This window comes from Sprattus sprattus (assembly GCF_963457725.1).
Source record: "Sprattus sprattus genome assembly, chromosome: 2".
In the NCBI taxonomy this organism is placed as follows: domain Eukaryota; kingdom Metazoa; phylum Chordata; class Actinopteri; order Clupeiformes; family Clupeidae; genus Sprattus; species Sprattus sprattus.
In genome coordinates this window covers 38,198,749-38,251,675 of record NC_137921.1, presented here as the reverse complement: position 1 = coordinate 38,251,675, position 52,927 = coordinate 38,198,749, and the positions used below count along the sequence as shown (strand labels likewise).

The window sequence follows — 52,927 nt, the reverse complement described above, 5'->3', positions numbered from 1 at the left end:
TGGGTGGCATACTGGGTTAGGTACGGCCTGATTTTGCGGATGTTGTAAAGCGCAAAGCGGCATGACCTCGCGACAGAGGCAATGTGGGCTGTGAAGGTTAGTTGGTCGTCAATAATGACCCCGAGGTTTCTTGCTGTTTTGGATGGAGCCAGAGATAAAGAGTCAGTCTTGATGTTGATGTTGTGGTGGATGAACTGTTTGGCTGGGAAGACCATCAGTTCTGTTTTGGCCAGGTTCAGCTGAAGGTGGTGGTTTTTCATCCATGTGGATATATCAGCAAGACAGTCTGAGATCCGTGCCGAAACAGTGTTGTCCTCAGGAGGGAAGGACAGAACCAGTTGAGTATCATCGGCATAACAGTGGTAGGAAAAACCATGCGAGCGGATGATGGGGCCCAGCGAGGTGGTGTAGATGGCAAAGAGAAGTGGTCCCATTACAGACCCCTGGGGCACCCCAGTGGTGAGGTGGTGGGGTACAGATAGATGACCTTGCCATGACACCTTGAATGAGCGCCCAGAGAGGTACGATTCAAACCAGGAGTGCGCCTTGCCTGAGATGCCCATACTTGATAGTATGGACAGAAGAATGCGGTGGTTGACTGTATCAAACGCAGCTGATAGGTCAAGCAGGACAAGAACTGAGGATTGAGCTGCTGCTCTAGCTGTTTTTAAAGCCTCTGTCACAGATAGCAGGGCTGTTTCGGTGGAGTGACCGCTTTTGAATCCAGACTGGTTTGGATCGAGGAGATTGTTTGTTGACAGGAACTCTGTGACCTGTTTGGAGGCTGCCCTCTCAAGTGTTTTAGATAGGAGAGTGAGAAGTGAGACCGGTCGGTAGTTTTCCACCTGAGTGGGATCGAGGGACGGCTTTTTGAGCAGCGGCGTCACCCGAGCCACCTTGAATGAAGAAGGAAATGTTGCAGAATTAAAAGAGGCATTAATCACCTGTGTTATTGCCGGTAGGACGGCAGGGGAAATGGCTTGAAGGATGTTGGATGGGATAGGGTCCAGCGGGCATGTAGTTGGACGGCTACCTGCTAGGATTTTGGAGACCTCACTCTCAGTGAGGGGGGTGAAGGAGGGAAAAGATGAGTTGTTGATGGTAGCGCCCTTAGGGGGGGAAGACAGTTGGTCGAATTGTTTCCCAATGGCTGCCACTTTCTCTGTGAAGAAGGAAGCAAAGTTATCGGCTGTGAGGTTAGTAGCTGGGGGAGGAGGAGGAGGGTAGAGCAGAGTTTTGAAGGTGGAAAATAGTTTCCGAGCATCAGTTGCACTGTTGATTTTGTCATTGAAAAAAGTTTTCTTAGCAGCAGTGATGCTGGTTGAGAAGGAGGCCAGCAGTGTCTGGTAGCTTGCAAGATCGTCCTGTGCTGCAGATTTGTGCCACTTTCTCTCAGCCGCTCTGAGATTGGAGCGCTGCGTTCGGAGGGTATCACTCAGCCATGAATGAGACTGGGTAGCTCGCGCAGGTCTGGTAGAAAGTGGACACAAACTGTCCAAGCATGAGCTTAGAGTGGAGCAGAGAGATTCTGTGGCGTCATTGACACCTAGTGAGGAGAAGGTGGATAAAGGTGGAAGAGTAGAGGAAACCAGGGAGGAAAAGTGAGTGGGGGAGAGTTTGCGGAGGTTGCGCCGGAACGAGACCATAGGAGGAGGGACAGAGGGTTGCTCAATGAGTCGAACATCAAAGCGAATGAAGAAGTGGTCTGAGAGATGGAGAGGGGTTACAGTTAGGTTTTCCGTGGTGCAGTTCCGAGCAAGGATGAGGTCGAGCTCTTTCCCTGCTTTGTGAGTTGGGGGAGTGGGTACCTGTTGTAGGTCGAACGAGTGGACCAGGGTCCGGAAGTCAGCCGAGTTGGGGTTGTCTAGGTGGATGTTCATGTCGCCAAGGATGAGTATTGGACACTCATGGTCAGGGATGGCTGACAGCAGGGTGTCCAGCTCATGGACGAAATCGCCCAGTTGTCCTGGTGGCCGGTAGATAACAATCACATATGTTTTAACAGGAGCAGTTACCATAATTGCATGATATTCAAACGAGGCATACCTGTTTGAAGACAGCAGTGGAGTAAATTTCCAGTTTTCCGAGATCAACAGCCCCGTCCCACCTCCACGACCAGATGGCCGAGATGTATGGGAGAAGGCGTAGTTAGTGGAGAGTGCTGCCGGGACAGCAGTGTCTTCAGGTTTGATCCAAGTCTCAGTGAGAGCTAAGAGCCCTAGTGAGAGGTGATTGGCATAACCTGAAATGAAGTTGGCTTTGTTGCCTGCAGACTGGCAGTTCCACAGGCCAACAGAGAAGGAGGTTACAGCAGATGAGGTTTGTTGAAATGAGCGGAGGTTACCCAGGTTGCGCTGCCTTCTGGTGCGCTGGGATCTCTTGTGACAGCGAGTGACAACAGAGATACTGCTGTGACACATGACTAGAAAGACAAATTTTTGTATTGGTTTGAAAGGTTTACCTTGTTCGTGTCCTTGCTTCGGTGGACTTGCACAGGTAGACTTGTATGTCTTTACCCGAAAATGTCTTCACACGAAAAGGGCTCAACACGAGGGCTGACACTTACGCTGACGCTTCAGTATCAGTCCTATTGAAATAGCAGATTCACTGATTGCGTCCGGCTGAAGACCCGCCCAGCAGTTGCAGAGACAAAGGAGCCTAATTACCTTCAGGTGTGTCCTAGCAATTCAGAAAGTGACTGAGTGAAACTAGATTGATTGCCCTCAGGAAGTTGCCTGATTGCCTATCCAATGAGTATTCAAGCAGTATTCACAGTAGTATTAGTTTTAAAATAGTAAAAACCAAGCCAGTACATACAGATACACACAGCAGCAGTCAAGAGGCACTCAGCTTGTTCTGAATTATCTAAGATTGCAATAAGATTATATAGAGCCTACCTGGTTCCTAATGAAAATAGTCCCGCCCAGCAGTTGCAGAGACAAAGGAGCCTAATTACCTTCAGGTGTGTCCTAGCAATTCAGAAAGTGACTGAGTGAAACTAGATTGATTGCCCTCAGGAAGTTGCCTGATTGCCTATCCAATGAGTATTCAAGCAGTATTCACAGTAGTATTAGTTTTAAAATAGTAAAAACCAAGCCAGTACATACAGATACACACAGCAGCAGTCAAGAGGCACTCAGCTTGTTCTGAATTATCTAAGATTGCAATAAGATTATATAGAGCCTACCTGGTTCCTAATGAAAATAGTCCCGCCCAGCAGTTGCAGAGACAAAGGAGCCTAATTACCTTCAGGTGTGTCCTAGCAATTCAGAAAGTGACTGAGTGAAACTAGATTGATTGCCCTCAGGAAGTTGCCTGATTGCCTATCCAATGAGTATTCAAGCAGTATTCACAGTAGTATTAGTTTTAAAATAGTAAAAACCAAGCCAGTACATACAGATACACACAGCAGCAGTCAAGAGGCACTCAGCTTGTTCTGAATTATCTAAGATTGCAATAAGATTATATAGAGCCTACCTGGTTCCTAATGAAAATAGTCCCGCCCAGCAGTTGCAGAGACAAAGGAGCCTAATTACCTTCAGGTGTGTCCTAGCAATTCAGAAAGTGACTGAGTGAAACTAGATTGATTGCCCTCAGGAAGTTGCCTGATTGCCTATCCAATGAGTATTCAAGCAGTATTCACAGTAGTATTAGTTTTAAAATAGTAAAAACCAAGCCAGTACATACAGATACACACAGCAGCAGTCAAGAGGCACTCAGCTTGTTCTGAATTATCTAAGATTGCAATAAGATTATATAGAGCCTACCTGGTTCCTAATGAAAATAGTCCCGCCCAGCAGTTGCAGAGACAAAGGAGCCTAATTACCTTCAGGTGTGTCCTAGCAATTCAGAAAGTGACTGAGTGAAACTAGATTGATTGCCCTCAGGAAGTTGCCTGATTGCCTATCCAATGAGTATTCAAGCAGTATTCACAGTAGTATTAGTTTTAAAATAGTAAAAACCAAGCCAGTACATACAGATACACACAGCAGCAGTCAAGAGGCACTCAGCTTGTTCTGAATTATCTAAGATTGCAATAAGATTATATAGAGCCTACCTGGTTCCTAATGAAAATAGTCCCGCCCAGCAGTTGCAGAGACAAAGGAGCCTAATTACCTTCAGGTGTGTCCTAGCAATTCAGAAAGTGACTGAGTGAAACTAGATTGATTGCCCTCAGGAAGTTGCCTGATTGCCTATCCAATGAGTATTCAAGCAGTATTCACAGTAGTATTAGTTTTAAAATAGTAAAAACCAAGCCAGTACATACAGATACACACAGCAGCAGTCAAGAGGCACTCAGCTTGTTCTGAATTATCTAAGATTGCAATAAGATTATATAGAGCCTACCTGGTTCCTAATGAAAATAGTCCCGCCCAGCAGTTGCAGAGACAAAGGAGCCTAATTACCTTCAGGTGTGTCCTAGCAATTCAGAAAGTGACTGAGTGAAACTAGATTGATTGCCCTCAGGAAGTTGCCTGATTGCCTATCCAATGAGTATTCAAGCAGTATTCACAGTAGTATTAGTTTTAAAATAGTAAAAACCAAGCCAGTACATACAGATACACACAGCAGCAGTCAAGAGGCACTCAGCTTGTTCTGAATTATCTAAGATTGCAATAAGATTATATAGAGCCTACCTGGTTCCTAATGAAAATAGTCCCGCCCAGCAGTTGCAGAGACAAAGGAGCCTAATTACCTTCAGGTGTGTCCTAGCAATTCAGAAAGTGACTGAGTGAAACTAGATTGATTGCCCTCAGGAAGTTGCCTGATTGCCTATCCAATGAGTATTCAAGCAGTATTCACAGTAGTATTAGTTTTAAAATAGTAAAAACCAAGCCAGTACATACAGATACACACAGCAGCAGTCAAGAGGCACTCAGCTTGTTCTGAATTATCTAAGATTGCAATAAGATTATATAGAGCCTACCTGGTTCCTAATGAAAATAGTCCCGCCCAGCAGTTGCAGAGACAAAGGAGCCTAATTACCTTCAGGTGTGTCCTAGCAATTCAGAAAGTGACTGAGTGAAACTAGATTGATTGCCCTCAGGAAGTTGCCTGATTGCCTATCCAATGAGTATTCAAGCAGTATTCACAGTAGTATTAGTTTTAAAATAGTAAAAACCAAGCCAGTACATACAGATACACACAGCAGCAGTCAAGAGGCACTCAGCTTGTTCTGAATTATCTAAGATTGCAATAAGATTATATAGAGCCTACCTGGTTCCTAATGAAAATAGTCCCGCCCAGCAGTTGCAGAGACAAAGGAGCCTAATTACCTTCAGGTGTGTCCTAGCAATTCAGAAAGTGACTGAGTGAAACTAGATTGATTGCCCTCAGGAAGTTGCCTGATTGCCTATCCAATGAGTATTCAAGCAGTATTCACAGTAGTATTAGTTTTAAAATAGTAAAAACCAAGCCAGTACATACAGATACACACAGCAGCAGTCAAGAGGCACTCAGCTTGTTCTGATTGTATAAATGAAACGGAGAAATTAAACATATGGTGGCTCACACACATAGGGCAACTGCAAAAGGAGTTTACCCTTAGTGGTTTGCATCACTTTGAGTAATCTTTAAAATGATTCTAAAAGTTCACTGCATAAGACAGCTCCACAGGTTGTCTATACATGTGCTACTAATGTTGTCTACAGAGATCTTTTATTAGGCAGGGTTTATGCATGAGTGATTATGTACCAGTCTCTTTTCACATGGCCGACTCATCATATTGCTTCATTCTAAATGCTTGAAATTATCATTAAGATACGGAAGGGCCACAGTAATATTTCCAGAGAAGGTAGTTACACCTATGGAAATGGGTCAAAGATGCGTCATTCAGGACGTCTAGCCCCATTTTGAGAATTAGGTGGAAATGTGTGTGATGACAGCTGAGGAAATCCTCTTTGAGGGCACGTAGGGAGAGAGACTGATAGAGAGAAAGATAGACAGAAAGCATCACGTTGGAGTCACCAGTCATCCTGTTCCAGGAAGCTGAGCCATGGCTGTGCAGGGCAGAGCAGGTACTGAGTCAGGGTGGTACCTCTCTCTCATCTCAGTTACACCACGACACACATGCCCGCCCCCTCAGTCTCCAGCAGAGCGCTTGCAGTTTTCATGCACCCCAACCCCTAACCCCCTCCGTTCTGCCTTCCCAGGCCTAGTGTGCAGACAGCAAGACTGAAAGTGCACAGTCACACACTGAGCACGGTTTAATGTGGCAAATGCAGTCCGCTAGCTTTTACCGAAACTGTTGCTTTGACTTTGCGGCATCAATGTTTACAAACACACACACACACACTTACTCCTTCGAAAGGCTACTTAGTAGCTTTTACATCCAAGGCAACACTGATTTATGTCAGATGGTGAAAGGTATCCAGAATGAGAATTAATTAGTCTCAAACCCCTATGCTGTCATTCCCCAGAAATGTCGGAAATCATTAGCAGGTCAGGACATGATGGTAGGTAAACCAGGATGCTCCTTTGTAGGTCATTTTCGTTCAAAAGCCAGTTCAAAAGGGCAAAACAGGTCCTAATCAGCTTGTCAAGTCTAGCAATGAGAGGTATAGATATAATCAAACATAATATGGTGAAAACAATTTGAAATGTAGTAAAAACATTGAAATGAGTGCTGCAAGGTAAATTGTCTTGAAATTAATTCCTGTACCTTTCCCTGTTGCATCTATTTATCAAAACTAATTTCCTCTATGTGGTAAAAATGACCTAAATTACTTTATAGACCAAGAGGCCCCTTTCAACAGAATTTTAATTTGGTGGTGGACAAGAGTCTGCAGACAAGAAGATGCACGTTGAGGCAAAAAAAAAAACAGTGGGTGGAGCTTGAGCTGCGTGAGATCAGCTTGTCCTGTCTCAAAGCATAGGTGAGAACACACACTCCTCTCAGAGCATACTTGAGCACACACAGACACACAGTCCAGACTCAATCCTTCAGTCATGAATGGGAATGTGGCAGGCCAGCACCCTCAGGTGTTCATGGTGGACGGCAGAGACAGGCGGCAGGTGCACCCGCAGCAGCAGCACCCACCCAGGATAGACCCGGGCCTGGTGCCCTGCTGGACCTTCCCTCCTGCCCGAGAGAAGGCAAGAGGCCATCACTCGTGGTCTGGCCTGATCGCCATACTGGTCATGGTGCTGGTGCTAGTCTTTGCTGCACTGGCCCTCGGTGCCTTCCAGATCCAGAGCCTGCAGACTCAACTTGCAGACCTGACAAAGGTGAGTACTTGCTTGTCCTTGATTATGACACTCAAACTTTGGACCTTGTAATGGTCAATTGCAAATGCGATGTTCAGATTTTCAGATGCACAGGTGAAAAGCAAAAGGGTCTCTTTGTGTGTGCGTGTGTGAAGAGCGATTTTAGGAGAAAACTTGACTTCAGGATGGTGGGGGTTGAGGTGGTAGGTGACAGGCAAGTGTCTAGTAGGTGATCATATTAGCATATGCTGTGCCAAAGACATTGTGGGTGCACCTGGGGTGGATGGTTTTTCTTCGTCTAATGCTTTGACATTTAAAGGCTGCAGCCGAGCCCAATACACCAAGCCTGTGGTCACCCGTCCACAGCAACAGGATTTCCTGATTCTTTAGACCTCTCATAGCTACTGAGTTACGTGTGAAGCTACTGACTTTCAGCTCCTTTCTGATATGTTGTCAGAGGCAAAACACATGCAACCTAGCCTACTGATATATTGTTAACTATTAGCCTATTCAATTCTAAACAGACTCCAAATTAACATAATTGTACTGCTTTTGTATGTTTTGTGTGTTCTTATCTGTAAAGTATAACATATGAACTTGTAAAATATAATGATTTCTTTCTGTATGAAAATATGTTTACTGACAAAAAAAAACACATTATTTTAACACTGGCATGTAATTGTAATTACATTTGTAATTTTAACTGTATTGTATTGCATATTCTTACTTTAAAATTAACATTTGTGTTTGGTTCAGTATTTAACTTTAGTTTTAATGTAAATCAAACACTGTTTCATTGTTTCTCTATTCACACTTTTTTTAGGTCATCTTATGTGATGTGGTTTTGTAATTTAAGTCTGTCTCTTTCTGTTTGTTTGATGTCAGGATGTGAACGGTGGCATTACCATCACTGCGCCTCAACGTCAAGTTGGTGAGTATCAGCTTATCATGTTGATCACCACCTGTGGTCAGACAAGGGGCACAAGTTTACCTCAGCTTTGTCGAGCTGAGCATAGTAAAATTGGCCTCCAAACTGGCCATTTAACTAGCCATACTAGATAGATAGATAGATAGATGGATACCTTATAAACTACACAATATAGAGGGCGTCTGCTGAGAACCTCATTAGTGTAACTTTCAGTCCCCTGCCTCAGTCAGCAGCCTACTCGTTTGTGTCTCCCACCTTTTTGACAACATGTCTGCTCTTGATATTTATAAAACTTCATGAGCCATATTCAGCATTCGATAGGCCTACCGTTCACCATTAATGTTTGTATTTACTCTTCAAGTACTTCCATTTTGGGTTAATATATGCTGTGGAAAGAGATTGGCTTCACCGACAGCCATATTCCTTTTTTTCAGGTTTCCTTGAAGATGCAGCTGAAGACGAAGAATGTAAACCTGCAGCAGCAGCACATTTAACAGGTAAAGTCTTAAAGTCTCCCATCAAGTATGATGTTCTCCACCAGCATTGCTCAAGTGTGTGATTGGTTCAGCACAGTGGTTCCTCCACTGAAAACACCATTTCCACCCTTGTTGTTCCTGCAGTTAACACTGAGAGGCCAAAAGACCATAAGACGACGCTGCAGTGGGAGTCAAGAGCTGGCCGGGCATTCACCGAAGGACTCCTGTACCGCAATGGCGGCCTCCAGGTCAACCGCACCGGCCTGTACTTTATCTACTCCCGCGTGGAGATTCTGGGTAATCAGTGTAGCAAAGACAAAACCATCTCTCACACTGTGTTTGTGCGGAGGAAGGGTGACTCCCCCATAACCCTTATGGAAGGGAGGAAGACGGGCCACTGTGAGAAGACTAACGGCCAAGTGTGGACCTCCGAAAGCTACTTAGGTGCAGTGCTGAAGCTCAGGCAGCAGGATTGGGTTTATGTCAACCTGTCCCGTCCTGACCTAATCAATCGCGCTAACCCTTCTGGAAATTACTTTGGACTGTATCAGACCGTCTGAATGTGGGCCTGACTCGCTCACTCCCTGTCCACGAATCAAAAGTGTGCTTGTGCTAATGTGTTTTAGAATTAGCAGCTAGTTGGAGTAGCAAGGAAGCAGAAGTCATGACAATGAATGTATTTTATAAGTGCATATCCACAGGCATTGAAGGGGTGAAATTTGCATATGCAGGAAGGAAACTGATGAGATGATTGGAACACTAAAGGGCTACTGAATGAAGAGTTTAATATATATTTATTATTTTTAGATCTTGGTCCAGCCATTGGTCTGCATGTATATACGTTGGAAACCCAAACAAATGAAACAGATGTGTAAATTAAATGTTTTGCTTCTTCATGCATGCTTGAAAAGATGGTTCTGAAGTTACCAGGTATTTCTATAAAATCAATTTGATTCAATATAACAAGCTTAACAAAGCTTTTTCAGTGAGTTCTATTGCCTCTAGCAGACTTCATTTTTTTTATTTTAGAATGACAATACACACTCAAAGAAAACTGTACTTTGAAGTGGGCAACGCAGACAGCAAATGCAGCACCTCAGATTATTATGCAATTTATGGTCCACAGTTCCACCACAAAGAAATCAGTACTTGTTAATGAGACTGTGGGTAGACACTGGATGACAAATGGAAAGTATGGAAACACCTCACCCATTAACATTTCCAGTGTTCCCTTTCTCTTCACATCATAACATGAAGTAATATGTTGAAAACAAGTGTCAGATGTGCTGAAGTGAACTTAATCAATTGTGCTTCATGTGCTGTGACCTGATGCTGTGTGTGCCTGCTTCTTCTATAGATAGAGGCCCATGACAGGCTTCTAGGGCTAGATTTCCCATAGTTATTTTAATAGTGTTTAGTGTGGCACTAGGCTAGCATTGCAGCCTTGCTGTTGCCGTCGACAATCTGCAAAGACCCCTGTCTTTTGCAAAAACACAGAAACACAAAGACACAGTTCTGGTTTCATTTTGACGTCAAACATGGGGGGTATGAAGTCGATGCCGTGTCAGCTTGGAGTGTCTCTGAGCTTCCTTCCTGTGTCAGTGTAACTGATTACCTGTGGTGGGCATCTGTTGCTCTGCATAATTCTGAGAATGAGTTCCATTTTCAGCCCTGTTCCTGTCAGACTGTCTGTCCCCTCTTTTGTCATTTGTGTCAGTCTCTTAATCTGTACTCACGTGAAAGTCAGTAGCTGTGGGAGTTTTTTGCTCTCTCCATAACATAAACATGCTACTTCTAAATCTCTAAATCCACAGTCTCTTTGAGTCTGATTTAACACTCTGGGAGCACACATTTGCACAAACAAATGTACATAGCGATGTACAAAATAAAATAAAATGTCTATCTGTAGTAGAAATCACTTTGGATAAAAAAAGCCTGCAAAATGAATAAAGCTTAAATGTGTCTGTGACCGGTCTTTTTCTGCCACATAACTTCTCAATGCATGTGTCATAACAGGTGTATCTGATGTTCCATGGCTTGTAGTGTGGGACTGTGGAAACATCAGCCCCCATCCCTCCCCCAACATAAACCAGAGACAGAAAGAGGCCTCAGGGCAGAGGGGGTGGTGAGTGACCACTGAGGGGATCAGGGTCAAATGTGGGCATCCCCATGTCACAGCAACATTTTTAAATAACCATGACATATCACTGTCTGTTAAGACCAGAAAGGTTTTAAAAGGTTTGGTCTTATAACAGGTATATGCATATTTATGACCAGACCTGAACCAAAACTTGAAACACATTTTGTCTTTTTCCTTTCGATTCCAACCACAGTGTGCCCGTGTAATGCTATGGTTCAGACTTTTGGAAATACAGAGAGATACTGCACAACACTTTATTTCAACCAACTTTTAAAAAATTGTAACACTTGCTCGAGTGAACAGTAATGTAACTTGTTACGTTTTTACAAGGTCATCTACGTTACATTGATGCTGTTTGGGTTAAATTGACCCACCATCAGAGATAAAAAGTTATATAGTTATACTATAATGTGGTACCAACCCACATTGACCTCAATGACCATTATGTTTATATGTGTCAATGGCAGTAAGTTTGTGTGTGTGTGTGTGTCAAGTGACAGACTGCCATGATGCTCTCGAAACTTTCTCTCTCTCTCTCTCTCTCTCTCTCTCTCTCTCTCTCTCTCTCTCTCTCTCTCTCTCTCTGTGTGTGAGAGAGAGAGAGAGGCATCATAGCTGATATGTAGGTCACATTGCTGGAAACAGCTACTGTCCTCCTTGAGCATATTAGCCAACCCTGCTCAGGAACTAAGAACATAAACTTACTTCAAATTGGCCAGTATGATGGCACCCTGTCGAGGCTGAAGCATCAGTACCCCACTGTGGGCAGCAGCTCTGTGGGGAGGGCCAGTATGATGGTTCTAAAAATGTATCCCATTCCTTTGGGTGATGATCATCATTATTATCATAATCTTTATTACGAAGTTATCTCATTTGTGAGAAGGTAAAATGTCTTAACTACATAAAATGTAACAAATAACTAATATATCGAAATGTGTAAATTCTTTGAATGTTCAGATTATAGTTACGGGCCTAGCAGGAAAGTACAGAAGTCACCTATTGTTATTGTCATGTACTACCAGTTTTCAAATGTTAAGTTTTTTTTTTTTCAAAATTGTTATAACCAACAAAAGTAGTGCATCACTACATGATCACACTCTGCAGCTTAACTAGAATGGACTATATGTCTGAACTCATTGTGTGTATAATAACCACATAAAGAGTTTTCTCTGCCTCTTCACCGGCTAACTGATATTGGGGAAATCGGCATAAATATGAAAGGAAAATAAATGAAAATAAATATGTAAAAGTGATGTAAACCTTGACAGCTAGTACATGTTCATAAAACAGAAGCTGTTGTCTATACAGAAATGGGGTCAAATAGACGCTATAGCACACTGAATTTTCTTAAGCAATGTTTAGATTTGAAAAACTTGTCATATGTCGTATGTTTCAAGTCACGTGGGGGGCGCCACGACCAAAAAAATAAATAAATAATAATCTGGGCCGCTAAGCGGTTTTCTATTATCTACCATATCACTGTGTGGGGAATTGGCAAATTGGCGCCCCCTGCAGCTGCAGGCGCCCTTGCTTGCGCCCCTGCTTGCTAAGAAGGTGGCGTCTATGTTTGAAAAGCGGGAAGGGGAGGGAGCGCGGGGGAAAAGTTCACCTCTGGGTATCCCAACTGGAACGGACAAGTGGGGGGACGGGGGGATCCACTGTCGTCAGTCACCAGGGGCGGATTTAGAGGCGGGACCAGGGGGCCGAGGCCCCTCCTCTAATTTGATTGGCCCCTGATTGGCCCCTGTTCTGCCAATCACCTGGCGAGAAAGCCAAGCGGAGAATTAAATGATCACTGCTGCAGTTCCACCCCTAAACTGTTGGTGGCAGTGCGCCGGTTGCGTCAATACAAGTGAATAGAAGAAGAAGCGTTCTGTTCTGAATCTCAAATGGTGCACTTGTACCCAGAGGTTACACAGAGCGGGAAATCTACTGTATGGAGATATTTCTGCTTAGTAGACTATGCAGATTCTAATTAGGCTGTTGGATATGTCCAATGTAAGAAGTGTGATGTTTTAATGAAATATGATTCATGCAACTCTCGTTCTCCACAACAACATGGATTAAACCTCGATGGTTAAATGTAAATAGTTTCAGAACGACTGTCGGCTTGCAAAAAGATCTTCAATGGTAAGACCTATCTGTTGTGCCTCCGCTGGGGTATCATAAAACGTGAGTTTTATTAAAGCATAGCATGTGTAATGTGTAGCTATTTCATTCCGTTTGTTAACCTTTCCTGCTGTCTGTCTCAGAACGTAGTTGGAGATTGCAGGGGAGTAAAATGCTCCACGGCCGAAGTAGATTAGCCTACATGTTTTTGACTTCGGGGTTAATTCCCTGTCCTTTACGTCTGCTGCTGGTTAGTAATTACAGACAGCAGGAAAGGTTAACAAACGGAATGAAATAGCTACACATTACACACGCTATGCTTTAATAAAACTCACGTACTGGTTAACACTGTTACAGCACATAAATGTTTGTCGCTACTGTCCAAACTATGCGTAACCGTTGTCACTTCCCGTACGTGCTCTTCTTAAAGGAGCCGCATCATTTTACTAAACGTTCTTGCAATGTGAATCATTTATTTTAATATGCTTATTTGCCTTATTGTGCACGCTTGTGCGTTTAACAACACTTGTTTGTGTGCGAGAGCATTTAGCTGTTGATGCCCCCGTTTAACAAAGCCAGGCTATTCATAAAAACCGTCAATGTGGCATTAGTAGCTATGAACAGTTGAGAAATTGATTCCGTCGGGCTCAGTTCGGATTCGAAAAAAAAATAATTTGAATGGCTGTCGGACTCGGTCCGGGCTCGGTTACTATTCTGTCGGACTGGGCCGGGCTCGGACAGAAAAAATCGTCCCGATCCATGCTCTAGTGTGTGTGTGTGTGTGTGTGTGTGTGTGTGTGTGTGTGTGTGTGTGTGTGTGTGTGTGTGAGAGAGAGAGAGAAAGAAAGAGAGAGAGAGATAGAGAGAGAGAGAGAGAGAGAGAGAGAGAGAGAGAGAATATGTTGTTGTATATTGGCCTACAGTTAAAAGCTGTTGCTATCTTTTTTTTTGTGTGTTTTATGTGCCCTTTATGCACACTGAATTAAAACATATATATATATTACAATTACTGATTCATGATTTTTTTATTTCAGTTTCAAAAGGGATACTGAGTTATTCACTGTTGCTTTTGGATAGTTGACTAGAAGTAGATGTTCTTTACTGTCAGTATGTGTGTATTGCCTTGTCGCAAATTGATGTTTATTTAAGCAGCGTCATCACTGGATATCAGATGGTGATGACACTGTTGGCCCCTGAAGGTTACATTTGGCCCCATTGTGGCCCCTGCTTCAGAAAAATCCTAGAACCGCCACTGCCGCTGCTGTCTCTGCCTCTTAAGAGCTTGCAGCCGCCTCTGCTGAGCCCGCTGCTGTCTCTGCCTCTTAAGAGCTTGCAGCACCCAGGCACCGCTGACCCAGGCGCCCCAGGTATGCCTGTCCCAGAGGCCCCAGTCCCAGGTATCACAGGTGTCTCAGTCCCGAGTGTTCCTCGTTTCCGGTCCCAGCTATCACAGGTGTTCCCGGCCCAGGTGTCCCTAGTCTCCCGGTTCCAGGTATCCCAGGTGTTCCTGTACCCGGTGTTCCTGGCCCAGTTCCCTTTGATGTCTGGTCCCTTCTGGGTCCCAACCTCCCTGCACCCTTAGTTCCTTTGCCGCTTCTGGCTCAAGCAACTGCAGCACCCTCTAACCTACTCACCCTCCCTTTTAAATATTGCCGTTGGGGGAAAGCTCACAATAGGAATAGATGTCTTTCAATTTTGCAGTTTAGCTCAACGTATCCTAAAACACAACAGTTAATTCTTCTGAAAATTACAAAATCTAAAGAAATGGATTATATAATCAGGAAATTTCATTAGATGGTGATGATTTTTGACAAACATACTCTTACGACAGATAGAGTTTCATTGTATTAGTGATTTATAACATTTGATGAAGGAAATATCAGTGCATGCAAAGCAAAAGTGAAACAAATAACTATGGTAATTGATGGTGGTTTCTACGTTGGTTGCTAGGGAAGTCCTGTTGTTGATATGGTGGGGTTTTGGTTGTCACTATAGAGGTTGCTAGGCCATTTCTAGAGCAGGTATTGTGGTTCCTCGGTGTCAGAGAGGAACGAAAGGTGATAGCGAGGGAGCAAAATGCAGTGCTTTATATGTTGGAGTTGAAAATAGTAAAAATAGAAAGAAAGAAAAAATAGATGGAATAAAGCGTGAAGACAGTGAAGATGAAAAGGAGATAAAATAGTGATACACAAACATGTGAAGAGCGCGAGAGAAAGAGGAGATGAGATAGAGATGGAACATAAAAAGAGGTAAAGAAAAAGAGAAGTGATTTGAGTTGATGATGCAGCAGGAGAAAAGGAGAGATGATGAAGCATAGAGGGATGGAGGGATAAAAGAGTGTAGGGAGTAAAGTTGGCAAGAAGGAGATCAAATTGAGTGATACAAAGATATGTAGAGTAAGAAAGAGAAGCAAAGCAACTTGTCAAGGACAACTGAGGAACAGACAAGAATTAGTGTGCCAGGTGATCAAATTATTAATGGTCCGTTTGTTATTATTTTATTCATCACCTGCCTTTGACATTCATTTGCATGCAGTTTATAAACATTGACTCCAGACCAGTCACTACGTAAATGTTTACACTCTCAGACAAGGATTTAGATTGAGGTCTTTGAAGGTGACAATGATACAAACTGAGGCGTCAGTTGGTAGACAGGAGAATTTTCACACTCTTGGGTGGTTTGAGGGAACCAGGCCTCAAGGTCGGAAAACTTGCTGAATGAGTCCTGTTCAAGTAAACCAGTGGGTGGGCTGCTAAAAAGGAGATAGAATGACGCAATGTGAAACAACCAGTGCTTGCTTATTTGCATCGATTCTTCCAGCCGCAGATGCATGGCGTGTTTTTCAGAGATGATGAGATACCAGAGCAAATGGCGTGCAAATGAGGTTAATTGTGGAGTATATAGCCTGATGATGTTTTGTGATGTTCAGTCTCTGCTAAATGTATGAAGTCGTATGCTTTCTGATTTTATGGTAGGGTTGGGGATTTATTTTAGAAGCATTTTAAGTATATTTCTATGACAGTCACAGGGCTGTTAATCGTGCTCTATTAGCTAGTGCGTGCTAGCTAGCTAGAGTGTAAAGGCCATTTAGGAGACACTGAGTGATAGCAGTAAACATGACTTTATCTTGCATCATCAATGGACTAAAGAATTATCTACATCGGTAGCTGACAAATCAGATTTTGCCATGCCAATTTTTAGTCAGGGATACCCCTAAAATTTGAACAAAGGCAGAAACACAATTTGACTAGCTACTTTAGTAGCCTACTAACCATGGCTGTCCAGAGACAGGTTCTTGCTATTCTGTGGCCCTGCAATTAAAGAGCTGTCCCTGGGAGCCATCATAAGCAGTCAGAGAAACTCCTGTGGGGGGTCACCCTAATCCACTGCACCCTCTGCCAGCATGAAGTCACCCATTGATCCATTAATTCAACACTAAATTTAGCCTCTGGATTGAAACTTCTCCTGGCAAAGGCTTTGCTTTGCACCATCCATTATGTTTTCAGTATTCATTTATCACATTACTACTAGGTGTCTCTCAAACTCAGAGTTGATGCTAGAGTGGTCATTAGGTTTTCAGATTTAGTCTAGAATAACAACACAACAGGAAACCTATTATTATACCTTTATCTCCCTCTGGAACGAAATACTGTTTTCTGATTGGCTAAAGGGGTGTACATTAAGTTCGTGGAACCGCACACCTTGGACGTAGTAGAAAAGTTAAATTGCCGTTCCATATCAATGCTCTTGAATGGTTACCATTGACAACCAACGTAATGTTTATTTTTTGACAGCTAGGATAATTCGAACAAAGATGGCGGCGTGTTGGGAGAAGTTAGTGGGAAATGTTTTATATGAATTAAGCTATCTACACGACTTTTTATAGGTCTAAATTGACTCGGTTAGTTGTTTATGTGCTACACGAATGTTGCAGAGTATTGTAAGTCTTAACTGAAAGTCTCGAATATTATTTGTAGGCGGCTGCTAACGCGTAGATCAAAAACCCATTCAAACAGATAGTAGCTCACACGGCTAGCTCGCCGGCTCGATTGTGAGCCTTCGACCAAAATCATCAAACTTGACCTCCCTGTTGCTCTGTCCAACTTCACCATCAACGGAAACGTGGAGTTCAACTTTAAATAGTAAAACCTTATGAACAACACCTTTGTCCGTGTGTCCGTTTTACAGAGGAGAGCTCATGAGTGTCACTTTGCAGCAATGCCCGGGGAAACTAAAGGTCATATGATAAGACCAGTTCCACGCACTACTTTCTCACTACTTTCTCTAACGGGAGCACTAGGCTTCAAATCAAGAATTCATCAGGTTATTATGCATATTAAGTTTCCTAAAGATAACGGAAATTCTAAATATAATAATAAATACATTTTTGGATGTTGTAAACGGGAGATACGCGGGATAACGGCCTCCGAGCTGTGCCGTTCTGCAAAGTTAATGGACTTCGCGGAGCAACACCACTCTGCTGAGCGTCGCGTCATGTCACACAACACTCATAGCGTGGCTTAGGCTGTGTTGTTCTTTTATGAAACATATCCATATGTACATGACGCTGTTCTTCACTTAATTTTACGTCAATCACATATGCTCAAAATGAATAAGGGCAGCAGTCTTTTGCAGCAAGTCAACAAACTTCAAGTTGATAAGTTAACTTGAAATTAACAGATTGATGCCAGACCCGTGATTGTATTGTCAAATAATGAGAAAATTCTGCTGCCATTAACAAAGAGACACCATTTGCATGATCTTGGGCCAGGACACAATTCAAATTGTTGAATCAAATTGTAATACAACATGCTGTAGCCTAAAATAGACCTAACGAATGAAAATGTCTGTCCAGTAAAATCTGCATATACTTTTTTAAGTCTGTGTCAGTTCTCACCTGGTAGGCTATTAGCATGTATCCTGCGGGTGATTTGATCACAAGTAGACAGCTCTAAGTAGTTCACACCCAGGGGCGGACTGGCCATCAGGGACACCGGGGAAATCCCTGTTGGGCCGACGGGCTTGGGCCATAGACATAGTTACGTCAATCTAAATAGCGTGAAGGCGGAATATGTGCGCAGGGGGAGGGGCACAGCGGCAGTTACAAACATGAGAAAAGGCGGTACGGGACTGTAAAATGTTTGGGAACCACTGCCTTACGCCACTGTCCCGGGCCACTTTTTCCCCCGAGTCCGCCCCTGTTCACACCTGGCATTAAAATGTGTCTCCATATCTGTCTGAGCAGAGACATTATAAGAGGAGACAAATCACTGACAGGAAAATGAATGGGGGAAATAGGAAGGAATCCTTGACATGGTGGATTTGTAACTGGAAGTCCTGTCCTGTCCTGTATTATAAAGAAGAATCACATTGTCGGAAATGCATTACAAACGTTTCGCCTTGCCTGCCCTTTCTGTTCATTTCCACTGTTGTCATAGTAATAGCCACAGAGTGAAATGTTGCTCTTTTAATGTCTGTTTGACCATCCTATGTGGAGTTATGAATACCTCCCCATCCAATTAGAAAGGAGCCTGATCTTGTTTGCCCAAAACATCTGCTAGGAGGCGTTGCTATACTAAATCTGCACTCCAGCATCGGCTAATCAGAGATGCAGCTTTGTAATTTGCATTGTCCAGAAGCACAGATGGTTAAGGCAAAGAGCATCTGGCTCATTGATTACTTTAGTCTTGAAATTAGTAGGTTTGGAACAGTTTTGAATGACCATTGAGCATTGTTGTACCTTGGTTTAGCCTGTTGACCTTGTTAAAGGGGTTGGTTGCAAGAGTTCAGAACTGTCTAGATTGCTTTGATGTGGAAAGGATGTAAGACACGCGCTTAATCATTTGAGCGGATGTGTGCATAGTTATCAGCAATGATGATCTATGTGTCTTTGGACCTTTAGATGTTTAGGCCTGCTATGCTGGTGTTGAATAAGTAAGAAAACACAGCTTCCAGTGGTTCCAGAAGTTTCTGCATACTCTACAATACATTTTCATGGGTGGGTTGGTTGGTGAGATTCCACCTTAGGTGATGAGGTAATCACTACTGTGAAACTCAAGAACCCTCAAGAAGCTAGCTCATGTTTTCCAGGTGCTGAAGGCTGAGCAGGAAGCTGATCAGAGTCTCAGTCGGGGCCTTCGGTGTGTGGCTGGACCAGTACTGCAGCTGTGCACAGTTAGTGAAACTTCTTGCCCTGTAGGCTGTAGGGCTTCTGATAAGTGTATGCAGTGCGGTGACTGCAACTCAGTTCTCCCCCCGTTTAAGGACAAGGTGTCAGACCTTGAGTGTTTTCCATCTGTGGTCATTAGTCTACTCTATTGCCATTTCAAAATAGTTAGTTTAGTGGAGAATTCATATGGTGAGCTCAGGCAAGGTAAAACTACAAGAGAACACTCTTGTAACCAAGAGTTTTTTCAATCAAGTGTAACCAAAGGTAAAATTGGATAATTGGTCAATTTAGTGGTTAATGTTGTAGGTTTCGGAGACAATATGTCTTCTTTCTAGAACTAAAAAGAGGACACATTGTCACCCAAACCTACAAAATGCTAGTATAGGCTAGTTGTTCACACATAACCAAGAAGATCTTAAACTTGACAGAACAGCAAATTAAATTAAGCACTTTTACATTTAGTTACAAGAGTGTTCTCTTGTTGTTTTGCCTTGTCTGAGCTCACGATATAAGTGCTACTATACGGTAGATTACAGTGTCCAGCTGGGATTTCAAAATTTCATAGAATGTCCAGGCACTTGTACATTTCTGTAGCTTTGATTTTGTATCTTTAAATGAATGAATAAACTAAATGAATGATTTTGAAAATCTGGTGCAGGCTCCTTTCATATAACACATTTAAATGTAATGCGGCTTTGATTATCAGCTGTTATATCATTATTACTTTTTTTCTGACGGAAATTTACAATGAATGCAGTGACTCATTGGTGGTCGAAGGGGTTTTGCTGAGCAGATGCACCAGATGCCTCAGCATTAAGAGGAAAAAAGATAATATCGCATTCCGCAGGACCCTAAATATCCTCTTCCCTGCATCATGACCTTTATGCCGCGGAGAGACTTAATCACGTTAAGCCTTGAGACATTTCTGATGAAGAGAGGTCAGAGAAAAAGTGAAAGAAACTGTTGATTCCCAGACAACAATGTTTTGCATAACATGCCATACACCCCTGTTGAAACACACTGTTTAAATAAGTACAGTTTCTAGTTTTACAAAACATTTTGTATCCTGCAGTACAATAATACTATTACTGACTCTAAGTCCGGCCACATATTATTAAATAATAAAGAGTACTGAACAAAACCAGTGTGACTGTTGAAACCATTCAAACATAAAGTTTCAACTTTATGGTATTGTTCCACTGAAATCTATTTCAAACATTAACGTAGTGCAATAAAGACTGCGTAATCTGTCCAAAACAGTCTAGTTAATTGAATTGCACATTCCAATTCAATCTATTACATTTCTTTACATTACAGTTTAATTTCTTAGTATTTCGAGTTATCTATCAGCTAAATTGTAGGCAAATGGTGATGAGGACAAACTGAGGGTGGCTATTTAGTTGAGTGTAGGAGATACACACAAATTCAGTACACTAAGACTAGCTCAAATGTTCCCCCCAAAACAAGCATTATCTCCACTGCCATGTTTTCAAGCACAGTTGGAACAGGAAATGACTTCCACAAGTTAGAGTTGAATGAAAAAAAGCATCTAAATGAAAAGCCATCTCAATGAAAAGCCATCTAAATAAAAAGCCATCTAAATGAAAAGCCTTCTAAATGAAGAGCCATCTAAATAAAGAGCCATCTAAATGAAAAGCCATCTAAATGGAAAGCCATCTAAATAAAAAGCCATCTTAATGAAAAGCCATCTAAATAAAAAGCCATCTTAATGAAAAGCCATCTAAATGGAAAGCCATCTAAATGAAGAGCCATCTAAATGGGAAAAAAAAAACATCTAAGAAACGCCATCTAAAACTAGTGCAAGGTGATAAAGATTTCTCCATCAGAGGGAAGAGGTAGAGGCAGACTCTGGTCAAGTACATGCTGTGTGACCTCACTCTACCAGTGGGAACTGGTGTTGGAGAGAAGAAGATCTGGTTATTAAGGGAAGACAAGTGGGATATTAGTCTATCAGTGTTGACTAGCTTTCTGTCACTGTCTAGGGGTATTCAGTTTGCGTGTGACATGAATTCATGATACACAAAAAATGCTTACCAGAGCAGACAAATTCTTAAAAGTGGAGGTAACTTTTCTTATTGACCATGGATGATCCTGCCAGTTTAAAGCAAAAATCATTCAAAATGTGACCTTTTGCACTGCCATTAGTCCAAGCCCTCAAACTTGTTAATTTATTAATTTATTTGAAAAATGTATGTCTTTCTCCTGCTGGCAACAAAAGTATGTCTCACTGTGTTTGGGAACTAAATGACAAGTATGTTGTGTAAAGATCAATGCAACTGTGCCCCCATCTGGTTGATTAGCAGAAGTCACTAATTATAGTATCACTTTACTTCAATTCAGTTTAATTTTAAAAATGCTTTATCTCTAGGCGCTTTACAGAACCCAGAGCCGGAACCCCCTAGAGCAAGCTCTAACGCAAGTGAGACAAGAAAAAAATCCTTTTTTAAAGGAAGAAACTTTGAACAGAACCTCACCTCTGCTAAGAAGGGAAGGGAGGAGAGAAGGAGAAGAGAGATGCAGGAGAGTCAGGACCAAACAGATGAATTCATAGACATATCAGAGGGTAAAACATATTAGCACACATGCAGCATATGAACATGATACACACATGATCCCGTGAAATATAACAAAAGGTATCAGGTGCGGAGTGGGACACAAAAATCCACGTGACAATTCTGACTGAACCGGCCCACCACCGGCCCACAACGTGCCAATTTATATTTTTGGTCATGAAAGTTATGTAAAGTCTCCCGGTCGTCCCGATGGCCACTCCGCCCCTGAGTGTGTGACTACATTGTGTTTCTTTGTTAGTTTGGAAATGGGGTTGAAGAGAAACCTTTTTTTTGTTATGTTAAGGAATAATAGGCTGAATTGGCATCAGAAAGTGCTGTTTTGTAACTAACATGTTACACTGTTCTTTCAAGCCAGGCAAAATACCTGAAGTTTGGTGGAGGACCATTAACTCTCTAGTTTACGAGTAATTTGTTCAAGTATATAGGTCCAGTCAGTGTAACGGGGGACTGTCTTTTCCATTTTCTTCTCATTTTCAATGGTCCATTAGTGTTGAGGGTTGAGCAAAGCATATTTGTGACATCAACTTTTAGTAGGTCAACATGAGGTGGGGTATGTGCTTGTGCCATTTCCTGCACCTGGTGTTAGAACTGAGGCGAGTGCGGCTGGTAGTTTTGACACAAACTCTGCTGTAGTCTTTTCAGATTAAAAAAAAAAACGGAAGTAGATTGACTGCAGTGGTGGGCAGAGTTCTAATTCCATATTGTAAGTAATTAGGTGATTATCAAATAGGACTTTCATTTGAGGTAGAATTATTTGATGGATTATTTCTAAACCATATTGTTACGTAATACAGGATCAATAGTGTGGTTACAATAATGAGTGAGTTGTTAGGTTGGCATCATGGTAGTGGTTGCAAAAATATTGCTTGGGTAGTCATGGTGGTTGCTATGGTAAATTAAATGGTTGCTCAGCTGGTTGCTAGGGTTGTCATGGTGGTTGCTGTGATGTTTGCTAGGCTTTCATTATGGTAGTGGTTGCTGAGGTAATTGATGTCATTGCAAGGATAGAGCTAGTAGTCCTCCTTTTCTGCCATGCTGATGCATTGTGTTGCCAAAAGCATAGCAGGATGATCTTGGATGTTGGAAACCCACTAAGTGGTTCTCTGCTGACGTATTGCTTTGGTGTAAGAGAAACGCTAACTTCAACCTATATACTGTAAACCTTGTGTGATGTGTTTAACTGAGGTGGTTGCTAAGATGTTCCCAGGGTAGATATGGTGGTTGCTAGGGTAATTGATCGATAGAGAGAGAGAGACTCTTAATCAAAATAAAGATATTGAGGAGTTAGATGTTATAAGATAGAAAAAAAATAATAAAAAACAGATGTGATTGTGAGAGAAATATAGAAAGAAATGAAAGTAGATATTAAGATAGAGATGAAGAAATAAAGAGTCAGAGAGTGGATGAAAAACAGTGAGTGAGTGAAAGAATGAGCGAATTGATGAACAGAGTAATAGAAATAAAAATGGGAAATAGAGTGAAAAAGAGTCAGGGTGAACAGAAAGAGTAAAGATGGAAAGAAGGAGAACAAATTGAGTGATTCAGAGAGATAAGTGTGTAGAGAGTAGTTGTAGAGGGATAGACAGATAGAAAGATACAGAGATAGAAAGAACATATATTGACAGGGAGAGAAAGAGAATCATTGCATTTCAATAGGCAGGTGCCGATCAGTGGCGTGTCCAGACATTTTTGATAGGGGTGGCACCAGTGGGGCACTGACGTATGCAGGGGTGGCATGAAGTGTGAGCAGGAGCGCCTGCGCAGACATACACTCACGTATGCACACACACACACAACAAAAATACACACACACACCCAGGTGTCGGCATAGCATTAATTTACCATTAGGCCTACCCAGAGATTAATGTGACCTCTGGTGCTGCATAGACTTGCTGATGGCCTTGTCGTCTGGCTCATATTCAGTGAAGTGAAGCTTCATGCAAGCATTGAGTCTTTCATAATTTAACCGCGAGCGCAGGTTCGTCTTTATATTTTTCATATGTGAGAAAGATTTCTCACATGCATAAGTGGAACCGTGGTAACCATGGTTAACACAGCAATACTAACATGTTGCAATGTGCGATATGCAAGGGCGTCAGTTTGTTTTTAGAAGTGGTGGGGACAATAACCATAAGCTGGAGTGTGGTTTGAAAAGTGCTGGGTACCCTTATGTAAGCTATTCATCCATTCAACGTTGCATTACAATATGCTCTACAGTGAATTGTCAAGTGTTGAAAATCCCATTCGAACAATAAAAAATTGATAATCTCGATGTTGCCAGCACCAGCTTGCTTATTTTACCAGATCATAACGGTCTCAATTTTAGACATACCGTTAGCTAGGCTAGCTGTAGGGAACAGTACCTCATCTGTGAATAGCAAGCTAACATTTGGCAAGTCAACGCCACATCTTACCTTATCACCGTCACCAGTCGGTGGTTTTCCAAATGAAATGCAGGCTAGAGTAATTGATATTTAATAACACCTAAAACACAATTAGACTGACGGAAGAGATTGACAGAGGCAGCCACAACCTTTGCCTCATCCGAGGTATGTGGCCGATCTACCGGAAAATGGAGACAAACATACCTCCATCCGTGTTAGAAGGGCTGACTGCACACGTCACTACGGTTGCGTGCCATGTTGCGTGTATGTATGCAAATCAAAATGTATGAATCCGGGAAAAGCTGAGAACCCTTCGGCTGTGTAAGAACCAATTTTCCGGTGTTTATTAATAAGGTGGTGATATTTTCTTACGTTGAACTTCCTAAGTCCGTAAAACACATTTAAGTGAAAAAAAAAAAAAATCGAAAAATAGCTACCATGAGTGTGAAGACAGATCGCGAGGAGGAGTATAAATATTAGTCAGTGCGTTATCTTGTTATGTCTCGCAGAGAAAGCTGGACTTCTCTTGTCTTTAACGATTAAATTGAAAGTTGAATATCTAACTCCTTTGCGCCGCACGCAGCCAGGCAGGTGTGCATACTTTGAAGATGTCATTGTGCGCGCCTATCGCATAATTTACTGACTAATATTGGGGTGGCACTTGGGGTGGCCAGTCAGATTTCAGGGGTGGCCCATGCCACCCTAGGCCACTCCCTGAACACGCCACTGGTGCCGATCCAGTAGCTGTGCTCTAGGCCAGAGTTAGGGATTCAAACTCAATAATGACAGTTTATGTCCAATGACTTGACAGTGTCTTGTCACCATTATCAGTCATAAATGACAGCTCTCAGACATGCTATTAACTTTATTTACATGGACATAGATCTTATCTGGTCAGCCCATTACACATTAGTCTGCATGTAAAAATAACAATTTCACACTAATGAACCTCAATCACCTAACCTCAATCCATTCATCTAGAATTGAGTTCCCTTTTATTTTCATTCAGATAGTCACTACTGCACAAAACACATACTCATGTTAGTTTGATGTGGACATGCATTTTTTTTTTAAAAGCTCTCTCTCTCTCTTTCTCTCTCTATCTCTCTCTCTCTCTGTCTCTGTCTCTCTCTCTCACACACACACACACACACACACACACACACACACACACACACACACAAACACACACACACCCACACAGACACGCACACACGCACACACGCACACACACACACTTGAAAATATCCACGACTCATCTGTGCCCCCAGTGGCCTTATTTGGTGTAAATCTGAGTTCTGAGGGGCACTCTCCAACATGCCAGTAATTACACATGTACTGTATTGTTAAGGTTCAGTCCACGTATCTGACAAAAAAAAATGGTTTCATATCTCATCTCAACTACACCCCACCCTTCCATGCACCTGAAGCAATGTGTTGATTTGCTGGAAAAGTGTACGGCTCCGTCCAAGCCCCTTTGTATGTGTCCCATTTACAGAGCTAGGATTTTATAAGAACACCAAGGGTTTTTTTGGGGGGGTAGCTCACACAACAAAAGGACAGCTAAAGGGCTGCGAGGAGTAATTTGCTAGATTGGACAAAAAAGTATATTAGATTAGAATCACATACTGAACCTTTAAAAGGAAACGCTTTTAGCATTAAACAAAGCGGCATTTAATAAATTATTGTGAATTCAGGTTTGGGCAGTCTGCCAGTGCAAACCAGGATTCTAACACCCACCCAACTATTTGTGTCTGCGGTGTAGAATTTTTAGCGTAGTAGATTGCTTCAGATCTGGGTTGCAATCCCAATCAGCCAAAACTAGAGAGGTCTGTGTCTCTCATATCTGTGGCTGATATGTTTTGCTGTGGCTCTGTAACAGTTTGTGTGTTTGTATAGATGTGAGATTGCATTACAAAAAAGTTTTATGTTAAAAGTTAATGTGATTCAAAAACATTCAGAACAGGATTCAAATAGTTACTCTGTTGCAACCACTAGGTGGTAGTGACGTACTGTAGTTTGAGCAAAATGTCCATTTAACTACTGACTTCAAAAAACAAAGTATTGTACCACTCATTGTCTCAAAAAGGACTTTTGAGTCTTCACTCTTACCCCAGACCAATAAATACAATTATAGGAGTATGACAAATTTGAAATGACAAAGTTGGATGACAAAGTCTGATATGAGTATGAATGGTTATATTTTCCAGCACATTCATAGCAAATAGTAATACTAATCATTTTTAGAATGACTTGAATCGCTAAATAAATTATGTACATGGCTTAAATAAACAAATAGTAAAACTGATCATTTTTAGAATTACTTGAATGGCTAAATAAATTGATGTACATGCCTTGAATTAGCAAATTGTAAGACTAATCATTTTAAGAATGGCTTGAATCACTAAATTAATTGATACAACATGCCTTAAATTAATTTGGGGCACAGGTTATCTTTGCCTGGGCATGCCCTGTCTTGTAAGAACACAAACCTAAGCAGTAAAACACATAAAACCACAATGCTTGTGTGAAACCCCACTGTGCTAGAGCAGTTGACATATATCTTTTTGGTCTGGTCATGGACCAAACGCCTCGAAAAACAACATATATATAAACCGCTGCAAAGAAATAAATGATTTCCTAACCAGAAAGTGAATCGGTCTGACTGATGCTGGGCATGGCAATGTGAGTTTGAAATGACTGTGCTCGGTGTAGATTTGTTCTAATTTAAGCACATGATCTTTCAAAAATTCCCAAAAGTTATATCTCTATCATCACCTCATAAAGTTTTAAATTTTAATGTTATGGTGGCCGTTGTCAGTTTATCGCCAGCATCGGCTGTCTCCACAAACTTAATCGAAAGGGGCTTGTTTGTATGATTTGTTCGCAGCTTTGAGTCATAGGCTTCAGTCTTTCCCCATTCAACTACTTTTCTTTGTGTTAAAAGGGATTGATAAAGTAGAGAGTGGACTAAAAAAACACTAACCTTTGTCATGTGTATTTCTCTCCTCACCACAACCTGTGATTGTATCTCCCCTGACCTTCATGTGTCGTATGCTCACACATCTGCAGTAGGACAAGGTACTCAAATGTCTTTACAGCTGAGAGCAAAAACCACACAAACACACACAAACACACACACACACACACACACACACACACACACACACACACACACACACACACACCCATTGAAAGAGGGACAAGCTGCAGCCACAAATACATCATGGGCACTTTTGAGGTGAAAAGGGGTCTATTTCTTTAGCACAGCTTCCAAACAGGGAGCAAAGCATGAAGATCAACAGCACCTATATTTCATTTTCAGCGTGCTGTGGAAAAGATGCAAATAGAAGTTGGTTGGTGGATGGTCAGCCCATCTTGCACTATCCTCTGTGTTGCATATGTGTGTGTGTGTGTGTGTGTGTGTGTGTGTATGTGTGTATGTCTGTGTGTGTGTGTGTGTGTGTGTGTGTGTGTGTGTGTGTGTGTGTGTGTATGTGTGTGTGTGTGTGTGTGTGTGTGTGTGTGTGTGTGTGTGTGTGTGTGTGTGTGCGTGTGCGTGTGCGTGTGCGTGTGCGTGGGTGCGCGTGTCTGCGTGTGTGTGCGTGTGTGTGCTGTGTGCGTGTGTGTGTGTGTGTGTACATTTAAACCATTAGTGTAGAAAGTTGCCACCTTCATCCTACAGCGCTGGGCCAGCGGCGACAGGGACCACAGATACAGACACAGACAGACTGTGATGTGCAGATGTGAGGGGGATCCCCGCCACATCAGGCCTGGGGAAGGAAGTCCTGGTTCAGGGGACGGCAGATAGCAGATGGCCCACCATTGTCTGTGTGTTTGTGTGATAACATCCCACTCATTTTTGGAAAGAGACTCAAGTTCCCAACAACACCCCCTCCGTCCAAACTCAGGGGGCTTCCCCGAGGGAGTGAGACTAGAGACTCTCTCTCTCTCTCCCTCTGTGTGTGTGTGTTGTTTGTGTTTGTGAGTACACGTGCACATTTGTGCAATGCACCAAACCACACCAAAACACACACCAGTAGCCATGAACACACCTAACCACAAACTAGCTTCCTACACATGACGCTGTGCTCATGTACACACAGGAAAGAAACAATCAAAGAGAGAGTGAGAGTCTTGACAGTTTAATGCATAGCGCACCACATTTCTTTCCAGAGAACCTGTTTGTTTTGTTGCTACTTTCCATGCGCTCCCCTGATCGACATGTCTGGCAGGTGCACTATGACTCAGAACCGTCAGAACGGCCTAGATAGAACACGCTTTTAAGACGGCCATCCAGCCCTCATGCAACCCTGTGGGTGTCTCCCCCTCTCTCCGAAGAATCAAGACCTCTGATCTCAGTCCAACACTCTGACACACTGTAGGTTATCTGAGGGCAGTGTTATCTGGGGACCCAGGACCTCTTACCTGAAGTTTCAGAATGTTTGTGTTTGTGTGTTGGTGTGTGTGTGTGTGTGTGTGTGTGTGTGTGTGTGTGTGTGTGTGTGTGTGTGTGTGTGTGTGTGTGTGTTTGGGTTTCCCCATGACACTTTCAAAAAGAAAACCCACAATCCCTCTGCACGTGAATTCACACTTAGCTTACCAGGAAGTAGTAGTAGATGTTTGGGGCAGGAGTAGTAAACTTAACTCAAAAATTATACATCGGCTATTCTGATTGTTTGTGTTATCATTTTCATAATTTTTGAGTTCTCTGAACTCATATTATTCCAAAATCGTAAAGGATTTAGCCTCGTCAGATATTTGTGTTTCTTTGGGTCTTTCTCAAACTAGTTATTACGCCCTTACAAGTTTTTGAAAGGGTATCTTCCTTACGTTCGAACTTCTTGCGCACGCTCCTACTGTAGAGAGAACTGTCATTGGACGACCGCCTTGCCAGTGTTGCCACTGCATTTACATTTACATCTGTGATTTAGCAGACGCTTTCATCCAAAGCGATTGACAAGGAATTTTGCATTTATAGATCATGAGCAGTTTAGGGGTTCACACTTATACACTTGGTAAGGAGGAGTTGGGAATCGAACTAGCAACCTTCCAACCTCTGAATTACTAAAGGACTCCACTACCTTAAGTCTGCTGTGTCCGTCTCTTATCACAAGAGCTTTGCAATGGTGTTCTCAACGATGTTGATGACGTCAGATACTAACATGTTTTGAGTTATCAGGCAATGTTAACTCAAACAAATACATTTCAATACAATTAAAACGTCTGCGCTTGCTCAGAAAACTAATACATTTTAAGTTGGGTCAACTAAATACCAGGTTTTAAGTACTGAATACATAATGTTAATGAGTGAGTAGAACTGTCTGGGTTTACAGTGTACAGATGTTACATTCTCATGTTTTTAAGTCAGATAGTTCTCTTTGCATCATAGAATTGAAACCAGGCACAGTGTGAGAACCACAAGTCAGTGTGTCTTTGCATCCACCCATCATGAATGACCGTAAAGTCTTACCAAGGGACAGGGTTATGATAGGGCTTTTTTATTGTAAAAAGGGACAACAATTAGGTCACACTTCATCATTTCGGAGAAAGGAGCAATATGTTTATAGTATCTTTATATAAATGTGAGCCATCACCAAGCACATTTTGTGTAATCCAAACCAGACAGTGAGTCAATGATTCATTTCACACCCTAATCCCAACCTGATGGAGATAGCATGCACTCAGCGGTGATCTGAAACCCAGTGGGAAGAAGGGGTATTCACTGACCTTCAGAAACATGGCAGCACAGCGCACACACGAGAGAAAGTGTTAATGCCTCGCTCTCCTTTGAAGTGACTCAGTTTCTGATGTCGCTATGCTTACCAAAAGTCGAGATGCATTAGAATCTCCCTCTTGCCATTTTATAGTTATAGTTAAAGTATTTAGCAGACGCTAACAAAACATTCAATGCAAAAATAGAGTGTGCCTAGATTCTGCTAGCTAAACTGTCACATTTTCACAAGCACTCAGCATGCCAGTCTTGACTGTCTGGTTTAAGTGACAGATCAAAATGATCCATATGAACCAATAACCTTTGGATCTTAAAGTAGAGATGAACTTCTAGTTTCAATTACTCTGCTTTAATTAGGTGTGGGTCCGTGGGGCTAGAATAAGTAGGTCAGTGGTTTATTGCACTGTTCAACTAGCCTGAGAGCCCTCCTGCTGCTTATCTCTACCCTCTGTCTCGGTCCCTATCCCTGTGCTTATCCACACAGGGGTTCAACTAGGGGCAGGACATGGAATTAAGGGTACTAAATGTTGTATGGCATTGCAAGATGATTTATTTGCCATGTTCATTCATGTTTCGTTTGAATGGTCTCAGTGTGAGTTGTAGTGGTCTCAATCCTGCAGCTAAATAGATTAGTGATGGAACATAATATTGATGTTTTCCTGTTCTAATTGGTTGTTTACATAGTAATTTTTGCGTGAGCATAGAAATGCTTATATGGGGGACTGATGGAGCCAAATATTGCTATTCTCCTGTTGTAACAGACATGAACTAAGTACTTACCTCATTTTGTAATATCTGACTCTGTAGACCATAACCTTGGAAATGGACTTTGTCTCACTGAGACCTGACCCATTAGCATCTGAACCCCTTCCCCCTGGATAGCCTACTTCCTGCTATGTACAACGCTTCACCCTCTGTCCTCTGTTCTCATCCCCCTGCCCCTCAAAGGACCCACTTCCCCACAGGTGAACCCCTACCTCACTGCCTCCGTGACTGAATGGTATATGCCAACTCATTCCTACGGCCAGGTAGGCAATTCTCTGAGCAACATGCTTAGAGGGTGTCTCCATGCTAAAATAATAATCAAGACAGATCTACTTCTCACCGAATCAGTAATAAAGAGTTTGAGCACATGGAAAGTCCTGTTTGCTACAATTGGCTTTATTGTTTATTATCAGGACCAACCAAGACGAGTCCATTTCTGAGGTTTGTATCAGCGTGCTATGTGTTTGTCTGTCCCATGTGGTATCTACATTGTGTGGGCCTTTGTGTGTCGATCTGTGTCATCCTGTGTGCGTCTTGGGTTGCGTGTCTAAGTTACACAACTGTTTTGATTCACATTTTGTTTTGAGCTGCAATATTATTTGAACTTGAGGAAAATCTTGCCTCACTTGTGTTATTTAAGGAAAACTTAAGTGTCTACTTTGTCTTTCGGTAGCAACCGCACATGATCTAACAGCATTATCTGGGCCCATGATAAGTAAGGATGCCTCTCGCTGATTTTTCAAGTGTTTTTTTTTTTTTTTTTAAAAGGGGAAATTGTTTGAATTGGAAAAAGGCTCAGAAATTAGTCATGCTGCTACTAAAAAGCTTTCCATTTCTTTCAAGGATTACATTTCTTTCACTGGACCGTTTTTACTCAAACTGAGATAAATTCAAACATCCACTCTCAGTTCTTTTATTTTGTTATTCTGTGTAATGTTTCGTTGTTTGCTTCTTCATCTGTGGCCTTTTCCTTTTCTTGTAGATGCAAAGGCTGCAGCCACTGTTTCAATGCCCAGATCCCACAGATAGGGATGGGTATCGTTTGGGTTTTTTCCGATACCGGTACATAACCGATACTTTTAAAACGATACCGGTGCCTAAACGGTGCCAGAACCGATACTTTTTTTTTTTTTTTTAATTAAAGACATTAGGCTTATTTATTGCCAAGGCAAATAGTTTTCTTCAAATTTAACAATATATTAACTGTTTAAGGTATACTATAAATAAAAATAAATACAAAACACTTGGCTTCAAACCTTTTAACTTCAACTATGAACAATATATTAACTTATAACAACTGTTTACAGTATACTTAAATAAATATAAATAAATACATAACACACTCTGTACACACACTTCACACTTCAGTAATACTTTTGCAGAAATATGAGCATGTTTGCCTTCAGAGTAAAAAAAATATTAATTAGTTTGCATTTATTTAAACCCACTGGTTTCGTGAATGTGTACTGCCCCTTTAAGAGTTTAGAACAGAGCCTCTTGAGTTCTCTCCCCCATTTACACGCAATTTTGTTGTTGCATATGCTGCACGTCGCGTTGTTTGAATCTTTTTGTGCGAAATACAGCCACACTTTTGATCGTTTACCTTTCGACATTTTCTCCGTTATATTGATGGCTAGCTCTGTTTGTGCTTGCTCTGTGCAAGGCTGCCTGCTCTTCGCTGTCAGACTGTTGCAATGTTATTGTAGCGTCCGAGTGCTCTCTTAAGAACTCACATTGAGAAGGAATATCTTTGGATGAGACGGTAGCTCTCCGTTTAATAAAGCGTATCCAACTTCTGCTTAGAACAACCACACTTATCTTGAAACCGAAACCACACGCAAGTCAACCCATTACCATGGCAACTACTCAACACAAATCTCGTTTCCACTAGTCCCATACGGAATGCAGCGTGAGCGACACAGGCGAGAGTCTACATTGGGAGATGGAGCAGTTTTATATGTGCCCCACGAAATCTGTTAGCAACACAAAAAAATATACAGATCGTACTCAGAAAGATCTACGCCACTAACGTTACATCTCGTTAGCTATCGCTAGTTTTGTTAAATTATAAAAATAAAAAAAAATAAAAAACAAACAAAAAAAAAAAAAATCTGCTCAGGCACCGAAAGGAAGCACCGAAATCTGCGTTGCATTTCGGTCCGGGTAGGTATCGGTTGTATGGAACCGGTGCCGTATTGGTACCGGTTCTCGGTACCCAACCCTACAGATAACACTATGGTGCAATGTGTGTTGTTCTGTTGAGTTTTCATTCTCGTTTTCCCTGCTTCATGTAATTATTGTGCTTGCCCGAAGGGAAGCACAGTATTGTTCTTCATAAGTTTTCTTTATTTATTCTCCCCGTTTTTCTTGCAGCTAACTACGCCTCGCCCGATTGAGATAGAGACGCCGTTCAAACACCGAAACGTCCGGCCTGATCCGGTGCAACCTGCTATATATTTTCGTGGCGGTACTCCTTGTCACTCCTTTTTTATTCCTCTTTTTTCATCCCCTTTTTCCCCCATAGACTTGCATGGCAGAACTGTGGGGCATTATGACATCATAATAGGCTCATTAAACTGGCTTGCACCTGTGCTTCACTGACACCTGCGCCAAGGAACCTATTCTCTCTGTTCCTCTCCATTCAACTGTATAACTAGGAATATTAAGAGACACCTTCAGGGCTCTACAGTGCGAGTATTTCACTCGCATAAATAGGTACGTGCGAACTTGAAAAACTTGTATTCCCACTACCGTAACGTTAGCTATCCTAGCTGTGTTAAGCAGTGCTATCTGAGCTGTGTTAAGCAGCTGTAATATCTGAGTACGGGGCTAAAGGCTAACTAACACTACGTAACGGGAGTTCCACTGGCAGTTTCAGCTAGCCGTAACGGGGGATCATTTTCCTTAATTCAAGTTGTGAAGTAAACCTGTGAAGTAATTCATGAATTTAGTTGTGTGAATATAGTGAGCTAAGGCTTGTATTCCTACTACGGTAACGTGAGCTATCCTAGCTGTACGGGGCTATGCAAAAGTAGCTTATACTGAAAGAATGGTTAACTTGTTAGCTCACCAGTTTATTTTGTTGCTAATGTGGTTGGAGAGGATTAAGCGTGACCGATAGCGTGAGTTAACATTAACCCGTGTCCTCGGAGTAATGATTCATGAGAGACCTTGAATCATTAGGTTAACTGTAACGTGAGCTATCCTAGCTGTACGGGGCTATGCAAAAGTAGCTTATACTGAAAGAATGGTTAACTTGTTAGCTCAACAGTTTATTTTGTTGCTAATGTGGTTGGAGAGGATTAAGCGTGACCGACAGCGTGAGTTAACATTAACCCGTGTCCTGGGAGTAATGATTCATGAGAGACCTTGAGTCATTAGGTTAACTGAAAAACGTTTGAGGATGTACCTGGACACAGCGTAGCTGTTGTAGTGTGCCCAGTTTTCGAAAACTAGACTGAAACTAAGAAGGATAACTATGACTAAATGTGACTAAAATAGCTGCCAAAATGAACACTGAGATAGGGGACCCCTTAATCTGCAATTCATGGTTGCTAGCTCTAATCAGATGTACTAACTAGGCTTATAAGAGAAGACTAACTTTTTATGCCATCGAACACCAATAACTACAACTTATTTGACAGACTATAAACCAATGTGATACACGTGCTCTCTAGCTACACAGTAAAAGTGTTGCTTACGTTAGATACTAGACCTACAGTCTAACTCTAACTGCATTAAGTCTAACATAGGCCTATCTTACAATAAACTTTAAGTAAAGCTGGCTATGTAACCGCATTCATTCCAATATTGTTGCAGAGATGTTTCCTTTTACCAAGATAACAATTTCAACAATTCACTTAGCTCAGTAAGTCAGTATAACGAAACTCTGGAACTATTATGACCAAATGTAACAAACAAGCAAACAAACAAACAAAAACAGAACAACAAAGATACCCTCATACAGTACTGTGCAAAAGTTTTAGGCAGGTGTGAAAAAATGCTATAAACTAAGAATGCTTTCAAAAATGGAAGTGTTAACAGTTTATTTTCATCAATTCTTCATAAATTAACAAAATGCAGTGAAGGAACAGAAGAAAATTCTAAATTAAATCAATATTTGGTGTGACCACCCTTTGCCTTCAAAATAGCATCAATTCTTCCAGATACACTTTTTTGAAGGAACACGGCTGGTAAATTGTTCCAAACATCTTAGAGAACTAACCACAGATCTTCTGTGGATGTAGGCTTCCTAAAATTCTTCTGTCTCTTCATGTAAACCCAGACAGACTCGATGATGTAGAGATTAGGGCTCTGTGGGGGTCATACCATCACTTGCAGGACATTCTGTTCTTCTTTAAGCTGAAGATAGTTGTTAATGACATTGGCTGTATGTTTGGGGTTGTTCCTGCTGCAGAATACATTTGGTGCCAATCATACGCCTCCCTGATGGTATTGCATGATGGATTAGTATCTGCCTGTATTTCTCAGCATTGAGGACACCATTCATCCTGACCAAATCTCCAACTCCACTTGCAGAAATGCAGCCCCAAACTGGAAAGGAACCTCTACCATGCTTCACTGTTGCCTGCAGACTCTCATTATTGTGCCTCTCTCCAGCCTCCAGCGAACAAACTGCCTTCTTCTACAGCCAAATATTTCTAATTTTGACTCATCAGTCCAGAGCACCTTCTGCCATCTTTCTGCACCCTAGTTTCTATGTTTACGTGCTTAGTTCAGTCACTTGGCCTTGTTTCCTTGTCGGGGTAGAGCTTTTTGGCTGCAACTCTTCCATGAAGACCACTTCTGGCCAGACTTCCCCGGACAGTAAATGTCTGTACCTGGGTACCACTAGTTTCTGCCAGTTCTGAGCTGATGCCACTGCTTGAAATCTTCCGATTTCGAAGGTAAATAAGCTTAATGTGTTTTTCATCAGCTGCATTAAGTTTCCTTGGCTGAACACTGCGTCTACGATCCTCAACGTCTTCTTCAAAAGAGCTGGAACTGCACATTTTGAAACCCCTGTCTGCTTTGAAATCTTTGTCTGGGAGAGACCCTGCTGATGCAGTATAACTACGTTGTGTCTTGTTGCTGTGCTCAGTCTTACCATGTAAATGGATAAAAAATAAACATTTATTGTTTACATTTTTCAAAGCATTCTTAGTTCATAGCATTTTTTCACACCTGCCTAAAACTTTTGCACAGTACTGTATGTCTAAACGTCAGTGGAGCCAAAATATAATGGTTGAGCTTGGTTGCTTGCTAAAATATATTGGAAGAAGGCCCCACTACACTGATTGAGTAGATGTAAATACATGTTAATTCATAGGCACTTGTTCTCTCTGTCATGGCCGCAACAGAGCAAGCACACTCTCGCAGTTCGTTCACGAAACGCATTCTAGTTTTCAGTTGCTACTTATGGATGTCATCCATCAATTGTGATAGCTCCAAAGCTATGATATGGGCGATTGAAATTATATTATTGTGGGCCCAGACCTTGCTGTCTGCATTCCTTCACACCTATGCCATCACACCCAAGACAAAACTCTTTCACCTCCATTACTTTCCAGGTTTCTGTCCACCCCCTACAGATTTTCTATCTATTTTATTATTTTGTCTTTGTGTGTTTTACCCTTATCCCTTTTATTTTGTCCAAGTCTTGTGCCTTGACTGGAATGTTCTCTCTCACACTCCTGTTCAGATGTGTTCAGATGATTTTTGCATAAACAAGCTGTGCTTTAGTAGATCAAAGGCAATTGTTGAAATTACTACCAAACACCACATCTTCTCTCACAGTCAAATGCTTTAATGTTCTGTTCACCCCCCATACTGTTGTTGGTTTCTCATGTGAGATGTTCATTTGATAAGTACACACAGTCAAGAATTCGGAATCCCAAGGTAACCCATCGCCTCACGTCAATTAAGAGGAGAAGGTTATAACTACCGAACGGGAGCGAAGGAAAACACATCAGCTGGCACCACAACGCCACGACCAGCACCTCTCTGTTTCTGTGTGTCCTGGGGCTTTTTTGCCTCCTGGAGCTGTGGGCTCATGCTAAGGGGATAGACTGTCCACCCTTCCCCACAGATACCCACACTCACACTAAAGTGAAGGACTATTGACAATCCTATGGTCACAAGGGATACATGGCCCTTGGTCACCTGAAAATTTCAACCTGCCATCCACATGCTTGGAAGACCACTCCGGAAACAGTTTCTGATTCATCACTTTTTGTCATGGTAGAGACTGCCCACCCAGAACACCAAAATAGATGACAGAAGGAATCTCCATATGGGTGGTGGTTGTTTACATAGTATTTTTTGCGTGAGCATAGAAATGCTCATATGGGGGACTGATGGAACCGAATATTGCTATTCTCCTGTTGTAACAGACATGGACTTAGTACTTAAAACATTTTCTATCATCTGATTCTGTAGCCCATACACCTGGAAATGGACTATGTCTCACTGAGAACTGACCCATTAACACGCTAAAATACAGTAAACTCCAGAAATCCTGTCTACGCCTTCCGGTTCATTCTTCAAGTTTGGCAGTTAGTCTTGATAAAGATCTTAAAAACATGGGAATTCTGATCCCCGTAGACTGCAGGTTATCCCCCTCTGGATGCAAAAACTCCCTCCATTTATAAATATCTCAGAGTCCGCCATGTATGAATCATCATTGTGTGATCCCTAACTGAATTAGTGTCTTGTACTTGACAAATAAATATGATCTGTTGCTTCTGCTAAAATTGTTAACAAGAGAAGTATTACTCTGTAACAGTGTTTATTAAGGAAGAGTTTTGAACAGCTCTGAGTTAAAAACTTGAGGTTGTCAGAGCAGTTTAAACGGAGATGCAAAACAAAATACAGTTTCATACGAATAAACCCATTTCCATCAACCGTAGTGACATTCTACCCTATAGTCGAACAGTTAACCTCAATTGTGTGTTTCATGATAAAAGCATCCAATTTAGCAGAAAAACTAAAAAGGGGTTCTAATATAATTCATTAATGGAGGCACTTCAAACAGGGCACCTGGGAGGCATGGCAGCCATTGTCTTTAATAATGCGTGTGAAAAAGAGATTTGATCACATATTGTCACATATAACACAAATATAAATTTAAGTATATATTTAAACACATCCTTGATCAAAAGAAACAAGTTATCTTACATTAATGATAAATTGTATCAACAACTTATTTTATTTACTTCTGTCTGTTTAAATGTGTTTTTTGAAAGAAATGAATGAGAGTCAACGGAAAAACTGAAGAGATCAAAAATAAACAAATAACTGAAAGAGAAAGGGAATGTTGAATTATTTGGAAAACGTTATATAGCACACAGTTTTGCTTGTGGTATAACTTACTTATGCTAGTGTGTTAATTTAGCCATTGTAGGTTTCCCTTTTGGTTGCAGTAGCAAAGATAATTCGGTCACATTTTACATTAAAGGGTGCAAATCATATGTTTAAATAACACCAGTCTGGTTATAAAACCACTTAACTTAAACGTGCAAGCCTTTTTACATTCTCTGTATTTATGAGGGCATCTGTGTCGTGTTCTTCTACTGTTTGATACATAATGTGTGCAACATAATGTAAACACAGGTTTTTAGCGAGTAATACAATTAAAGATAATGATAAAAGTGGATTGATTGTTGGTTTTCCTTTTTTATAATGTATATATTTCAGATATTTTTCTCTTTTGTTGAGAGGGATTAGATTTACTATTATAGTCCTAGTAGGCACATGTCAGATGGTGAACAAAAAATCTCTCTTATAGTAATTTTCAACAAAGGCTTGGTGGAATAGACAAGATAGCCATTTTGACACTTTAAGTGTTGTAATAGTCTAAATAGTGTTACAAAAACTGTTTAGTGTTATGTGTTCACTCAACAGAGAGCAGATTCAACCTTCTATAATGTTAAACACTGTACAGAGTTTTATTTGAACTCTTCAGGGGATGGTTACCCTCACTTAGAGTTGAAAAATACTTGAGGAATTATGTATTTAACACTACTGGATTCAATCTACCAACACTGTGTAAGAGTAAAAATGCTTACACTGAGGAGAAACAGTTAAGAATTCAGCCATCTCCAAATAAGATGATTCATTTCTGATGAGACCAAGAAAAGACATTTCTTCAGGGTATTATTAATTTCTGACTTAGTTTATTCATTCAGTGCAAATAAATGTCTATACAAATATATCCAGTACATCCAGTTATACATAATAATAAAGACAATAAACCAATACAAATTAATGGTGTAGTAAGGTCTAACACAGAATCCCATTCAAGTTTGGCACTAATCATATTACACCATGCTTGTTATCAAATCAGGTCAAATCAATCTATTTTTCCCCAAAGCATCCAGTTACAGAGATAGATTGTATTTCAGAGATTGCATTAGTTCTTTTTGAAAGGAGTGCACTTGAATGTAATGAATGAATGTAGTTACAACAGACCTGTGCGACTGTATAGTAACAACAAAGCATGGCCTGTCACTGTCCACATGACACCATGCTAGCTATAAAACCAGGTACAAAAAGACGGGAGAAATCCATGTGTTCAAAGTATCCTCTTAGATAAAGATTGTATTTCAGGGATTAAACACCACATGGGCATTTGTAAGTAATGTACTTGAACATGAGTGAGTAATACACGTAGTAACCATGAAGAATGACCTTGAGTACCATTTATTCCACGTGTATAGTGGACCCAGCTCAATATGGAGGGGAACATCCACTTACTCAACCACCCCATAAGAACCGATCCATAATAACTGGATGACCAGGGCGTGTGGAGAATTTCCTTACACAGGTACACCATGCCCATGACTTAAATAATCCCAGTTGGTTTACACCCACTAGTCTTTGAAAACTTTCACTCACAAAGTTCATAAACCCTAAATGAGGAGTTTTTTATGTTTTCCTTTGTGTTAAACTGCAAATAAACTGTCCAATTTTTAATCAGTTCGGCTTCTTCATGGAAGAAGATCTCAGGAATTGATTTAGTTGTAATCGGCATGTGAGTACAGTTATTACACGCTGTGGTGAAGAGCCTGACTTCCCTGGCTGCTTGCCTTTCCTGGCTCTGATCAGCTCCTTGAATTTGCACGTGACCAACAAGGAGGTATGTTCCTGTTTTGGGAACGCTGAAGACGCGATACAAATCCTTATCCCCTTTTTCTATGAAACAATAAAAACGAAATAGCTTGTTTGTTTTTCCAATGCAAACAGGATCTGTCACAGATGCTTGAGACATTCATGCTATAATAACAATAACAATAGCAAGGATGATGATGATAATAATAATAATAACAATAATGCATTTGACTATTAAATGATAGTTACCAGTGATATTAAATGGTTTGCTGGTTGTTTTTTTGGCACAAGTTGTCAAGTTAACCTAAGGATAAAAATAAACATGAGACAATAACATCAGCCATATTATTATTATATCATAGAGTTATTCATTACAAGATCGGAACCAGTGCATTTGGAACCAGTTTTTTTAAATGATACTGTGTGGTTGAAGGAGCATGTTTACAGCCACTTATTGCAAGAGCTGAAGACACCAGTTTAATACTCTACTAGATACACTGTAATCCTCCCCATAAGCATTCATACCTGTGGACAGAAGGAGTGAAATCCGATCAGAAGAGCCGCCACCACAACTGACACCGTCACCACCACCACCACCCCAATGGCCAGGGCCCACTTGCAAACGCACTGCACAGGGCATCTGGCAGGTGAAGACCCAGCCGAGTTATTCTGAGGAGGAGTGCAGGGATCCACTGAGTTGGCAATGAACACCTGGGTCTCCATCATGTTCAGTTAGAATGCACAGGTGAGCCTGGGAAAGCCCTTTTTATAGATGGCTTGCCTCTCTGCCCAGGATGAGCCTGGGAAAGCCCTTTTTATAGATGGCTTGCCTCTCTCCCAGGATGAGCCTGGGAAAGCCCTTTTTATAGATGGCTTGCCTCTCTGCCCACACACTGAAACTCCATGCCAGCAGCTGAGGATATCAATTTGTGCTGTGTACAGGTCATAGGACAAGACACTGCATGGCAAGCATTTGTAGAGATGATGACAGTGTTCTTTTTTTATCTAGCCGTTTGACTTTAAAGGAAGCCTTGCCTGTATTTCTTAATTATGTTTATTCTTTGCTTAATAGACTTGGGCTTATCTCCAACATGTTGACTCCCACGTGCTATGGGAAAAAAACTGAAATCACAATGAAAGTATTATTACTAAACATTATTTGACATGAGGAATTGCACAATAAGAGTAGGAACACTGACTGTCTTTGTCTGTCCAAACATTTCTGAATCATGCCTGTTGAAGCCATATTCGAGATTTCATGCATGAACTGTTTTCACTCTAATTCCTGTATTGTAATGATAGAGAAGGGGAAACAGAGGCAGGAGACAGCAAAATCAGTGCACTAACAAACACTCTCCTCCAATTTGTTTGAATCCATGACAGATTATTTCAAATCAGCTGGACCAATATAGGTGGCAACAAGATTAAGTAGCATCAGAGAAAGAGGCTCAGTCATTTTTTGTTGGAAAAGTAGGCACTGATAGAAAAGTAACTAACTGAACAAACTAACTAAGGTCTTGGATTTATGGAAAAATGTGTGGGTGCACACTTCGTTCAAGTTGGATGAGGTTGTAGGAGAGATTTCCAACAAATCTTGACAAGTTAAGTGTCTATGCCAAGTTAAGTGTCTTGAAACTGGCAACAGTCAACAACAGTCTCTGATCCCTGAGAGTGCCTGATAAGCAGTCATAGAAAGTGAGACGGAAGAACAACAGTTAAATTGATTCAAGGGAAATTATTTTCCCGGCTAGGGGTTGGTTACGTCATGAGTGAAACGCTCTCTGTTTTTGAATACTAGCCCTGCCCACTTCCCACACACAGGGCTTTCCTAAGTGGACCAGCGCCAGATATTGTCTGGAATACATCTCATGACCAGACAGTTTCTCTTTCATAGCTTTTATTGCATCATTTATTGCAACTACTAACATGAGGCAGGACAAGGGGGAAGGCAGGACAAGGGGGAAGACAAAGGGGAGGACATATCACGCTTCAAGCCAAGGCTCATTGTGAAAATCATTTTTATAGGGCAAGTTTAAAGGAGAGCTTCAGTTTGAAACTTAAGTTATGTAAGGTTTATAAATGTATGTGCTGCGTGGAGGTTTTTTTGTTTAAAGATAAAGTTCTTCTGTACTAATGTACGACTTGGACGTTAGCTGGCACACTCTGTCTTTCTCTCTCTCTCCTCCTCTCTTCATCTTCCTCACACACACTCTGTCTTTCTCTCTCCCTCCTCCTCTCTTCATCTTCCAGTGCACAATAATAATCATTTTGGTAAATTCTAGCCATTCGGGTATACATTTTTTTTTTTATAAAAATGGCGGAAAAAACGTTTTTTTTTTTTAAAGAAAAATAATTCTAGCCATTAGGGTATCAGCAGTGATTTATCTTAGGCCATCTGATCAGAGCACAAGACAAGCACCTGTTGACCTTTAGCCAGATGGTCTCTCTGGCCACTCTACTTTATCTAGTAGTATATATGTATGCTAAGACTCTATGAATAAGTTACTCATTAAAGGTAGGGAGACACCAAACCAACATAAAAGAACTACCACAGGCGAAGGCCAATGGTCAACTAGAACATGCATTCTGCGCCTGCGTTTCCCACCACTCTCACTCACCACAGAGGGTTTCGTCATATAGCTACTTGTAATCGTGAATATGTCTGATAAGAAGTTTCAAATGCCACTGCCATTGACAGGCCTTGGTCTGTTGATTGTGCAAGAAGAATCCACACTAAATGGATACCACACTGACAGGTTAAGGGGCTTTCCCGGACATGAATTAAAAAAAAAATTGCTTGGCTCAGCTCTGCATGCTGACCGAACTTATCAGTCCAATCATCGAGAGTTGAACAGTCAATCAGAGTCTACCAGTCTATCAGAGAATACAGTCAACTGAAAAACAACAGTGGGCACAAATGAATGTGCACAAAAACTCTCTCTGGCTCAACTGCAGAGAGACAGTATCTGTTGCTTGGGTCCAAAAACTGAAAAAAATGTGGGGTCCAGAATGAATAAACAACATTTAAATAAACAGGCGAAAACACAACCAGGTGTCTTCAAACTCAACTAGATGGTAGTATAATTGCTGTATCGAAGCAACATGACACTCCTGTTCGTGGGTTTGGTAAAGGATATCCTCACAGTTGTGATTACATGTGGCACAGTTTTGTTTATTCTATCATCTTACTGCAGGAGTTCAATGGCTGCATGGCAGACAGATAATTGATAAGCTGCCAAAATGGGAATTCAAAAGAAAATGTGGTAGGCCTTAAACTGAAACAGACATGTAAATAGACTTGAATAGTTTTTTTTTTCCATTTTAGCGTTTAAGCATTTTAGCGTTCAAGCATTTTCAGGTGAAAATGATCACAACTTCTCTCGTACGTTAACTTAGTTGAAGGCTGAACCATCAAAATCCATAAACAATAGTGCACTCATCATCAGTAAAAATAGGGTAAAGACTTCCTTGAAAGGAAGGGAAAAAAAAGAAAATCCAATAAAAATAGGGTAACGGTCAAATTCATGTGTTAGAGAAGCTGTGATTATTTTCACCTGAAAATGCTCAAAAAGTGCTTGTTAAAATTCTAAAATTCTAAAATACCTTTCCCTTCCCATTTCAAAGTTTGTAATATACTATCCAAAATCAAAGGTTCCTATAGCCATAGAGAGTGTTCCACACATCACCTTGTTTGTTGCAAACATCGCAGCACATAGACCAAGAACAGGGTTGTCTGTATTCTGTGCTTTTTATAATGTTTATAAACTTCCTGTGCACCTCTAAATAGGTTTGCCACAAAATGAATTGCTTGAGTTGGCCTTTTACGTCTGCTGATTTTGCCTGTTGGGTCATATTTGTTCACTCAAGACAGTTACACATCATGTGATCTGCTTACGTTTGTATGCTTTTTTAACCTTTGTTGTGGTTCCTCTCTGTGTGCCGTGTTTCACGTGTTTCACGTGTTTCACGCGTGTGTGTGTGTGTGTGTGTGTGTGTGTGTGTGTGTGTGTGTGTGTGTGTGTGTGTGTGTGTCTGTGTGTGTGTGCGTTTGTGTGTGTGTGTGTGGATGTGTGCGGGTGTGTGACAGAGAACCCACAACCGGTGTTCCTAATTAATGCCAACTTCACTGACAATTGTGCATGAGTGGATTACCGTCTGATTTAACAATACTGCAGGATGGCTGTGGAATGGATCTGCCGGAAGCTGTCTTGACTGTGCAACATGCCCGGCATAAAATAGCACCGATTGATCCAGAGATCCGATTGCTCAACGCGCCCGGATGCAATGGAAGTTGCTGGGACGGCTGCCCATTCATGGTTGCAGGTGGGATCTTGCGCTGCTGGAGGCCCTTTTCCACACACACAAAATTGACATATAACCCATGGGTAAGGGACAAGGAAGATTTAGTTAGACAAGAGGGGTTCATCAGGTGTATAAAAAGGGAATGCAAAACTCTGTAAAATCAGTATAGTGTAAAATCAGTATAGACTTGTTTAGGTTTATGCTGTTGGTATTGGACTGGCAGAATTAACTTTGTTTGCACCACACTCTGCCTTACTTCTGAAGTTTTTTGAATATTTTTCCTGAACGCCAAGAACAAAGAGTTTTATCCAGATCTGAAAAGAAGAGATCTTACTCTAAACTTACAAATCAGCCACAACATTATCAAATAAGATCACCATTTGAAGATTACAGTGACCATATGTTGGGGGTCACAGTGGCTGCTTTGTCATGTTCCTGGGCAGGATACTGTAATTTCTTACATCTTGTTTACTCATGTTTTCATGAGGTTTGTTTACTCCCACATTGGAACACATGGTCACCATAATGCCCCCCAGAGTAAAATGCTCATGCATGTTTCTTAATGGGTAGACTACATTTAGGACTTCAGTTATAAATGCAGCTTAGAAATACGATTCACTTGTTTTGGTATTGGGTTTGTCTATCCGGACCTGGTATGTAGTGCTAGAGGCAAGATACTGTAAGCAAGGTACTGTACATAGAACCTCTGTTAAAATATGCCACTACTTTCACATTGGTATGGCATACCACTTGATTCTGAGTGGGTTTTTCTTCAATCAATAATGGCATAAAAAAGAGGACAGTACATAGTCTGTTGTTCTAATTATACAATTGGCACACATGTTGGAACATTTTCACCAGCAGCATTTGCAACAAAAGCCTGCAGTGCAGCAAGCTGCAGTTAGTGTGGGGTTTTAGATAATTATTGTGATTGACTATATAGTAGTTTAGGTAAAGGTTTACATTCAATGTGCCTTGCCACCCATCTTTTCAGTGCCATTCACTGAATTGGCTGTATGTCGTCCACTTGTGCATCATAGTAGCATGCCAGGTTTGATCTAGAAGCCTTCACTGTGACGCTTTCCATTGCATAAAACAAGGCCGCTCTAGTGGGTGAAACTGTTTGTGCCCACTGCCAGGAAACATGACAAATATCAATCACAGTCACCTTTTGCTCTGCCCAAGCCATTTGATCTGGGGTAGGCTTACTTGATCTCATTGCTTTGATGCAGAGACATGAAATGAGGACAGACATTTAAACAGTGAGTTAAGACCCATTTTTCTTTGCGAATCAAAACCTATATAAGGCTAAAATGTGGGCAGCAAAACTGCTATCATTCACAGTTTTGGAATATTTAAAATGGTGGGTTACATCCTGATAGAAAAACGTTGTATCGAATAAGCACTGAAATCATAAACCAGCTTAACCGACCATAAACACAGGTAATTACTAGCCTGCCAATTATTTTCCATTACCACCCAAAAGGGAGGTTGATTGCTACTGTGGTGACATCAGATGGACATGCTAAAATTGCTCAATGCAAATTATGTAGGCTATACAACCTTGAGGAATGACGTTTTTGTTTTGGAAAAATTCGTCTTGAGTGAGGACATATGCAATCGCTGCGCTGTCACAAAAAAAAAAAAAAACAAGCTTTATGACACTGGTTCATTTAAACTACTAGCCCGTAGGATATATATGGCATGCTTTTTTTTAAATGAAATAACAGGATATAATTGCGCATCGACTGGATATCGTTTTCTTTCGTTTGGAAGCCTATCCATACATTAGAAATATGTAAAAAGGCAGGGATGGGATATGTATAGTCAGACATAGGCTACAGTATGCGGCCCACACATTCTATGTATCAAAGACGCAATCATTTACTAAAATATAAAATAAAGACACTATTTGTAAGGGCCTGTAGGCACACTGACAATGTTCCTTATAACACGTCACCTTGTTCTTCCAAACGAAAATCTACCTGTTGCGGTGACGTAAAACAAGAAAACAAGAACGTGCTTGCATACACTTTCGCTTTCACCTTGATGCAATATATTTAGCTTGAACGAGTAACATGTCAAGTCTATAAGCCTGAGTGAGTGGGAGGGCGGCACAAAGAGATAGGAATTGAGAAAGACAGAGAGAGGAAGGAAGGGAAAAGTCCAATAACAGACGGAAAAATAAAGTGAGAGAAGTAGTGGGCGGGAGAAACGGATATAGTAGAAAACAAAGGGAAGGAGAGTAGAAAGAGAAAACTGATACTGTCTATTTCAGGGATAGGCCTACTGCAACTTTCACTGTGAATTTTCTGACAGCATTATGGCAACTGGTAGACTACCGATCTCAAAACATCATAAAGAATATAGTCTACTACATGCACCATAAATGACACAAGACAGCAATTTATTTCGACAATATAAAAGGTTTATTCTTAACATCGTTTGAAATATATAGATAGGCTTTAAATAGATTGTTTTGATAATATTAAGTACAAAATATATAATAAAGTAAACACATTGTAACGCATCAAAACACGACCCAGAAAATGTGTCTGTCATGATCATGGAAAGGATTATTTACTGAGACTCTTTTACAGACATTTGGTCGACACAAATTTCACCTGAGGCATGAGAAGGTACTGCGGATACAAACTAGGTGTGCAAAAGGTGGCACACCTAAACGAATATCAAAGAATAACAGTATCAAACATCTCCAGAAACGTTTTTGGTGTGATGAATTTAGTATTTGTCTTCTTCCTCTGCTTTAAAAAAAGGACATACATTAGAAAAAAGATAATTCTTTACAAGCCTACTTTGTCTTCTTTTAAAAAGTACATTCATTTAAAAAAGGTGCTTTTTAACACAAATATGTGCATATATGCCAGGTATACCTCCATCAACCCTCTATATACTGGTAAATATGAAAGGGAAAGATAAAATACCACACTGTGTATTAGTATAAGAGTATGCTGTGTAACATCCCTTATATTTGCCTTTTGTTCTTTAAAACATCCAAGCAACAGCTGAACGAAGATGTTTCCTCCATATAGGGGGTCAAAACACCCTTAAATGATCACTTGAATGTGATGCAGCTCGTTAGTAGTATGGTTGCTCATATCTTAACCATTGCAACAAACAGTATACCAGAGGAAAAACAAGACTGACAAATATTTTCAATAGAAAAATTAGCATTATGTTCTTGTTTTGATTCCCATGTGTTCTGATGCCATTGACCAAAGCACCAGTGGGAATCAGCAGATGCCGTAATCTAAAAATACCACTCAGGAGTTCATTTGTGCCCCAAATACTCATGGCACTGTCTCCTTATTTGACAGTGGACCGGATTTTATCCTTCTTCCCTTCAAGTCTCAATTTTTGCAAGGTCCGACAAGCAAACACTTCCAAGCATGAAGTGAAGGCCCAGACAGAGTGATCCGACATATGGGCAGCCATCACTGCAGTTGACGTAAACAGATATGCGTTCATTCTCGTCCAAGCTGAGGATCCTGCTCTGCCAGGTGGACTTGTCAGTGGTATTAAAGGGGATCAAAGCCAGGACTTTCTTCTGTTGCAGGTTGAACACTGTTATGTTGAAGGCATCCGGAGGACTTGCATCTTCAAGGTATGGGTAGAGAATGTATGGTCCACGACATATAATGGTGATGACAGTCTTGTTGTCGACTTTGATGTTAGTGACGTTTGTGGGCACTGTGCGGAACTCCAGAAGGCCCAGGGTGGAGTTGCTTGGAATTTGTTTGATAACTGTGCATAAAGAGAATATTGAGAGTTTGAGATGCTAATCAATTCAAATGACATTCAAATGTATTTAAGGAAATCAGCGTTTATAACAACAGTAGCAAGCTTTGTCCAGACCCTCTTATTTGAATGATGGACACTTCTGTCATATTATGCTATACTATGCATTTGTATGTATTATGTGCTTATTCATTTCCACATGCATTGCTCTGTTGTACACAGACATGCCATATAAGCGTGTTTTAATTTAAATTTGATGGTGACTACCTTTGCATACTTTTACACCTGACCTGTCTAGGTCACCCAATAGGCAGAGATGAAGTAAAGAGTAACTGATGTGTTTAGCAACGTCTCTACCGGTCATAGACAACTACAATCAGAGACAAAGGTGTCAGGTATGTTAAAACAAAAAACTCAGAGGTATCCAATGGAAAGTGGACGTACCTCCTTTGTTTTCCAGTCGGAGTAATATAGTGTTAGTCGACTCAGTTGGTTCATGTTTTCTTTCCTGTGGGAAATGAACAATTACTGTTTAGTTACAGTTAATCAAAATCCATGGTTTTTTTAATGAATGGCTATGCATTAGTTTCACACACTCACACACACACTGAATATCTCAGTAAGTATAAACAGCTTTGTGTATTTCTCCAATAAATGCTGCCTTGAGGCCTGAATGGTAAGGCCATCAGGAGGAAAACTGAATGGTTCCATGATCAAAGCAATGACAAAATTTATGCTTAAGAATTTGTACTCTGATTGCCCATTTTAGAAATATATAGGCTCCATGTTATTGTGGACATGCTGCGACAAGAGTTTACCACCAATAAAACTACCTCTTTAGTATATAGGCCTATGTAGCTATTATGAGGCAATACACGATATAGGCTATTGATTAAGTGATTATAAACTATGCACATTGCCATACTAGTCTGATTCTAACTTTTTGGTGGTGATTTCACAAGGGGATAAACAGCTTGCTAAGCACTGCCCTCTATTGGCGAGACCACGAGTGCCCTTCCAGAGCTCCGACGCACAGATGAGCGGAACCTTGTACGCGATTTAACATTTTTTTCTTAAGCTTAAGGGGATGTAGAAGTCCGTTAAATTTGAAATCAATCGTAATTATTCCCGGGGGATTCAATACAAATTGTACTGTTAGCCTACCTAAATAGGCAATTGGTTTATTAACATGAAAAGGGAACAAAAATAGCTGAATAAGTCTAACAGTTGCGCCACCTGAAAAAAATAAGCTAGGCCTAACAATAATGGGTGCAGTGCTAAGAAAACTTCAAATAAATGTCAATTAAATAGTATAATAGCCTAAATTAAACATTTGCGGCATATGACAAAACTCTCAATTTAGTAAAGTAAGTTAAAGTTGGCATACCTCAGCGCTGAATCTGACGTTGGTGAAGATAAGGGTCAGACAAGTCGCAATCAGAAAGGTGTGAACTGTCAATACCATCAATGTAATGTAACGCCACCTGCGCTTAGCTTCCTTAATCGCTCCACTGCTCTTCATCTCGACGACTGTGTTTTGTCTGCTCATCCTGTAGTAATGAGTTCAGGTTTTGAGTGCACGCACTTTAAGCAGTCCACGAGAAGAATCAGAGGTGTGGGTGGATCGAAAGGGTGAAAAATACCCATCAGTGGTGATGTAAAGACAGAGTGCATTCAACTTTTCCCCCCACATGCCAGAGTAATGTGCACAGACAGAGCGCAGAAATATTTGTACACTGCGTTTTCTATCACACCTGAGTTCGAATCGTCATATTTTAGCGCGTCCATCATTTGCACCATTTCAGCCCCATAACAACACGACAAGACAGGAGTGGAAACAATACATTCTGTATTGAACGTGCACCAGAAGCACATACAGTCGACATAGCAGGTCCAAATATGTCACCTATAACTGTTGGCATTTTGTCCAGTGCCCCCTGTTGAACTAGGATCAGCCCTGATTCCCAGTGTCCATATCATGATCGGACACTTGGAAGATCCTGGTGGTCTCGGAATAGAGGCCTGCTCGGTATGGATATTTCAGTCCTGCTCGCGCAAGAAGTACTCCTGCTCCAGCGAAAATATGTACTTTGACCGCCCATAAAATCCCGCTTGTGCACTTTTACGTGAGTTTTCAGTCGTGCACCCATGAAAATATGCCATGAGTAAAAACAGCCAACCTTGTACCTGTTTATGTAAAACATTGATTAATTATTATTATTATTTTATACATAGCCTGTTTGTATATGTTGTATCAGCGCCGCGAGTCATTTCTTTCTCCCGCACAAAGTTTCGTCTGTATTTTCCTGCCCACACCTGCACTCTTTTGCGCTGGGTCTGGCAAATGCAGCTTCTTAACTTGCAAATGTTTTAATCATGCTTAGAACCTCAGCCTTTTAGAGAATATGCTTTTTTCCCCCCTTTAATGAGGCTAATCTAATCATTGCAATATTCACTGTTTAACAATTGGATCTTTGGGACTGCACCTTCTATAGGGTAAGGGTTTTTTAGTAAGCCATCACACTTTCACAAGAGCATAAACAAGATGCAATAGAGGATAAAAACAACACTAAGAAGCAAGCAAACCGAAGGTGCAGCAGTTATATGAATACAAACAAATAGGGGCATAATGTCTCACAACAACTCAGACCAAGAGCACCAAGTCATAAACGAAAAACATGCCTGACTCAATCTGCAACAAAACATTCTCTGACAATTCATTTGCTGACTCCCTCTTCAGACCTGCTGTGGGCGAAGACAACGCTGAAAAAAATGGAGTAAGTGGTCTTCTGTGAAAAGAAAGTCACAAAAAGGAAAACAAAATTTTTTTCCTTGAAAAAGGCAGAACCTTCCATGAGTGTGGCATACAGTATTTTATGCTGACACCGAACAAGGTGCTTGTAGGTGTTTGATCCCTCACATCAACTGAAGAGCAAAAATCCCCAGTGAGCTTGCAGGTTCACAAAAGGTCAGCAGTGGGGTTGCAGGAGGCCGAGAGACAATGCTCATGAAGAGGAGTGCATCTGTAAGCGAAATGTCAATGACTCCACATATTCAATGTTATACAATGTTATGAGTCTTTTGTCTATAGTGCACAGCCCAAAAACAACACCAAGAGCAATAATGTAAGTATAGCAAAATGCAAAATGCATACCCACATATGCAAAATCAGTGCATAAGTGCAGTGTCACAGAGCACTTACATCACCATGTTCATGTCATCACCAGCCGCTGCTGTTTGGGATCCTCTGCCATTCCGCATACGCTCCTTCACCTGTCATCTCACACGACGTGTCATTCAAACTGGAGCCAAATGGCGGTGGCACGAAACCACTGTGAAAGAAGACACTCACAATAAGAAACACACACACACACACACACACACACACACACACACACACACACACACACACAAACACACAAAGATACAGACCCTCAATGCCAACTTCCTATTCTATACTATTATATGCCAACTTCCTATTCTATACTATTATGCCAACTTCCTATTCTATACTATTATATAGTATGTTGCCTTGCATCACAGGGTTCAAGTACACCTTGGACAGAATATGCTGCAGGTTGTGTGGCATCATGAGTTTCACCCAGAGAAACTGTGAGACCATATTGTGAGTTTCTATTGGACCACGTTATGTTGTATGACAGGTTTAACACAACATCACTACTGTCAATTACTGGGAAGTCCCAGACATGACTTTTTCCACTTTATTTGTTAAGCCATAAAAAACAGTGGAGAGATGGATATCTCCGTTTTGGGTCGTGTTTTGACAGGGTTATAAGGCATCAACTTTAAAGAAGTGGTAGACATAATTATTATCACTTATTTATATCACTTTCTCTACAGTGACAGTGAGGCACGATCACTTTTAAAAGGCTTTCTCCACTTACTGTTTGACTTCTCTCCTTTATATAATGTAATTAATTCTGTATGGAGCTATTATTACATGATGACATAAGTGAAAGGCAATGTGGTTACTGTTATATTCACATACATATTGATTATGGGCCCTACTGTTAGTTAAAGTTATAGGAACTACTCTTTTCTGTTATGTGTATGATACCATTGATGTAGTACTAAGCGGCACATTGAACCCGGAACTATAGCAGAAAGTTCATGCTTGTAACGTGACTAAGGAAATACAGTAAAGGCATCTTGAACTTAACTCCGTTTATTTAATGTATGTTGGGAAAGCAGACTGAATCTTCATACGATACCGAGATACCATTTAAGGCGGAAACACTTTAGGTCTTCCCAGAATTTGTACATCATGGAAGTACGTGTATGTGGTTTGCTTGATGTGGTTTGGTTGATGTTAACAAGTGAGGTCAACAAAAGAAATTGGACTTTAGAAATGTTGGGGTCCAGTGAGAGCTGGAAAAAGATGACACACTCCATCTTAATTATTTGAAATTATAAAAGTTGATGTTTACAAGTGAGGTCAACAAAAGAAATTGGACTTTAGAAAGGTTGGCATCCATGTGAGCTGGAAAAAGATGCAACACCACATTTTAATTATTTGAAATCTTTCCAAAATAAGATGTCTTATCTTATTCTGATACCAGGAACTGAAACACATCTATTTTGGCAGAAGTTCTTTGGTCAGAAAGAGGCAAACTTTTCACCTTACACTTGCCTAGGCATGAAGAAACTGATTAGAATGTACAGTATAGCACTAGAGGCCTATGTGACAATCCATCCCCAACCTATTACACTCAAAAAGCATTCAGCTTTAGATCTGTACGTCTGTGTAATAGATCAAGTGCCTTAAACTAAATAATGATAAGTAGCCTATCATTTGACAGATATTCTATGCTGAATACTTAAATGGAATTAACTGTGGTTTAATTTGACCACACCACAGTCACAATTTTTTTTAGAAGATGAGACAAGATGGGGTTAGAGGTGTAGGTGTTCCCTGTTTCCATTGATAACCTCAAAGCGGCAGCTTCCCACTATCTATCACCATCAAGGTCTGACAGACATCACAGGAACAGTTTTTAACTTTGACTTTAAGCAGGTTTTTTTAATGCAGAGTTGTATTGGAGGTGTAGGTGTTTTTTAAGCATGAGATTAAAGATAAGGTCAAGCAGATAAGGTAAAAACTGTTGTATTTTCCAGCACATCATTAACTGTATGAAAGGTAGCAGGCTATCATGTTTTTATCAGTGCTAACTGTGTTGTTAGTTTCTGCAAGGCAAGTCTGTTAGTTGTTAGCTAACTTGCTTAAGACCATAA

General features: G+C 41.0%; 1 protein-coding gene across 1 annotated transcript; it reads left to right on the top strand.

Annotated features, from left to right (window-relative positions):
• Positions 1-6,948: 6,948 nt before the first annotated feature.
• Positions 6,949-9,170, top strand: faslg (Fas ligand (TNF superfamily, member 6); the record flags this gene model as incomplete). Its single annotated transcript, XM_080833592.1, has 4 exons — positions 6,949-7,227; positions 8,092-8,137; positions 8,569-8,631; positions 8,755-9,170. 4 exons carry the CDS (start codon positions 6,949-6,951, stop codon positions 9,168-9,170), a joined length of 804 nt encoding a protein of 267 aa, XP_080689718.1.
• Between the last annotated feature and the right edge of the window lie 43,757 nt (positions 9,171-52,927).